Source organism: Antechinus flavipes, chromosome 2 (assembly GCF_016432865.1).
Source record: "Antechinus flavipes isolate AdamAnt ecotype Samford, QLD, Australia chromosome 2, AdamAnt_v2, whole genome shotgun sequence".
In the NCBI taxonomy this organism is placed as follows: Eukaryota; Metazoa; Chordata; class Mammalia; order Dasyuromorphia; family Dasyuridae; genus Antechinus; species Antechinus flavipes.
This window is the reverse complement of record NC_067399.1, coordinates 410,232,073-410,304,161: the sequence shown is the minus strand read 5'-3', so window position 1 is coordinate 410,304,161 and position 72,089 is coordinate 410,232,073. Positions and strand designations below refer to the sequence as shown.

The 72,089-nt window shown below is 34.4% G+C and overlaps 1 protein-coding gene and 1 non-coding gene across 3 annotated transcripts; one reads left to right on the top strand and one right to left on the bottom strand.

The window, feature by feature from the left end:
- Window positions 1–14,562: 14,562 nt before the first annotated feature.
- On the bottom strand, window positions 14,563–63,162 carry TTC1 (tetratricopeptide repeat domain 1). Of its 2 annotated transcripts, none has more exons than XM_051978817.1 (8): window positions 63,050–63,162; window positions 61,556–61,891; window positions 46,413–46,473; window positions 42,065–42,177; window positions 39,849–39,885; window positions 35,439–35,587; window positions 21,608–21,662; window positions 14,563–15,209 (listed from the first exon to the last, which is right to left on the bottom strand). In XM_051978817.1, exons 2-8 carry the CDS (start codon window positions 61,862–61,864, stop codon window positions 15,073–15,075), a joined length of 861 nt encoding a protein of 286 aa, XP_051834777.1. In that variant the 5' UTR covers window positions 61,865–61,891; window positions 63,050–63,162; the 3' UTR covers window positions 14,563–15,072. The 2 variants fall into 2 exon arrangements, with proteins under 2 accessions (XP_051834777.1, XP_051834778.1); XM_051978818.1 differs by lacking the exon at window positions 63,050–63,162 and adding an exon at window positions 62,769–62,882.
- Window positions 25,605–25,711, top strand: LOC127552737 (U6 spliceosomal RNA). Its single transcript, XR_007951572.1, has one exon. It is a non-coding gene; the product is annotated as a U6 spliceosomal RNA (small nuclear RNA).
- Window positions 63,163–72,089: the final 8,927 nt, after the last annotated feature.

The following is a 72,089-nucleotide window of genomic DNA, read 5'->3' as shown; positions in this document are numbered from 1 at the left end:
ATATATTCATCATATTGTATATATGTATGGATATTTACACATGTACTACATAACAGATTTTTTAAAAAAAATATTCCTCAGTTGGTATAAATGACAAGCATATTTTCAGTATTATTTGCCTTTGAATGTTGTGTGTAGAGTATACATTTTGTTTCCAAGCAGAGATCTCTCCATTAGTGGTCAAAATTCCCTCCTAATATAAAAATCTGCTTCATTCACTTTTATATTTGATTACTAAAGTTTCTCAAATGATTTATGTTCTATATTCTTCCAGAGTCTAACTTTTTAAAATAATAGCTTTTTATTTCCAAAATACATGCAAAGATAATTTTCAGCATTTACCCTTGTAAAACCTTGTGTTCCACATTTTCTCCCTCCCTTCCCCTACCCTCTTTCAGACAGCAAATAATTCAATATAGGTTAAACACGTGCAATTCTTCTATATATATTTTCACATTTATCATGCAGCACAAGCTTTTTTTTTTGCTTCCGTAGGTTTTCTTTTATTCTCTGACGTATGCTTTCTACTTGATTTTTTCCCCCTGTCCTTCCCTTTATTTCCCCATCCTAAAGAAGGCTACAATTAATTACACATGCATATACATACACACATATTGTTGAAATCAAATCATCTGCTAAATCATGTGTGAATCTTGGTACTTGAATCTTTCTCTCTGGCTGCATTTGTTATTTTTTCTTTAAACTGTATGCTATGGATTTTGGCTACGATATTTCTGGGAGCTTTAATTTTGGGGTTTCTTTTAGAGGATGATTGATGGACTGTGCTTCTACTTTGCTTTCTGGATCTAAGAGAAGTGGGTAGTTTCCTTTCAGGAACCTTGAAATAGTATGCCTAGGCTTTTTGTTTTGTTTATGCTGAGTCCAATGATTCTCTTTTTCTTTCCTCTTTAATCAGTTTTCCGGGTCAGTCATTTTTGCTATGAGATACTTTATATTTTCTTCCATTTTTTTAGCCTTTTGACTTGAACTTTTTTTTTTTTTTTTTTGCCACATGAAGAAATTGACTTGTTTGGTCTATTTTGATTTTCAGGATACTAGGAGAGGGCGGGGGGCAATGTTTTGTTCTTCTTGTTCCAAGCTATTCGTTTTTGGATTCTTTCCTCCATAGTATCATTTCTTTTTCAATTTTTTTCTAGAAGCACTGCCATTCCACTTATAAAAGATATTTTTAAACTCTTTAATCCTGCTTCATGTCTTCCAGGAATTCCAGGAACTTGTGCTTGATATGTTTTTTTCTCTGAGGCATTGCTCGTATATGTTTTGGAGTCGTTCTCTTCTGCATTTATGTATCTTCTTGTCCTTGCCATCATAAAAGCTCATGGTTGGGTTTTTCCCTCCCTTTACCCCCATTCTTCCACCCAACTTCTTTCTTGGGATATTACGTGTTGTGTTATTCCAGGATCTCAGGGATGAGATGGGAACTTCTAATACATTTTATACATTTGTTTGAAATTGTGAATGGGAGCTCAGTAGCTTTGTGTCTTTCTGCTCCAACATCTTGACTCATCTTCTGAACAAACTACAATTGTATTTCCCTATAATTTATTTCCTTTAGAATCCTGTGCATTTTAGTTTGTATATTTAAAAAACAATGTTCAGGAGATTGCTAGGGGAGTCTGTGACATAAAAGCATAAGAATCCAATCTTGCCAGGCTTTTCTTACCAATATAGATCAGTAGCAATATGTGAATTTGATGGAAACATATGGATTAAAAAACCCAGCTTTTTATTTAACCTTGATGCTAAAAGGTATGATATTGGAGTATAATGAAAACCAGCGTATTTGACATGTCTCTCTGGTTTGATGCTTTTTGAACCTCCTGGAGAGCAGCTTCTTTATAATTAATATTCAGTTAAATAAGCATTTATTAAACATCAACTATATGTTAGATGGAAGTGAAAATAAGCCTTTTCTCAAAGAATTTACCTTCTATTGAAGAAGAACAAGCATATATATATATGTAAATGCAAAATGTATATAGAGTAATGAGGGGAAGCCCAAACAAGGCCATCAAGAAAGACTTACTGTATGAGGTGAGTCAGAGGTTGGACCTTTAAAAGAGTTAACATTTTTAATAGATAAGAGGAGAGACAGCATTCAAACAGGGGATACAGCTTGTCCAAAGGTATGTAGGTAGAAGACTGAATATGGGAAACAGCAAAAAGTTGGTTTGACTGGAGCTTGGAGGAGAGAAGCCAAGCAATAACTCATCTGTGATGCTTTAAGATTTACTTAGATTATATTTCATCTGCACAACAGCCTCGTGAAGTTTGCAGACAAGGAAAGTGAGGCACAGGAGGATAACTCAAATCTAAGGTCTTCCTCATTCCAAGTCCCATGTCAAGTTCATTATACTTTATTATCTTTCTATATACTTTGAAGCAATATCATGTGACAGTCTTGTTTATATATATATGTATCTATCTTAATACATACATATATTTATTTATGCATATATATTTAAAATTTATTAATATATTAAAAATAAAGAAATATATAAAAGCCATGAATCAATAACAGACTGGCTTTTTCCAATATCGGGAAAATCTTTAAATGACAAAAAATTTATATACTTTGTCAAAAGTCAAAAGGAACTATTGGATCTTCTTAAACAAACTTACGTGATCCAGTGTGCAAAAGAAGAGATAGAAAAGGAACGTCCTTCCATCTACTTTTCACTTTGTCTCAACCTTTCTTTTTTTTCTTTTTTCTTGCTGAGACAATTGGGGTTAAGTGACTTGGCCAGGGTCAGACAGTTAGAAAGTGTTAAGTGTCTGAGACCAAATTTGAACTCAGGTCCTGGGTGCTCTTCAGGGTTGGTGCACCACCTAGCTGCTCTGCCTCAACTTTTCAATCCACAATTGAGTGCCATTAGATGGAAGGAACATGAGAGGAAGAGGTCAAAGTTAAGAAAAAAAAGTCAATGTTACAACTGGGTTCAAGACAGCAAATTGGGAGGGAAGAGCAGATCTAGCTTGGGACTTAGGAGAAGTTGGCCTAAGGCAAATGGGACAAGAACCCTAGAAGAATTTGCTAGCCATATAAAGTTTGTCCATAGAGATGAAGTCCCCCTTCTTTTAAATAGTATTAAATTTTTCCCAATTACATATAAGGACAATTTTCAGCATTCAATTTTTAAATAAAATTTTGAGTCCAGGTTTTCTTCCTTACTCCTCTTTCTCCTCTCTAAGACAGTAACTAATTTGATATGTTATATATGTGCAATCATGTCAAACACATTTCCATATTAGTGATGCTGTTAAAAAAGAAATGGAACAAAAGGAAAAAAATGAAGTGAAAACTATTTTCTCTGATCTGCATTCAAACTCCATCAGTTTTTTCTCCAGAAGGGGAATAACATTTTCCATCACGTGTCTTTTGGAACAGTCTGTCTTAGGTTGTTGCATTGCTAAGAAGAGTTAAGTCAATCATAATTGATGGATGAAGTACTTTTTTTTGCTGAGGCAATGGGGTTAAGTGACTTGCCCAAGGTCACACTGATTGGAAGTGTTAAGTGTTTTTTTTTTTTTAATTTTATTTTATTTAATAATAACTTTATATTGACAGAATCCATGCCAGGGTAATTTTTTTTACAACATTATCCCTTGCACTCGCTTCTGTTCCGATTTTTCCCCTCCCTCCCTCCATTCTCTCCCCTAAATGGCAAGCAGTCCTATATATGTTAGATATGTTGCAGTATATCCTAGATACAGTATATGTTTGCAGAACCGAACAGTTCTCTTGTTGCACAGGGAGAATTGGATTCAGAAGGTAAAAATAACTCGGGAAGAAAATCAAAAATGCAAATAGTTCATATTCGTTTCCCAGTGTTCTTTCTTTGGGTGTAGCTGCTTCTGTCCATCATTTATCCATTGAAACTCAGTTAGGTCTCTTTGGGAAGTGTTAAGTATTAAGTGAACTCATGTCCTCCTGATTTCAAGACTGGTACGCTATCCACTTCCCCATCTAGCTGCCGGATGAAGTACTTTTGATTGAGGTTCATACTCTCAAGAGTTCGATGAATGACATGATGTCAGTTTGCTTTTAATTTTTTTTTCAATGAGGAAATATATATTTTCTCCTCCCCTCTAAAAAAAGAAAAACCCCTTAATATGCATAGTCAAGCAAAAGAGATTCTTACATTGCCCAAGTCCAAAAACATGTCTCATTCTATATTTGAGTTCACTAACTATCAGGTAGAAAGTGACATTCATTCCTCATTATTAGTATTCTGGAATCTTCTTTGGTCAATATATTGATCAGATTTCTTAAGTCTTTCTAATTTGTTCCTCTTCACAATTCTGCTGTTATTATATAAATTGTTCTCCTTATTTTATTCTTCAAGAAATCTTTTTAGGTTTCTCTGAAAGCATTTCCGTTGGCATTAGAACATTCCATTACATTCATATATCATAATTTTTTCGGCCATTTTCATCAGTACACTTTCAAGTGCTGTATTGAGTTGTTGGAGGTTAGAGCATGGCATTATCTGAAGCTCTCATGCTGCTCTGAGTCCAAGAGATGAATTAAAGACAATAAGTCTGAGTAATGAAGCCCACCAGCTTCATGGATATATCAGAAAGAAAAATATTACCTGTCTTGTGATCTCAGTGATGTGGAGAAATTGGATACTCATATTGGGGAAGTCTTTTTTATATATTCTTTAAGTAGCAGGCCTCTTTGCTTTATTTAAATTCAATTTTCAAAAATTTGGATTTGACACATTTTTTTAAGTAATATAGTAGAAAGTGAGGTACATCTGTAATATATAACAAAACTTTTTTCTTGCTATCCCTGAATGCCACAAACCAGATGAAATATAATTAGCAAACAATGGTTCACACATAAGATAATCAGAAAATCCTGAGTTTGTGTTCATCAGATCATTCAAAACTGATCCTCATCCTAGGCTCATGAAGAAGGACTATCATCTTCTTTGGGGCATTTTAAACTATCAAAATCCATCCATTTCTAGAAAAGAGCAATGAAATTATGTGCTTTATAACTGTAAAGCTAGGAAAACATGAAATAGGTTATCACTCAAACACAAATATTTTAAAAGTTTCCCTAGACACACCTACCCACCCACTCACCCACCCACACACAAATTTTAGGACTTCCCACATGCATTAGGGTAATACAGATTCCTTTCTTGTGAATCATAATCTTTCCTTTGCTTATAGAGAATTTAAAGTTCACAATTTATTGCTTTAATGTATTTTTGGGAAGAATAAAAGGAAGGCAACCTTTCATGACTGAAAGGCTTGAAGAATGAATGCAACCTCCTCATCATGAAACTAATTGCCGTAGAAGGTACCAAGGGGCCTTCCTTGTTTCTTGTTGCTTTTTAGATTGATATGGATACTATTTTGACATGTGCTCTGGGAGGTGCAATGGAAAAGAATGCCTAGTTCTTTAAGAATATTTAAGATTCATTGAGGAGGAGGTGTACAATTTGAAATACTCATACCTACAATGAAATAAACTTGTACCAGATCTCCACAGTATTACTGCTATAATTTTTGATGGGCTTGTGATATATTTTTATTACCTATTAATGGGGCTTTAGTAAGTCTTAGACTGATGACAATTTAAGTTACATAGCTGAAATAAGTGTTCATTTCCTCTCTCAAATTGGATTATTATTATATCTTACCCAGAAAGGGACTAATTGCTAGTGAGCTGTCCCTGACACATAGTGGTACTTAGTAAGTGCTTGTTGATTGCTTGTTAGCTTTATAAATATAAAATTACAACCTGTCTATATTCTGTCTCCATGTCATAGATGAAGTTGAATTCCAGAATTCTTTCTAAGAGTTCTTTACCATAGTAAAACAAAATATGTCCTTTCTGGTAAACCAAAATATGTCCTTTCTGGCTATCTAAATGCCTCCCTTTAAAAATTCATATACATAGCTTGATGGTAGAGTGATCCTCAGAGACAGCTAGGTGGTCCAGTATATAGAATGGCTGGCCTAGAGTCAGGAAAACCTGTATTTCAATGTGACCTCAGATACTTCCTAGCTATATGAATTTGGGAAAGAAAGTCGTTTTAACCTCTGTTTGTCTCAGTTTTATAAAACTGAGATAATAACAACACCTACCTATCAGGGATGTATAAGAATCAAATGTAAAATTAAAAAGTACCTGGCACATACTAAGCATTGTATGTAAAAATATCAGTTATCTATTTTTAAAGTTTGTAATAATATTATTATTACTTTTTAAGAGGCACAAAATTGCTAATAGTTTTCAGATGCTTTTGAATGCTGACTATTCTGGCTTGGTCTCTCCACATATGTCATCATGACTTCAGTGGCAGAGAGCCACATAAGCCCCGGCCCCTGACTAGTTCCTGCTCTCTGTTGGCTGTTTCCTTGACAATCTTTTTAGCTAGTCATAACTGGCAGCTGGGGGCAGGCAGGAACTCAGGGTACTAGCAAAAGTTGGATAAGTTCCACAAACTGAGGAACTGCTGATTGGGAACCTGCAGTTCAGTTTAATATGCTTATGTATTCCCATCCTCTTAAATTCAGTTCAGCAAACATTTATTAATTTCTTGCCATTGAGAATACAAAGTAGAAGAATATGACAATTCTTCCTTTTAAGAAGCTTACATTCTATTGAAGAAGTGACATATTTACAAAGATAAAAGAATACAAGGAAACTAAAAAAATTATTTATTTAGCATTCTTTGTTTTAAATTTTTAATTCCATATGCTCTCCCTCTTCATATCCGATCCACTGAGAAGACAAGAAATATGTATCAGTTTATGTATGTGAAATCATGCAAAGCATTTCATTATTAATCATTTTTTTAAAACTATGAAAAATAAAGTGAAAGAATTATACTTCAGTTTGTACTTAGAGTTCACCAGTTCTTTCTTTGGAGATAGGTAGCATCTTTGCATTATGAGTCCTTTGGAATTGGCTTAGACCATTATGTCAATCAGAGTAGCCAAGTCTTTCACAGATGATCATTGTTACAAACTTTGATATTATTGTGCACAATGATTTTTTTAGTTTTTCTCATTTCACATTGCATCAAATTATGTAGATCTTGCCATATTTTTCTTTTTTTAAAAAATTTTTATTTAATAATTACTTTATATTGACAGAATCCATGCCAGGGTAATTTTTTTTACAACATTATCCCTTGCACTCGTTTCTGTTCCGATTTTTTTCCCCTCCCTCCCTCCACCCCCTCCCCTAGATGGCAAGCAGTCCTTTATATGTTGGATATGTTGCAGTATATCCTAGATACAATATATGTTTGCAGAACCGAACAGTTCTCTTGTTGCATAGGGAGAATTGGATTCAGAAGGTATAAATAACCCGAGAAGAAAAACAAAAATGCAGATAGTTCACATTCGTTTCCCAGTGTTCTTTCTTTGGGTGTAGCTGCTTTTGTCCGTCATTTATCAATTGAAACTCAGGTCTCTTTGTCAAAGAAATCCACTTCCATCAAAATATGTCCTCATACAATATCGTTGTCAAAGTGTATAATGATCTCCTGGTTCTGCTCATTTCACTTAGCTTCAGTTCATGTAAGTCTCGCCAGTCCTCTCTGTATTCATCCTGCTGGTCATTTCTTACAGAACAATAATATTCCATAACATTCATATACCACAATTTACCCAGCCTTTCTCCAATTGATGGGCATCCATTCATTTTCCAGTTTCTGGCCACTACAAATAGGGCTGCTACAAACATTTTTTGCCATATTTTTCTGAAACCATCCCTTTATCATTACCCTCAGTAAACTCCATCACAATCACATACCCACATCTTGTTCAGCTTTTTTTTTTTCAGTTTACAAAACAGTTCATTAATGTATCTATTTCCCTCTCATCCTCTCGAGCATTTGTCATTTCTGATAAGTGTGGGGTGATACCTCAGAATTGTTTTAATTTGCCTTTCTCTAATAAATTGTGATTTACAAGCCATTCTCCAATTGACAAATAGTCAAAGGACATGAACAGTCAATTTTCAGATGATGAAATTGAAACTATTTACACTCATATGAGTGTTCCAAATCACTATTGATTAGAGAAATGCAAATTAAGACAACTCTGAGATAGCACTACACACCTGTCAGATTGGCTAAGATGACAGGAAAAAATAATGATAAATGTTGGAAGGGATGTGGGAAAACTGGGACATTGATGCATTGTTGGTGGAGTTGTGAACGAATCCAACCATTCTGGAGAGCAATCTGGAATTATGCCCAAAAAGTTATCAAACTGTGCATACCCTTTGATCCAGCAGTGTTTCTATTGGGCTTATATCCCAAAGAAATACTAAAGAAGGAAAAGGGACCTGTATGTGCAGGAATGTTTGTGGCAGCCCTCTTTGTAGTAGCCAGAAACAGGAAACTGAGTGGATGCCCATCAATTGGAGAATGGCTGAATAAAGTGTTGTATATGAATATTATGGAATATTATTGTTCGGTAAGAAATGACCAACAGGGGGCAGCTAGGTGGTGCAGTGGATAGAGCACCAGCCCTAAAGTCAGGAAGACCTGAATTCAAATCTGACCTCAGACACTTAACACTTCCTAGTTGTGTGACCCTGAGCAAGTCACTTAACCCTGATTGCCTCAGCAAAAAAAAAAAAGAAAAAAAGAAAAAAAGAAATGAACAACAGGATCAAAGGCCTGGAGAGACTTACATGAACTGATGCTGAGTGAAATGAGCAAGGCCAGGAGATCATTATATACTTCAACAACAATACTATATGATGATCAATTCTGATGGACCTGGCCATCCTCAGCAATGAGATGAACCAAATCAGTTCCAATGGAACAACAATGAACTGAACCAGCTACACCCAGCGAAGGAACTCTGGGAGATGACTAAGAACCATTACATTGAATTCCCAATGCCTATATTTTTGCCTGCCTGCATTTTGGATTTCCTTCACAGGCTAATAGTACACTATTTCAAAGTCCGATTCTTTTTGTACAGCAAAATAACGGTTTGGACATGTAAACTTATTTTGTATTTTCTTCTTTTAGTTTTTAGCTTTCTATTTCAAGTTGGTTGGCTGTCTTTTTATAATTTGCTTTTTAAAGTCCTTTTAAAATTCTTCTAAGAAATCTTTTTGTGCTTGGGACCATTTCACATTTCTCACTGAAAAAAGTGTGGCTTTTTAAAAACCTCATTATCTTCCTCTAAATATGAAACCAGATCTCTATTCTCATAGTGGTTATCTGTAGTTATGTTCTTTCTCATTTACTTGCTCATTTTTATTTTGGTATCTTGAAAAAAGAGAAATCCCCCAAACAACTGGCTGGAGCAGAGAATCCTGGAGACTTTTGTGGCGATGGCAATTGACAAGAGATTTGAAATATAAAAATCCAGAGGACCAGAGAAGAGAAGGCTAAATATGGAATTTAAATTTTAGGGACTAGCTAGCAGTCTGGTGAGCTTAGCTGAAATGAGAACACATGAACATGTGAAGAGTAATGTGATGGAAAGCTGAAAAGAAAAGTTGGAACCAAAATGTAGCAGGCTTCAAAATGCCATGGTGAAGAGATTATATTTTTTGACAGGGTTCTAGGGAGATACTTAAGAGTAAGAAAATGAGCAGCCCTGAAATCAGGAGGACCTGAGTTCAAATCTGACCTCAGACACTTAACATTTCCTAACTGTGTGACCATGGGCAAGTCACTTGACCCCAAATGCCTCAGGAAAAAAAAAAGTAAGAAAATTACTTGATTAACATGTTAATTAGGAAGATGATTTTGAAATCCAAGCTATCAATAACTTCATTTAATGAAAAAATGCTCTAAATGACTAATAATTAGAAAAATGAAAATTAAAATACTTTTGAGCTGTCTCCTCATAACCATCTATTGAAAAAAATGACAAAAAAGGAAAATGACAAATACTGGAGGAAATCTACAAATCAACACTGTTGGTGAATTATTACAGGAAAATTTTAAAATATGCCCTCCCAAAACTATTAAACTGATCTAACAATCTCTTTAGTAGGTTTGTATCTGAAAGAGATCAAATTAAGAAAGGACCAACATGTATATATACTTTTTTTTTTTTTTTTTTTTTGTAAAAGAGTAAAGACTTAGAAACTGAGGGATTATCCATCAATTAAAGAATGGCTGAATAAGTTATGGCATATGAATGTGATGGAATACTTATTGTACTATAAGAATTATGAGGTGATTCAGGCCAATTCTAGTGGTCTTGTGATGGAGAGCCATTTGAACCCAGACAAAGGATTGTAGGGACTAAGTGTGGATCACAACATAGCATTTTCACTTTTTTGTCATTTGCTTACATTTTGCAAGGGTGAATGTTGAAAATAATACATATGTTTTGAAAATAAAAACTTTAAAAAACAAATATGTTTTGCAAACCTGGATAAGACTTCATTTTTTTGCCTTTTTGAATGTTGTCTTTCCAATATCTGGCTTGTATGATACTATGGTTCTTTAACTTGAACTGCTTTCTTTTAGATGTTCACAGTATTTTTTTTTTTTTTTGATGTAAAAACTCTGGATTTTGGTTATCATAATCTTGGGATTCTTCCTTTTGAGCTTCCTTTCACATGATTGATGGATTGCTTTATTTGGTCCTGTGGCTCTAATAGAAGCAGGAAGCTTTTATGATTTTTTTTATTAAACTTTTTATTTTCAAAACATATGCATGGACAATTTTTCAACACTGACCTTTACAAACCTTGTGTTCCAATTTCTGCCTTTGCCACCCCTTTCACCCTTCACCCAGATGGCAAGCAAATATATGATTTTCTTAAAGATGTAGTTCCAGGCTTCCCAACCCCCATTCAGGAAGTCCAATGGTTTCTTAATCTTTTTCTTCTTTATTTGTTCAGTTTTGATAGCAAATATTTATTTTTTTTCAATAATTTTGATTTTGTTCTGTTTCTTGCTGTCTCATGGAATCGATTTGGTCTTTCAGTTTTCAAAGATTTGAGTTTTGCTTTTACTTTTCTAAATTACTTATGCTTTTCTTTGAATTTTTATGCCATTAAAAAAAGAACCCAAACTGTTTCTTCTAGGTATACCAGTAATCCTTGTAGAAAACTCTTTTTTTTTTTTTTTCCATTTCAGTCTCTGCTTATAATAAACAATTTAAAAAACCATTGTTGATACTAAAGTTTTCCTTTATTTATTCATCTTTCCAGCTTTTATTTCCTAAACTGAAATTTTGTGCCAGGTTAAAGTTGTACTCCTGCTGTTTTTGGATGTATCCATGTTAGGGCTTATTCTGGGTCTCCACTCGATCTTATTTAGGTACTAATGAATAGTGTTAGAGACCTCAGAACCCAAATCTAGATTTTCCGTTGCTAAGCTCTGCAGTACAGTGCTTATTGATATGTTGTTAGCACCAAACTATTTGCTGTCTGCTGGCACTCCCTGGAGTATATAAAGTACCTATCCTGAGGCTTTCTCCAGGGACCTTGCCAGTCTTAGTATGTTCAGAGAGACTCTTGTAGGGTACATGTTTCTGTTGAGTTAGAAGACCATTTTGTGTTCAGCTAGTACTGGCTTTGTTGATAAGATCTCTTTTTCTATTGTCCATGGGTTTCTGGCTGCCTGCAGTTCTGTGGTTGAAGTTACTTTTCATTTAACTTTCTAGATGCTATTTGGTTTGATGTGAATTTACTTCAGGTTTTGTTGTAATAAGTGTGAGAGAACTGAGCAGCTTGCCTCTCATTTAGAAGGTCATCTTCGCAGGGAAGTCCACTGCTAAAAATTTCTTAGCAACAAAGGAAACATGTTTAAATAGTACATTTATGATCATGAACTTCATTTTTTCCTCTCTACATATGCTATTTTAATCATTTATGGTGTGTCCAATATTGGCATTACTTATTTTACTATTATGTGTGTAAATGGCAGAGGTGAAGGATCTGAATATCTACTGTCAGCCAACTTGGTGAGTGATGCCCTTAATTTCTGATTATCTTTGTTCTTCTGAGCACAAGATTTAGCAGCTAGGACAAAAAGGACCAAATTTAGTGATCAAGGATCTAAAATGGGTATATTCTCAACTCCTCTTCCTCAAGTAATTAACCATATTTATCTCAAACCTGGCAACATTAGACATTCCTTATTGCTGTTTTTTAAGTAATGACAAGCAAGCTGATTTCAAAAAGCCTGGAAAGACTCACATGAACTGATGCTAAATGAAGTGGGTAAAACCAAGAGAACACTGTGCATAGCAAACAAAATTATGTGATAATCAGCTGTAATGGAATGTGATGTGAAAAATGTGGCAATATGTATAGAAGAATTGGACTTGTTTAATATGTTAAATTACCTGCTGTCTAGGGGAGGAGATGGGGAAAAAGGAGGAAGAAAAACTTGGAATGTAAGGTTTCACAAAAGTTAATGTTAAAAACTATCTTTATATGTATTTTGAAAAATAAAAACTATTATTTAATATAATTTTTATTTATTTTTTTGCTGAGGCAATTGTTAAGTGATTTGCCCAGGGTCACACAGGTAGAAATTAAGTGTCTGAGGCCACATTTCAACTCAGGTCCTCCTGACTTCAGGGGTGGTGCTCTATCCACTCCTAGCTGCCCCAAAAACTATTATTAAAGTACCATTCAATAAAGATTCTGCAACACTTCCTGCATATTATCATATCAAGAGAACTTCAAGAACAGACCTGGAATGATCATGTAATAATAATGGATAATACTTTATAGAGTACCTACTATATGACAGGCACTGTGCTAAACATTTTTAAAATGTTATCTAACTTTATGTGCATCACACATCAACCCTAGGAGACATGCTATTTTTATCCTCATTTTACAGTTAAAGAAACAGAAGCAGAGAAAGTTAATTGATTTTCCCAAGGTCATTGAACTAGTCAATGTCTGTGGCCACATTTGAACCTAGATCTCCTTGATTCCAGGCCTGTATCTCTATCCACTGGGACACCTAATTCATATTTTATGTAGGAAGTACGATACCACACTATTTCTGTAAACATTCTATTAGAGCATTATTTATATGATGCTCATTCTGGGGCCTCAAAAGCAGATAAAAAAAAATCAACCCAACAACAGAAACCATTATAAATACTGTTGACAAGTGTTACTACCAAACAAAAGTCTCCCTACATTATATAAAACCTAAGAAAATCAATTTTAAAAGCTGACTCATTCATAAGGTTAACACAATTTGGAAATGTGAATTTTTCTGGGATTTGCATACATTAAAATGAAGCTACTTAAGATTAAATTGTTTCTTAATTCAGAGAAAGGGTGGAATATTAAGTAGGGAGGAAAAATTTATTTCCCTAAACAATTTCACAACAACCTTCAGAAATGTACACTGCAGCACCATGCAAGAGATACTTCTCAACATCCCAGTGTAGCATTAATTCCCCCCACACTTTATTTTAATATAAAAATCAAATATTTTTCATTCCTTAAAAGTTTTTTTAAATTTTTAAATAGCTTTTTATTGTTCAAACTACATATTACCCTTGCAAAACTTTGTGTTCCATATTTTTCTCCCTCCCTCCTCTAGACAATTCAATATAAACACATCAAGTTCTTCTAAACATGTCCACATTTATCAGCAGCATTAATCTTTTTATTATTATTATAGCTTTTTATTTACAAGATATATGCATGGGTAATTTTTCAGCAATTACCCTTGCAAAACCTTGTTTCAACTTTTCCCCTCGTTCCCTCCATCCCCTCCCCAGATGGCAAGTAGACCAATACATGTTAAATATGTTAAAAGTTTATGTTAAACACAATATATGTATACACATCTTTAACAGTTATTTTGCTGCACAAGAAAAATCAGACTTAGAAATAAGATAAAAATAACCTGAGAAGGAAATCAAAAATGCAAGCGGACAAAAACAGGAGTGGAAATGCTATGTTGTAGTTCACACTACTATGTAACTACTATGTTATTTCCCATAGTTCTTTTGCTGGTGTAGCTGGTTCTCTTCATTATTGAACAATTGGAAATGATTTGGTTCATCTCACTGTTGTAGAGAGCCATGTCTATCAGAATTGATCATCATATAGTAAGTATTGTTGTTGAAGTGTATAATGATCTCCTGGTTCTACTCATTTCACTCAGCATCAGTTCACGGAAGTCTCTAGGCCTTTCTGAAATTATCCCAGCATTAATCTTTTAAAGAAAATCTTTAGGGTAGATATTTAATATACTGAGCAGATCTGTAATACTTAAATGTTTGTTTTGTATTATAACCAACTTATTAGCATTGGCCTTATTTTTATTTTTGTCTTTTTACTTCCAAATATATTCATCTCAATCCTTCCCTACACAGTGACCCACCTCTTACAATGAAGATTAAAAGAGAAAAATAGTTCAGCCAACTTAGCTATAAAAACTGATACTACACGTGAGACCGAGAGTCTCCAATATCTGGAAAGAAAGGACAAAGGCTGCTGGGCTTATTTTTAACAAATAGTGACACTAAAAATCTTAGAAAAACTTGGGTTTCCTTTGTCCATGTGGGCAAAAACAAACAAAAAAAGTCACAACCAAATCCAGGTAAGTCACAGAAAGCCTTTATTACCATAAGGGGAAATAATAAAATATTGGAGATCACAAGAGCTTTGGCAGTGTATTTGGAGAGAAATGATGAAGGGGAGTAAGGGATGTAGGTTGGAAAACCAATAACTTCTTTTCTTTAGACAGGCCTGGTTAAGTTCAAGGAGCTGTTTCCTAGGATCAAACAAGAACAAATGGCTTTGTGCTGCTCGGGGGTCAGCCTTACTTTGTAGGTCTCCTCAGGAAAGAGGACAAATGATGTGCAGAGGGCACCAAGGGTAGTAGTTGGACATCATAAAATGGAGATAAAATTAGGCCCATTCCATCAGTAAATGTATTTCACTCTGACTGTAAAACAAGAGGGAAAAAGAAGTACTGTGCTTTGTTGAATAGCTTTTCCTTTAGGTAGCTTTTATAACTTAAACATTGACAGTGCTTTTTCCCTTCCTAATTACAAGCTGCACACAATTTCCAAGCCAACTTTTAAAGTAGCTACTATGGTTATCTTATGTTATCTGTTGTTATTATTTGGATTTTGAACAAAATTAATAGAGTAAGAACCAGTTGAGGAATCTTGCTTGATCTGGAAGTTTTCTGTGGATAATCCAAAAGGCCGGAGAACTAAGTTCCCAAGATCTTTTAATTTACCTGCAGTGCAAAAAGAAAAGACTGATAAATAAGGGAATGGATCAGAGACAGACTAAGTTATCTTCCATTGCAATCTGATGACAAAAACATAAAGAAATCCTTAGATTTGCTTCTCCTTCTGGCAAAGTACCTGATGCTGAATTCCAACAGCTTCCAACTTTACTCTTCCATCAAGGCCCAAATAATAGGAAGTTGCTGTCTCAATCATGGAGTCACTTCATGAGGAGTGTGAACCAGAGTCACTACTCTAGATATATTCTCTGTTAGAAAGAACTTTAAAAGTTCACAATTTCCTGTCTAAACAGGCAAGAGATATCAATGAACTCAGACTAGATGAGGAGGGAAAAAAAAATCTATTGTCTGTGTGGTACATTAAAAACAGTATTTCTGATGAGAAAAAATTACTGAGTCTCATGTTTCAAACATCAAAAAGAATTACTCCAATTCTGATTGTCCTTCCTGTTGCTCAAAAAAAAAAAAATTCTTCCCCTCTATTAGACTTTAATTCAACCATAATTGGCCCATGCTAGAACCTCTTTTCTACAATTTCTCAATATTTATCATTAATCTGAACTGATAAAGGTGGGGCAAAGAACAACACAAGAAAAGACACAGGAGAAATCTAGACGAATTTCTACAAAGGGAGAAACAGTACCAAACTCAAACTCATCTTTGCATTCTCTCCTTCTCTATCAGTACTTATACAAGTACTCAATACATTATTTGAGTACAAGCAAGTACTCAATAAATTATTTTTTGCTTTACCATACAAAAGTTGAGCTGCTACCCATAAAGTAAAGAGAAACATTTAAAATCTTTGAAATCATTTGGGTTTGGAATAGTTGTCCAGATGCCTAGGGTAAATATCCTCCTTTGAAAACAACTAATACTATTAGACAGCTGGGTTAGTCACACTATATCATTAGCTGAAGAAAGTGGAAGAGAGTAAGGAGAGGGTATCAGAATATAAACACGTCTTGGGCAAATAATATTATACCTAATTTAGCCCAAACAATGTATATAGGCACTGAGTTAACACATCCTAAGGAACACAGGTTCAGTTCCTATGGGGGCCACTTTGGTTTTGCTTGGCCAGAATTGGCAATCTGGCCTAGGTCTGGCTGACAGAGTCTCACTGATCTTCTGGGCAGCTAGATTAGGGTAGGTCCAAATAGTACAATCTCTTATTACCAGAAAAATAATTTGCTACATAGATCCACTGGTCTTTGTATATAAAGAACGGACCATTTTAAAATAAATTTGGCAATGGTTTTATATTAAGCAACAAAGGATGCTCCTATAAAGCAGAGCAAGAAACAGTTACAAGGAACAGATAGAAAGATTCAAATAGGGTCTGATATAAATGGAGTATTTTATTTTAACTTTGCTTGATCCTTTACTTTCTATAGCTGGCTGCCTTCTTCCCCCAGGGTACCTATGCACATTTTCTGATACAGCTATGTTTTGTGTTGCTGTCTTTCTTCCTCTTGGAGTCCGGCTCCTCCCCCTCCCAGTCCCCCTGCCCCAGCTTCTGTAGCTGTACCTAGTCAATAGTTTGATGTTTCTGTTTACTGAGAAATCTTGATGGTTACAACTATAGGTCAGGTTTCTCTGATCTGTAGCAATCACCACAACAGTCTCTTAATTTAGGGAATGCCAGAAAACTGAGTATAATTCATTTAATAAACTTTTGTCTGGTGTAGGGGAGGCACATGAAAGAGGGGGAAAAACCCCCCAACATTCCTTTTCATCATGGAGATTCTAAAGGGGAGGGAGTCAAAACGGGTATACAAATAGCTATAAAACAAAATAACAATAATAACTAGCATTTCTATATTCCTTTAAGTAAAAGTGCATATCTGAGGCAGAAAAAAGAACCTTCAAAGTTTTTTTTTTTTTTTATTAAGTTCAGCTCACTTACCAACTGTGCCAAGTACAAGGTCAGAGAAAAGGAATAACTTTTTTTTTTTTTTTTAAACTTTGTGTGTGAAACCAATGGTAGAAATCAGGCAGCCAAAGTGAATCTTTAACGTACAGAAATGTAGGAAAAAAAATGGTGATGAAACAAAGAGTTCTAGATTTTAGGAAGAGCATGAACCATGGAGGGGAATTGTGAAGTGTTACTGGCTTCAGTTAACAACAACAAAAAAATTCAGGAGTACTAAAGCTCAGAATGAACCAAGGTTAGTGACAATTGTTTTGTAAGAGAAGAAAGTGGAGTCAAAACTACAGGCCTGTAAAATACCTCTATTCTACTCTATTTTACTTCTATTCCTAGCAGAATTATGAAAAATTAACAGAATGTCTCATGAACATTTAGAAAATGATTACATAGACATGGTTTGATCGAGAAAAGGGCATAGCGGACATCATCACTTCCTTTCAGGCAGCTAGATGGCACAGCAGAAAGAGCACCAGCCCTGAAGTCAAGAGGACTAGACAGGATTATGAGACTGGCAGATCACAGAATGCTGTTGATATAGTTTAACAGTCTCTACCCCTATCACCTTCCTCTGGTAATAAAAGTTAAACAAAACCCACTAACACATTAACCACACCTGACAGTGATTGTAACATTGTCTTATAGAACCTTTTGCTTCTATACTAAGAGCAGGAATATAAAAAATCTTTGAATGAAGGCTTATCAGATACTTTGTATGGGGGTACCCCTTACAAGTTATGCTTTATGGTGTCTATAGTCCATTTCAACTTTTACATTCTGAGTATGTGCTGGGAAGCAGCAGAATACAAAGGCCCAGCCTATAAGACATGAAGACCAATTGAAAATTTTGGAGCCATATAATTATGTGATCAGAGCTCTGCCTTAGGAAGATAGGTTTGGCAATCTATGGGGGAGAGATTAAAGCTCAATTATATGTATAGTATATAGGTAAGAAAGAATAACAATGATGCCAATGGAAGAGATATCATATGAGGCTATTATCAACAGAACTTGGGAATTTAAAAATTCTGCAAAAACAAAATCAAACCAAATCTGGACAACAGACATGGACACACACAATACACTCTAGTGTCCCCTTTTCCCCTGTTTGCTGTTTTGAGTCATCCTGGGTTTCATAGACTTATTCCAATTTCCCTGCACTCAAAATAGGCTCACTTTCTAGATTCACAAATCTGTTATATTTTACAATCTGACTGTCAAACTCTATGCTTCCCCGTCTGAGAAACAATCAATTAAATGTCCTCATTTCTGATTGCAGCATGATCACTAACTACCCTGGATGTTTCAATGAGCTCCTAACCTTTAGGAATTTTCACAATGCAAGAGACATTATTTTTCCTTCTGAAATATCAAAGGAGAAAGGGTAATTTAGAAGGTTGTTTATATAGCTAGACAGGCATTTTCAGTCATTACAATTTTGTTTACCTTAAAAAAAACCAAAACAATGAATTTCAGCTCTAATATATGTTAATTTTTATGCCTTTCAGTAAAGTTATGAGCTCTACTACTGGTCAAATATGCCAGTGTCTCAGCAGATTAATCATACACAGTTCAGAGCGTATGGCAGCTTAAATTTGAAACTATTCTACAAATCAGTTGAATGGAAGAAATAAGAGAAACACCATTTGTTTTCATCATTTTAACACTGATATTGATTTATATATAACAACTACTTTGGGGTTTCCTTTCCTTCTAACAGCTTAAAATTAGATCCTGACACTGCATTTCCTCTCTCATGAAGCACAAAAGTTTTAGCCATGCACCCAACTTTGGATTTTTTAGAAGCAATGGCTTAACCCTAAGAAAATGTACTCCGTACCTAATGGAGATTCTCACACTAGCTACTAGATAAAAAAGATTCTGTCTTTTCACACTCAAAGGAGCAGGAATGATCCCTGAGCATAGGAGCTAAGAAGCAGAAATGTAGGAAAATAAGAACAAGACTCTAGATCAGGGGTCCTCAAACTACGGTCCGTGGGCCAGATGCAGTAGCTGAGGACGTTTATCCCCCTCACCCAGGGCTATGAAGTTTCTTTATTTAAAGGCCCATAAAACAAAATTTTTGTTTTTACTAGAGTCTGGCCCTCCAAAAGTCTGATGGACAGTGAACTGGCCCCTTATTTAAAAAGTTTGAGGACTTCTGTACATAGATGATGAAAACAGATTTGCAAATGGGAGAGCTAATTCCTCAATAAGTAAGAACTTACTAAACTTAATGTGTGAACTGCTTTCCAATAAGCCACAAAATACCAAGAGGGAAAAAAAGACATTTATAGAAACTGCTAGAAGCACAACTGAAATTAGGACAAGAGAATAGAATCATTAAAGACTTTAGAAGGTAACACTGAAGACAATGTGATACATATAGACAGATAGAATAATTTGGCAATTTCTAAAGAAGGAATAATGATCCCAGTTCATTCTTACTGTAGGCCTAGATAATCCATGATTTCCAGAACAGAGGAGTGATAATAGACAGTCTATCTACATGTAAATAATTTGTTATTCCAACAATATTGCCGTGGTTCAAGAGACTAGTTACTATCACTTCTATCAATCTTTCAGAATTAGAATCCACTCAAGACAGTACTCTCAATTCTCTTCATGCATATGTCTATCAGATGGCAAAGAATAGTGGGGTAAAGCTAAGAACCAATTCAAACACTTGTGCATCCAGCACAGGGTTGAGTCACAGGAGATGGCAGCATCAAGAAAACAAAATCCCAAATATTTTAGCAGACTCATTTTGTAGTCACCATTCCAGGCAGCAAAACATTAGACAAGCTCTCTCTTTCCCCTTTATCCCCCACTCCTGTTCTGATGTAGCATGAAGCAAAGGTGAAAAATAATGCTCACTTGTATACCTTTACTCTCTTTTTTGTTGGATATTTCTCCTCAGGACAGAATTCCACTTCTAGCCCAAGTTGCTGCTGCCGCTAGATATCCAATTCTATCCTGGTACTCACCTGAGATGGTTATATATATACACATTATCCCAAAATAGATTTTGTTTCAAGAGTTAGTACCTAAAATCTAGACACAGTGAGCTATTATTAATTTTCAGGAAATGTCAATGTTGCCAAAAAACAGGAGTGTAGCCATGTACAACATGTTTTATTTTTTTAAACATTTTCTGCTTACTTCATATTCAATAAATAATCAAAACAGAGCCTATAATCAAAGAAAGAATTCCTATTGCCCATCTCTCTTCTCAAATTTGGAGCAATCTCAATGATTAGGTCAGATTAGCAGAGAATTAACTGTTACCTGGGGAATCTTTCTGAGTTCTAATGGGTTGTATTAATAAATGATAAAAACTGTAAAGCCCATTAACAATTTCCTTAAGGACTGTCTTCCTATGTGGTAAATGGCCTCTACTTCTAACAGAAAGGAAATATAACCATAAAACTTCATATTTTCCAATAACAAATAGCAGTTTTTGAGGTTATTCTCAGCATAACTGTTCTCCAATCATAATTGTCACTCCTTTGGGCACCAATACTAATGAAATGTGTAGCAGACTTCAAAAAGCTGTCAGAGAAATTGTACTTAAGGAAATAATACTATCTTGGGCCAAGATTAACCTTTCTCTTTGGAAGGGTCTCAAAGTACATCAATCTTGGTCAGTTAGGCTGTAAAATAGAAGAAAAGTAAAAATACTCTAAGGATCATCTGTTGGGTTAAGAGTCAATGTGGAAAGTAATTTACCTTTCTTTTGTAGCATATAGCAGGGTCACATTTAGAAGCAATATTTTAATGATTTTTATATTCATTAAAAATATGGCTACTGAAAAAGAGCTGACATTTAACAACATTAAATCATATTGCTAGACATAGCTCTTAAGTCTTTTAAAAGTTAAGTACCAAATGAAAGCAACCAAGGTTATTTAGGTTGAAACAGAGGCACTGGAGATTAGCAACAGATATAACAATAAACAGTAAACAACTAACAGATAAGAATAAAACTACTGTTGCTAAGATAGGAAAACAGTATTTTTCTTTCAGGATTTCAATCACACAGAATAGTTGGAATTAGCTGGGAATAACAATAGGGTCAGATTTTGTTTGCAGCTAATCCAAGTCTTCCTATATTTGTCTACTTGGGGAGGAGGGGGGGAAGGGGAGGGAAAAGTGCCCAGAGGCAGAGTAAGTACTCTGACAAGTAGACTCTGATGGCCCACATGAAATATGTTTCCTCAGAAGAAAAGATCTAGGCTAGTAGCAAAGTATGTCAATTCTCATACATAATCTATAGTATTTTTCAAAACAGGATAAGACTTTTTAAATTAATAGTTTGTGGGATTCAACTGAAAATCTTTCTCTTAAAGTCATATAAGGTCTCCAAGTTATCTACTGAAGTACTATAGTGAATTTATCATAAATAGTTATTTTCTCAGAATAATATAGCTCCTTCAGAAAGAAAGAATGTACTTACCTAACATCTCTGCTTTTAGTTTTTCATTCCGTTCTTCAATTTGCTTAGGTAATCTCTGAGGGAGAAGAGGAGAGGGACAATAAAGATGTTTTCTTACAGATAAAAGTTTTGGGTTAGGTTACATTGAAAACAATTATTTGGGGCCAAAAAGGCCATGTTACTTTTGTGAAAGATATGGTTTGATTTTCAGGAATCAAAGTGTACACACACACACAAACTTGAGAGATCAAATAAGAATTACCACAGTAAAAATGTCCTAAAATGGAAATCAGCACAGCTCTATATGTATTAAAAACACCTATCATAAATAATAAATATTTTTGTTCTCTCCACTGCCTACTCAATTGGTATTTCCAATGAGAAAGAATAACAGTTTTTTATGTTTCCAAAGTGAATGTAGCAAAGATGACAGTAGATTCGTGTCTTGCTTGGTAGTGTGGGAAGAAGCAGAAAAGGTCAGAGAAGTAGGTTATAAAAAGAAAGTGCTCACCTTCTAGAAGCCTTGTACTAAGACAGACATGCTGAGATATAACAAAGCTTTGAGAGAAATTAAATGGTCAAAACTTTATTGTTGGAAACTCTTCCTGAAGTTATATATATATATACACATATACATATACACACATATATATATATATATATATATATTTTTTTTTTTTGAGGGGAGGGAGATCAGATCTGAGATTTATTGCTCTGCGATACATATATTCATGGTGAGGAAATTCTCTCTATTTTATATATAAGGGCAATTATGTGACTAACAGTGCTTAGGAGTGCTGGGGTGCTCAAGTAACAACCACAGCAAGAATCTGTCAGAGGAAGAACTCAAACCCAGGTCGTCTTCTCTGAGGTCAGTTCTTTATATTATACACCATGCAGGCTGGCTCTTTTCAAAAAGTCCAATTTAATGCCTTATTGGGATTGAGGAGACTGAGTTCTCCAAGAGCAGCCAGAGTTCAGAGACTCATCTTTAGAGTCACCCCAGAATGAGGAATTTTTTGGACACAGCAATTTAAAGATCTTCTGTTCCAGTGAAGAGAAGTTACAATCCACTTCAATGAAATCATAGCTTTGAAGTTCAACAAAACTCTTAAGAAACTGAAATACTGTCTATACTCCTTTCTTTTATTAAATCAAATTAAATTAGTAGACTAGATCACTGTACTATTTTTTAAAGGGTAAAAACACTATCCAAGAAGACCAAATAAATCTGTAGGGATTAGAATACAATATAGACATAAATGCCAGAAAAATATTACATAAAATGACTTTTTTCTTTTTCCTAGAGAAACTTTCTCCTTTGAGGGAGAAAAGGCATATATACATACAGAAGTTCAATGAAGGTTTTTTAAAAAAATAATTCTATCAAATCAATATGCAAGGATTTACTATGTACTCATATGTCAAAAACTATAACGGGCACTGAGGATACAAATTCAAACAGTGAAATAATCCCTATTCTCAGGAAGCTCACATTCTCTGGAGATGCTACAATGTGCACAAAGATAAGCAAATATAAATTGCCCAGTCTTTCCTGTATTGGCCCTAAAGCAAAAAAGTGCATATAGGGACCTGAGTTTAAAGATACTACACCAAATTATCAAGAGAAAAAAAATTTCTGACTTTTTTACATAACTGGAGCAAATGAGCTATTTCTGGGTGACAATGCAGAAAACATACTTCTTATTTAATATGGAAATAAAAACACTTTGGAATGGAGAGAGAAAAATTTACAGTATAACAAAGTCTCCCTTGGAGACTGTCTTTTTCCTTCAATAAATAGTACTGCTTCACACACAAATGCTTCTCTTCTGTAACTGCCAGATACATTAGCTGTAGACTACAACTTGTTTTTTTTTTTTTCCCCTAAAGGAATTTTAAAGAAATTAGATTTTGAGTAGGCATAAAATTGTTCCCAACCTCTGGAACTTCAATGAGAAGGTACAGAAATGTACACATTTTGGTTCTAAATTTTGCACTATATGAACAAGATTTTTGTAAGAACCATCTTTGCCTTTGGCAAATGAATACATGATATACTACTGAAGTAATAGTTATCATCAAGTTAAGATGCAAACTTATACATTAATTTCTCTTCACAAACACTGGCATAAAGCTTGTGAAAATTCCACAACACTTTATCTTTTCCATATTAGAGAAGGTTGTGCTTTATTCTGCTGAGTCAAATATTTTTCATAATTAATAAACACACTGGGAACTTTCATTTTCTGCAACTTTTATGTCAAGTGTATAATTGTTTGTTAATTTTTTTTAAAGAGCCTCATCAGTTTTTTCACCTATTTTCATCAAATAACTTCTCAATAAATTTCCCTAAATTTTATAAGGATGAGAAAGGCATATGCACAAATAGTTACTGACGTCTTTAGTAAAAAACAAAACAAAAACAACCTTAAAACTTCTTTCTCTCAGAATATTATGTAAAATGATCTTTCAGTATTTTTGAGATTGTGCTATTTTTTGTTGGATAGATCTCTATATATGCTGAGTCCAGTTCAATCATTATTATTCTCATTTTTCTCTTTTAAGTTCCATTTCTATTTCTTCATAAGCCCTGTTAAGATGGGGAGGGGAATTGCGATGTGAAGAGCTCATATGAGATGACTCAATTGTTCAGGGGTCCTCAAACTACGGCCCGCAGGCCAAATGCGGCAGCTGAGGACATTTATCCTCCTCACCCAGGGCTATGACGTTTCTTTATTTAAAGGCCCACAAAACAAAGTTTTTGCTTTTACTATAGTCCGGCCCTCCAACAGTCTGAGGGACAGTGAACTGGCCTCCCTATTTAAAAAGTTTGATGACCCCTGTACATAGATGATGAAAACAGATTGTTACTAAAATTCTAACATATCTATCACATTAAACATCTGTATATTGTCTTCTCACTTTTATCTATGGATGTTGGGTCCCATGTCAACTTTTCTGCCCCTTTCACTTCCATGGCTTCTTACTGTTTTATGATGCAATATTGCTTATCATCTTTTGACATGCTTTTCTATAGTGTTTTACCAAAAAAAGGGTTTACATTATAAATAGAGCTTGTCATTATCTCTCTGTTCATCAAGGAATAAAAGAATTTGTTGGCTAAGGAGTGCCTGGGCTTTTGTGACTAGCTGTAACATTATTTTATATCAGAAATGGTGATCATGAAGGTAAACAATTTTTGTCTTTTCCTTTTTTTATTTTTTACTATCAATAGTTTATCTGGAGAGGTCAAGCTGATGCTGTTGCAACTATATGTAGTGTATTCTTCTCATCTTTAATCTTTCTTCTCAGGCAATGTGGAACTTGGCCTTCATTATAACCAATTAATGGTCTGATCACACAGCTAATTCTGCCTGATTCTGATGTGACTCCCACATCTATTAAGACAGTTCATGTTAAATATTATTCAATGTTCACTAATTTACAGCGCTTATAAACATTATGTAATTGAATACAGCCTCAAAATATCTTTTGAAAATTCCTTTTGGGTGCATCTTAAATTCTGCATCTCAGGTACTGAAATAACTGGCAGATGTGATTGGTGAGCCTCTGTCAACTGACATCAGGGAGAATGGGACAAAAAGCACACAAGTCTCTAAAAAGGCAAATGTCAAAAAGGAAAGAGATGAGACAGCAAACTCTAAAGCAGTGAATTTGATTTATTCTAAAACAGATTTTTAAGAGATGTTTAGGAATCATCTAGAAAAAGAAATGGCGACTGCAAAGAATCAGAGGGCTCTTAACAAGAACAGTTTAGGCCAATTTTTTCTTTTTTTTGAACATGACTAATAAACTGGTAGTTGAAGGGAAGGATATAGATGGTTTAATTAGATTTAGGGATAGAAAGAAGGTACAGTGGAGAAAGCAATGAGTCTCAAGTCAATACTATCTGTGTGACCCTGGACAAAGTTGATTAATCTGTCTACCTTAGTTTACATAATAGTAAAAAAACCCCACAGCACCTACTTCTCAGGGCTTAAAAAGAATTTATTAAGTGCTCGCTTCGGCAGCACATATACTAAAATTGGAACGATACAGAGAAGATTAGCATGGCCCCTGTGCAAGGATGACACGCAAATTCGTGAAGCGTTCCATATTTTTTATATGAATGTTATGGAATATTATTGTTCTGTAAGAAATGACCAGCAGGATGAATACAGAGAGGACTGGCGAGACTTACATGAACTGATGCTAAGTGAAATGAGCAGAACCAGGAGATCATTATACACTTCGACAACGATATTGTATGAGGACATATTTTGATGGAAGTGGATTTCTTTGACAAAGAGACCTGAGTTTCAATTGATAAATGACGGACAAAAGCAGCTACACCCAAAGAAAGAACACTGGGAAACGAATGTGAACTATCTGCATTTTTGTTTTTCTTCACGGGTTATTTATACCTACTGAATCTAATTCTCCCTATGCAACAAGAGAACTGTTCGGTTCTGCAAACATATATTGTATCTAGGATATACTGCAACATATCCAACATATGAAGGACTGCTTGCCATCTAGGGGAGGGGGTGGAGGGAGGGAGGGAAAAAAAAAATCGGAACAAAGAATTTATTAATTTATTAAACAGTATTTAATCAGAGATTAAATAGTATTTATAAAGTGCTTAGCAGAGTGCCTGGCATATAATAGGCACTTAAAAAAATGTTTCCTTATTTAAGAGAAGCATCCAATAAAAAAAAACCTCATGCCATTTTTATGTAAAAAGATTTAGAAATATGGGTTATACAATAGTAAATCTCCTTGGATTCAGAGTTGGCAGAATGAATTGACTTGAGAATAGCCCTTAATGTTTGTATGTCAACTTGGCAAGAGATTTCTAGTACAGTGAGCCAGTTACCTGTCTTTAGTTCTGTGATAGTTAATAATTTTATATGTAATTTGGAAAAAGACATGGATAGCATGTTCATCAAACTTGTCTGTGATACAAAGTTGGGAAGGATAATTAAATAATACAATGAAAGATAGCATTAATATTCAAAAAGATCAAGACAAAATTGGGCTGAAATGAATAATCATATTCCTTTACCCTTTAACAAGGATAAGCATAATATATTAAACCTAGGTTTCTTTTTTTAAATTTTATTTAATAATAACTTTATATTGACAGAATCCATGCCAGGGTAATTTTTTTTACAACATTATCCCTTGCACTCACTTCTGTTCCGATTTTTCCCCTCCCTCCCTCCACCCCTTCCCCTAGATGGCAAGCAGTCCTATATATGTTAGATATGTTGCAGTATATCCTAGATAGAATATATGTTTGCAGAACTGAACAGTTCTCTTGTTGCACAGGGAGAATTGGATTCAGAAGGTAAAAATAACCCGGGAAGAAAATCAAAAATGCAAATAGTTCATATTCGTTTCCCAGTGTTCTGTCTTTGAAACCTATGTTTCAAAAAACAGATTTCACAATTAAAAAATTGAAGAAGTACGGTTGGACAGCAGTTTATTTAAAAAAAAATATTTGAGGGTTTTAATGAATAGGAAGTTAACTATGGATCACAGGATGACTCAACAGGGTGATATGGCTTCCAACAAAGTAAATGCAATCTTAAATTGTATTAAGAGAAGCACAGCAGGACATGTAAGGACATGAGAGTCCTATTGTATTCTATCCTGGTGAATCCAGTTCTTTTTAGTGTTTAGTTCTTGGAGCCATAATTAAGGAAAAATATTGGTACTCTCATCCAGAGGAGTATAACTAGGATGGTGAAGAACAGATAAGCCACCTTAATACTAGTAGAACTAATTAGGGATGTTTAGCCTAAAGAAGATTTTGGAGGGAAACAATTAGTTGTTTTCAGTGTATGTAGAATTGCCATGTTTCCATCGAAAGAACTTGTTCTGTTTGGTTCTAGCACATAGAATTAGGAGCAATGGAGTAGGTAATGCAAAACAAAGGGTGATTTTAGACTTGTTTTTAAGAATAACAATTAGAGCTAAAAGCAGGACTCTCCTGGCTTTTTGTATAAATTGATTTCATTTATTTATATGAATTATATATGGATATATAAATTATATGAATAAATAGCCCCCATTATTGGGCGCTAGTAATACATGTATATGGATTCCTGTGAGCCACATATTACCTTAAGTTTCAAAATGTAGTAGCTATGTTTTATTGAATTTTATTTACTTGGTTAAGTATCTCCCAAATATATTTCAATCTGGTTTGGAGCATGCTGGTGTGTTGTGGGCCATGTGTTTGACACCTTTGGTCTAAATGCACATCAAGAAATGTTCAGTCATATAATCAGTATGTGTCATAAACAGGACTTGAAATCTGATCTTCCTGACTCTGAGGCCAGTCCTTTATCCACTATGCACATTGCTTTTCAAAATTCGCTTAAACATTACTAAAGTATCTTGATTAAAACTAAATTAACCCAAACTTTCAAAATAGAGAGGGGAAAAAGATTAGTTTACCTTAGGAGTGGAATTACAACTATGGCTCATATATAACACGTTAACATAAGAACAAATCTCTTTTTGACATTTTCAAAATTACTATCTTTTTATGCTGTCATGTGAGACTGTCTTATGAGATTGTACTGGGTCTAGAATTAAACTTTCAGTTAACTTTGAGTTTATTTTTTATTTCTTTTAGGTACTTTAGTTACTGATACCATACATTCTGGTATATGTATGTATACTTATACATATATATGTATATGTGTGTGTGTGTTTTTATATATATATATTTACTATAATTACTACTTTTGGGGTCTTAAAACTTGGCATGTGTAGTCACTAAATAGTTGAAAATTTAATTTTTTGGGAGAAGTTGGGGAGTTTCTACATATGCTTGTAGCCATACTCAGTGTGGAATTACTATCCAATTTATCTACTTTATGTATTTGGAAGCAGACATCTGTTTATAGTGAAAGACAAAATTCAACTTTAGAGAAAAATCACCTAAATTGATTTAACTATTATGTAAATACAAAAAAGCTGATAAAAATATTGACCAATTATGACAATGTGCGTGAATCTTCCTTAAAAGGCTCCAAAAGATCTCCTATTGCATTTTCTTACCTCATTTAACTTCCTTCTTTTCCATGGGTCTTGTAACATTTATCTTTGCTCTGGTTGTTATTACCTTTCGCTTTTAAAAGTTACTGGATACCTAAAGCTAAAGATTTAAGGACACAATTGATATTTACCTAAAGCTAAGGATTTGAGGACACAATTGATATTTACCACACTCTGCAAAACTGTTCATACAGGACAACGATAGTGACTAGGCTGGTGTTTTTATTTTACCCTGGCACCATTTGAGAGGAGCAGCATGAAGCATAATAAGGTACTACAGATGGGAATTAATGATGCACATAGGGCTGAACGTTTACAAATCAAAAGCAAAAAACAAGATTGGGAGCAGGCGGGTGGGAGAGCAAGAGTACATTAGCTGCTCTTTGGAGCTTGGCTGGCAATTCAACCCAGATTGATGACGATGACTATACTCCAACCAAACTGTGTGCTTGTTTGTCTTTATTAAAATACAGACATCCTTTTAAGTTTTTTATTATTTTTTTTGTTCAACAGAGAGTGTTCAAACCTCACTGTTGGCCACATCACTACTCAGCTATTGCAAATGTCTAAAAACTTGTCCTGTGACCTTTTATTCAGCACATGGATATGCACATCTGAATTTCATGAGTAGGAGTATTTTTTAGACTCCCATCACCTTAAAGGGGGTCTTAATTTGGTAACTTATACCAACCATAATCATCTTTTAAAGATGAAATCATGAACATGTTTTTCTATCAGAGCCATGTAAAAGTAAACTTGGAATCAAAACTTCAAGTCACATCTAACATCATGTGTAGGAAATAATGTTAATTGAATACATATTTGCTCTAGACTCTCTTCTGGGAGCCCTGTGTCAGCCTGTTTTTTTTGTTCTAGTCTTCTATTTCAGGAGCCTTTCTCTAACTTGACCCACCTTAAATTGCCAGCTCTTGTCTCCTGATTGGACTCTTTCAGGGTATACCTTTGCCTACTTTTGTCTATAGTATAATGGACCTCCTAGGTCTAATAAGTTACACCACTGGGACCTTCTATGAGATTGCAACTTGAAAATCTAATTACCCATTCTCAATGAATCTCCCTCCAGCTACAAATACTCTGCCTGGACTTATTCACCAGTAGTTAGCATAATCCTTCATACTGACATGCCGGTGTTTCTAAACTACCAGGTACTTCACATTCACCATTCCCAACTATTTGCTCCCACCATCCCTCCCAACCTTTTCCAATTAATATCCTACTTGAGATCTATCCATCCCCTTCCATTGCGTTTTCTGCCATGCCAGCTGCATAATTACCAAATCTGTTTTCATTTTAAACCTTTCCTTTTTCACTCCTTCTGTCTACTGACTTTCACTGAGACTTGGTTCCCTCCTCATGATATTGCATCCTTGGTCACTTTCCAAAATTGCACACAAAAATCCTTCATTTCACTGATTTTTGCAGGCAATTTGCAATTATTTTGGCAATTTATTTCTTACTCCTTACTGCCACTTTTAGGCTCTCCCTCTACCACTATCACTCAGTAATCTCTACTATTTTGAGGTTCATACATCAAATTTGTCACCCAATCTGGATTCTTGTGTTTTCTATTGATCTCATAAAATATTTTCCTTTCTTCCTCAAGAAATTCATTGCTTGGCTCAGTCTTTCCTTTTCTCCATCTCCTACACTCATATTAAGAGACTTCATTATACCAAATACGCTATATATTCAAATACACTAACTTTTCATTTTTTAAACTACTCAACGTCAATGATCATTCCTCTATTCTATCTCAAGTCCAACACAGAGAGATGATCATACCCTCGATTTTGCCATTACCCACATGTATTCTAGTTCCATGTATATGGAGTCTGAAATTCCTTTTTCTCATGATAATCTTCTATAACATCAATTTTTCCTCTGCATTATGCCTCCTATCAGTTCTTTATTCTCATCATAATCACCAAACCTCAATCCCTTCCTGGGGCATCACCCTATATTAATTACAGTTAATAATTCTATTTTGACTCCTTGGAGAAATCACTGCAACTCTACACTATTCTGTATACTTAAATCCCTTACACCTTTGTTTTGCTGATAGTTATGCTTTTCTAAAGCCCAATTTTAGATTACTCCCACCATTATCACATAAGTTCCTATTCATGTGCTATTGAACAGAGCTAGAGAAAAGTCACAAAATTGTGCTGATTGGGTCTACTACAAATTTATATCTATAATATTAAGTAGGCCCTCAATGTAACAGTAATCCTTTTATACTCTTCAATTTGATTAAGGCTATTCCAAATCTTTTCTTTTTTCAAGCCTTCCATGGCATGTTACTCTCATTCTACTGGATAAGGACCTTCCCTCATACTTCACCAAAAAAAACCAACAAACAAAAAAATTAAGGGTCATTTGCCAAGAGTTCTCTCATTTTACATCACTCAGCTGCTTTTGTCTTGTTTTTCTTTATCAGTCTTTCAGAAATAGGTAGCTAAGGCAGATGTATCCTTGACCTCACTCCATCTTCTTCAGCAGACTGCCTCTTCTATCTCACCCATCCTCCTTCTCTCTCTCCGTCTCCATCTTTGCTAAATAAAACATACCCATATCTCTTCCCATTCTTAAAAATCTCCACACTTGACTATCATCCCTGGTAGGTATTATTCAACTCCTTTTCAGCTAAATTCCTGAGAAAGCTATCTACACTAAAAGCCTCCTTTTCCTGTCCCTCTCACCTTCTTTTAAACTCTCTGAAATCCATCATCATGTGATGGAAACTGCTCTCTTCCAATTATCTCTTGTCAAACTCAATGTCTTTTGCTCAGACTTCAACTTTCTTGTCCTTTCTGCAACATCAGACACTTGGATACTTCATTTGGATATTCTTTCCTCTCTAGGTTTTTGTAATATTTTTTCATAGTTCTCCTTCCCATTTAACTACTACTCAGTTTGCTTTGCTGGTTCTTCCTCCAGGCTATGCCCATTATTGGATGGCATACTGAAGAGAGGGAAGGATGATAGAAGGGACAATCTGCTGAAGAAGATGAAGTGAGATCAAGGATGCATCTGCTTTGGCTACATATTCCTGAAAAACTGATAAAGGATAACAAAAATAGGGGCAAAAGCGCCTGAGTAATGTAAGTCATGGGTTATCTTTTCTTCCTTTTCATACTCTCCCATGGGTTCAAAAACTTCTATGCAGACGATTCCTAGATATAAATACATAGTCTTAGTTTCCCTCTTGACCTTTGGTTTTTTAATATCAAATGTCTTTTGGACATCCTGACCCATAGCCATCTTAAACTTTATATGTAGAGAATGAACTGAACTAACTCCCCTTCATCCTCCTCTTCTCCCAATTCACCTTTATGTCAACTTAAACTATAACTGTTGAAGGAACTCAATCACAAAATCTATTTATAATTCTTGCCTTCTTACTCAAACTCCCTATATCCAATCAACTGTAAACTCTTGTTTTATTTTAAGATTTTATCTTAGCAACATGACTACTAATCTTCTCTGAAAATGCCACCACCATGGGTATAGGTAGTCCTCATGTCTTGACTATTACAATGGCCTTCTGATAGGTCACCCTAACTCATGACTTTCCCCCACTCTTCCAAAAGCGCAAGTCTGACCATCTTACCGCCTAGTCAATAACTCTAGTGGCTTCCTATTATTTCCAGAATAAAATAAAACTTTGTTGTAATTTTCCATTATTGTTACACCTAACTCCTTGCCACATAATTCTAGGATCCTGTAACACCTGCATTCCTTGCAAAGAACACATTTTACCTCCCAACTCTGTTCCTTTCCACTGGATGTCCTCCATGCTTGGAATTCTCTCCCTTTTCATTTCCACTTCTTAGCTTCCTTCAAATCTTAGTTCAAATCTAACTTTCTGAACAAAGTTCCTCCTGATCCTGCTCTCTTTTTTGCTTTTAATATTTTTCCTCCAAATACATGCAAAGATAAAGATTTCAAAATTCACCTTCGCAAAATGTTGTATTCCAAATTTTTCTGCCTTTCCCGCCCCAAGACATCAAGCAAGTTTGATACAAATTAAACCTGCAATTCTCTAAACATATTTCCATATTTGTCATGCTGCATTAGAAAATCAGATCAAAAGGGAAAAACACACACACAAAACCAACCCAAGTAAACAAACAACAACAAAAAGGTGAAACCACTATTCTTTGATCCACATTTAGTCTCCTTAGATGGCTCTTTCTATCACAATTCAAGGAATTTCCTGGCATAACCTCATTGTTGAAAACAGCCAAATCCATCACAGTTCTTGATCCCTCTTAAATGATTGTGTTGTCCCTCTGTTGATTCGTTTCAATTTATTGTCTATTTTATTTGTACATAGTTATTTGTATGTTGTCTCCCCCAGACTGTGAGCTCCTTGAGAACAGAGGGTGTTTGCTCTTTTCTTTATATTCCTAGTGATTATCACAGTGCCTGGCACATAGCAGGTGCTTAATAAATTCTTGTCATATAATTTAAAACTCATCATGTCCAAAAAGTTGATTTTTTTTTTGTAGAACATGCTTCTTTTTAATTTTTTTAAATAACTTTTTATTTACAAGTTATACATGGGTAATTTTACAGCCCTGACATTGCCAAACCTTTTGTTCCAATTTTTCCCCTCCTTCCCCCCACGTCCTCCCCTAGATGGCAGGATGACCAATACATATTAAATATATTAAAGTATAAATTAAGTAAAAAATAAATATACATGAGTTGAACTATTTTTTGAAAAGCTGAATTATTTTTTTTCCCTTAAACTCTCCCCCCTCCTCCAAATTCCCTATAACTATTGAGGGAATTTCCCCAGGTACCTATGTTCACTTCCATCTACTCTGTTTATCTCTTGTACATACAGTTGGGAGGTGAAATGTTTTTTGCAAGGAATGCAGAATATAGGAGTTGTAGGATTTTAAAGTTAGGTAGAAGGGAGTTAAATGAAACAAGAATGGAAAGCTAAAACAGAGGGTTTGAGTTGTTTGCATAATATTTCTTTGGTTTAATATGAAGTCCTTGAGGGCAGGGTCCAGATTTTTGCCTGTGTTCTAAAGGATCAGCACAATGTCTGGCACATAATAAATGCTTGTTGACTGAATGATAGCTCTTCTATATTTTGGGGTATTAGATTGAAGTAGTGGGAAATCTAATTTCCCTTAATATTGAAAGGGAAATTAAATAAGAAGAGGATTCTATACAGCAAGATGGCTTTTAATTTAAACAAGATAATAGACCAAGGTATGTCAGGGGCACATTTAAGCTGTCAAAACAAACAAAGGCTATTTGTAAGTACATATGTTAAAAAAGACAGGAACCGATAATTTATATAGTGTTTTAGGAAATTGCTTCACCCTTCTCAAGAATGCCATACTCATAATATAAATAAATAGAATAGAATTTCTGAATTTAACTTTCTCAATCTTTGGCTTTTTTTTTTTTTTTAAATCATTTTCACCCAGAGCACATAGTGACAAATCAATGGAGTACAAAGAAAAGGAAATGAATTATGCAGGCCACTAAGAATGTGGAATATATGGTTGATGCATTGATTGATTTTGCTGAACTGCTCCCCCCCCCCCCAAAAAAAAAATCTTTGTTACAAGGAGGGGAGAAAAGATAGGTGTAGAGAAAAAGTTGATGTAAAAGCAATACATCAATATAAACAAAATATAAATTAAAAGAAAAATCTGACATGTATTTTCAAAGACTATTAATTGGAAAAAATATTTTCTACAATTTAACATTTGGCTACACACTGCAGATCTTTGCAATGTGAAGCATTAAAATGCAGACATTCACAATATAGCACTTATTACAAAATCTTACATCAGGTCACATTTAAGATAACCTGGCTAGAAGTTGAAGAGGAAGGAAATAATGGTAAAGTTGGTAGAGGGTAAAGTTTATCTGCTGTCTGGTTTGGGACTGTTTATAGAGTTTAACTGTCAATAAATCCAGAGTTAGTTGTTCAACCGGAAGACCAAATAAAAGCAAAGTGACTGTGTAGGCAAAGAGACCAGTTAAGATACTGTAGACATTAAATGCCAAGGGCCTGGACTAGTACAGTATTAGTGGTAAAAAAAAAAATTGGGTGAACCTAAAGGACATTTTGAAGGAAAAATCAATTTGGTAACTGAATACAGGGGATGAGGAAAGTTTTATGACCAGGGTGTGAGGCATGTGGTAGACAGTCAATAGCTATTAATAGAATTTTTAAAAAGCCTCCTAATAAATGGCAACAAAATAAGGTAACCTCTACCTTGTAGGATTTTGGAATATTCAACTAAGAATAGTGCAGGTTTGGAATCTGCTTTTAGAGCAAATATTACTGAGCATATAGTTAGAGTGAATATACATTCATGTTATAAGTAGATTTCTCTGGAATTTCAATGAATGTGTTAAATCAAAATTGTTTAGTCGTGACAACCCTTCATGACTCCATTTGGGGTTTTCTTCGCAAAGATACTGGAGTGGTTTGCTATTTTCTTCTCTAGCCCATTTTACAGATAAGGAATTAAGGCAAATAGGGTTGTGATTATCCAGGGTCCTACAGCTAGTATATTTGTGAGGCAGGATCTAAACTCACAAATATTCCTCACTTTGGGTCCAACATTTCACTCATTTGGCCAACCTAACTGCCTGCACCAAAATTAGGCTGAGTATAATCAAGTTGGCCTAAAGGGTTTTGATTCAGATGTGTCATAACAAAAGGAGTAGAAGAAGAAGATGAAATAGAAAAGGTTCTGAAAATCTAAGTAGTACTTACCATGCAAGCTTCTCCTGCTTGGTATATTGATGGATCTTTTTCTAGAACAGATTTGTAATCTTCTAGGGCTTCATCTAGCTTGTCAGTTTTCTCATATAATTCTGCTCTCCTCAATAGTGCCCTGATATAACTGGGATTTAATTCAATTGCTGGAAAATAAATGAAGAAGTTGTTATTAGGATTAAGTAAGTATATCTACTTTGAGCTACATTTCAGATTTCCTCTTTGATGCTGCCACCCGATGGTACAAAATGGAATTGTTCTTGTCACAGACTCCCCTTTCAACATGGATCTATTTATTAGCTATATAAATTAGAACAAATCACTTAATTTTTTCTGAGTTCCACCTTATTCCTCTGCAAAATGGGAATAATACTATTTATCTCAAGGAGTTTTGCTGTGAAGCTCAAATGAAATAATGAATTTCTATTTGAAGAATACACTATAAGACACTGATCATTTTAAATGATGGGTTTTTAATTTTATGTCTAATGGAAGGTATTTATGAATACAAGGGAGATCTCTTTTGAGTACTAGTAGGCAGAAGAATATTAGAAAAAAACCTTGGGATGCACTATTGCTATTCCTTTCTTTCCTCTTAATTTCTTGGCAGGAATGACAATACTTGGTGCTACAGCTGGAACACAATACTTTGGTGTTACAGCTGGAACTGAATGCTAAACTGTTCCCTTTTTCAAACTGTTAATCATACACTCTCTCAAGGCATTTCTCCACCCATCTGGTTACACAGGAAGCAACAGAGAAAAAGCAGGCTGCTATCTAATTTAAGCTATTTAGAAACTACAATTCTCACACAAGAGATACAACATGAAAAATCCTTATAGCATTGAAGTTTTTTCTTGTTTCTCAATTAGTAAACAAAAAGTGTATTAAATAAGTTCTGGCCTAAATAAGGCCAAAGTAAAGTAAAAGTTAATTTGCAGATGTCAGACACTAAAAAGTCTAGAATGAGATTTCAAACTAATAAACATAGTGAAAATATAGAGAGTAGGGAAGGATATCCTAAATAATGATTAAATTCAAGATGTACAAGAATAATGAGGAAACAAAAACAAATCAGAAAACAGCTCCCCATAATTCCTTCAGATGATACTTCCCTCAACCAAGTAAAATAATTTGGAGAAATTGTTTATTGCATGTTTAGGTATGATACAGAACTACAATAGTTTTGAATTCTCAATCAAGTACCATATCACTCTCCTGCTAAAATAAAATTTTTAGTTCTATATTTGAAAGATTTTTAAGAGAAAATACAAACTTTTCACTCTTATTTCATACTTGAGAATCTTCAGATTTGCTTCCAACCTACCTTTCCAAATTTATTTCATTTTATTCATATCATTTCCCCCACCTCCATCTTCAATTACTCTTCATTCACTGGTATGTTTTCTACTACCTTCAAACATTCCCAAATTCTCCCTATCCTTTTACTTCACTAGTTAAGCTACAATTCAAGCTCCTATATAATCTTTTGCCTTTATCAAAATCTTAGAAAATGGCTTTCTCTATTTGCTGCCTATACTTCCTTTCTTCACTCTTTATAACCCTCTGAAATTTGGCTTCCAACTTAATCATTTAAAAGAAATAAAATGATTTTCTTGCCAAATCTCCCCCCCTTCCTCACTACCCCCTTTCTCTTTTTTCTTGGCTCATCTGCTGGATTTGATCCGATTGATTCCCTGTTCCTCCTCCTGGAGGGGCTTTCTGGGCTTTTAAGACACTACTCTCTTATGGTTCTCCTTTCCAAACATTTCCCCTTACATCAAACCCCACAACTGTAGTTATTTCCTAAATAGGCCTCCTATTCTTCTCTTTTTACAATGCCCTGCTGACAGAATTGGCTCTCATGGGTTTAATTATTACCTCCATGAAGACAACTCCCAAATTTAAATATTTAGTTCCAGTCTTTCCATCAATTCTATATTAACCCAAATGTCTACTAGATACTTCAAACCAAATATCCTGGAGATTTCTCCAACTTTGCGGATCCAAAACAAATGATCTTTCTCCTAAACTTGACTCTTTTTCTAAACTTCTATATTTCCATAGAAGGCACTACCATTCTAATTGGTGTACTTAATGTTGGCCTTTATTTCTTTATCTCCCTTTTCCCCTTTATCTAATCAGTTGGTAAATTCTGCTGTTTCTATTGCTACAACATCTTTTGCATTTCACAGCTATCACCTTAGTTCACGCCCTTCACCACCTAATGCTAGGCATCAGACTTCCTAATCAGTATTTCCCTTCTTCAAGACTCTCTTCATACTCCACTGAGCTGTCTAAATGATTTTCTTTAAGCAAAACTCTAACTCAGTCTTGTAGGGAAGAAACTCCAATGACTACTACTACTAGACTCAAGTGTAAACATTTGTCTACTAGACAAATCAACAAGCATTTAAGGTACATAGTAAGTATTGAGTATGCAAAAAAGGAGGAAAAACACATTCTCTGATCAAAGAACTCATATTTAAAATTGGAAAACAACTTGTAAACAATTATATAACTATAAGAGATATGAGTGGGTGAAAGATATCTGAAAACTTCAGACAGAAAGTACTAGGAACTGGGCAGATTAGAAAAGGCTTCCTGCAAAAGGTGGGATTGAGTTGAATCTTGAAGGAAACCAGGTGTGCATTCCAGCCTTAGGAAATAGTCACTAAAAAGGCAGATATGAGATGAAGTCTTTTGTGCAAGAACCCATCAGCGAAAGAAAGTGTTGTCAGCACACAAAGTATCTGGATGGGAATAAAGTATACGAAGTCTAAAAAACTAAGAAGGGGCAAGATTATAAACAGTTTGAAATATCAAAGAGGAGATTTTAATTTTTAATTCTGAAGGCTATGGGGAATAGCAGGAGTTTACTGAGGAGAGGAAGAGACATGGGCAAATTTAAGCTTCAAGAAACTATCTGGCAGGTAAGTAGAGGCTGGTCTGGAGTATGTAGAAATGAAGTAGGGAGGAGATCCGTCATCAAGCTATTGCAGTCGTTGAGGAATAAGGTGATGAAGACCTATGCCAGGGAGCTGGCAGCATCAGAAGAGAGAAAGAGTGTATAAAAGTGAGATTGCAGGAGCAGCTAAGTGGCACAGTGGATAGAGCACCAGCCCTGCAGTCAGGAGTACGTGAATTCAAATCTGCCTTCAGACACTTAACACTTCTTAGCTGTATGACCCTGAGCAAGTCACTTAACCCTAATTCCCCCGCCTCACCCCGCCAAAAAAAGAGAAACTGACAACAGATTATATGGGAGGTAAAAGAGTGAGGAGCCTACTTTCCTAGGCTGGGTCACTGGAAGAATGGTGGTAATTTACAGTAATAATTAGTCAGAAAAAATGTTCAAGGAGATAGATGATGAGTTTTATTTTGGAAATAATGAGTTTAAGGTAACCTACTGGACATCTAGATTCATATTTTCTAATGTTAAGTTGGTTATATAAGATTAGAAGTCAAGAGAAAGGTTCAGGATAAAGAGATCTGAAAATCATCTGCACTGAGTTGATAATTGACTCTATAGGAATTAAGGAGATATTAAGTGAGATAGTGTGGAAGAAAAGTACTTAGGGAAGAACTTTGGAGAATACCTACAGTTAGCAGGGTCTACAGTAGTGTAATAGCAACAGAGCATATGGAAAAAGTCACTGTATTTGCAGGCAAACTGCTTTTGTGTTCAAATATCAGCTCTGTTATTTCCTAACTAGGACTTATCTTCCTCACTATAAAAAGAGGAGACTGCACTAAGAATCTTTGCTCTTTAACCCTTTTTTATGTCATGGATTCCTATGGCAGTATGATGAAGCCTATGAACCCCTTCTAGAATAATGTTAAATACATTAATTAATATAACAGGATTATAAAGGAAACCAATTATGCTAAACTATAGTATTTTTTTTTAAAAGCAGCAAAAAATCAAATTCACAGACTTCAGTTTAAGAGCTCCTATACAATATAATATTTAAGGTCTAAATCCTTGTATTTTATGAATATAAGTAGAGAAAGGGATAGCTATGAGTTACTTCAAATATCAAAAGAAATTGATAATTAAGAGGTGAAGGAGAGTGAATAGACCAAATTAACCCAAGGTCTTAAAAGGGGGAAAACAAGTGAATGAGGGTAGAACACAAAGAAATAATGAAGTAAGAAGGAAAATAATTTTAGGGAAAAGAGATAAGCCAAAAATACAAGTGGAGAAAGATGTTTTGATTAGATTAATATGACTATCCAACATCATTGCTTTTACCTGAAAAAAAGCCTCTTCTTAATTGCTTCCATACTAGTAAAACCCATTCTCCTTCCTTATCCAACAGATAAGTATTATACAAATTCCCACATTGGCTTCTTTAAATATTAACAGTTCTATGTTCACAATCATTAAGACAAAAACCATCTTACCTTTGCTACAGTCATTAATAGCAGCATCTTTTTTATCCTAAAAAGAAAAACACCATTAATTTGCTTTATCCAATTTTAATGACTTAATATAAAAATAGTAACATGGAACCTACTTTATTGTTTTCATATTTCAATGAATTTGTGATTTCTTCAACACAAGTATTCTCTCTTATTTGTGGTAGGGAGTAGCCCATGTACTCCTTAATACTATGCGATTCCTAATCATGTCCTTTGAAAAAGATTTAAATTGACCCAATGAGCTGGAAGCTTTACTCTTTTTTTGATTTTTGATATTCCAAAAGTATCAATGTGTCAGATTGTCCATTTGTTACTCTGTGCTTTTGATACATGTCCAACCTCCTGCCTTTTTTTCTTCCAATTTTATTTTTCCCGTTACCCTTTATACTAATCTTTCTTGGAAATTGTAGGATACATGATATAGCCTACCTAGATCCACTATGTATCTTTCCACAGCCTTTTAAGTCACTTGAAATTCTGATTTTTGAAGACTGTTGTATTCCATGATTCAGTCATTTAGTATAACTATAGTACTGATGTTAAAACAGATTTTTTTCCCCTTGCGTGTGCTGAAAAACAGCTTGGGGAAGTTCAAAGTACTATGCTTTTTCTGAAATGCAATACAACCTATAATCTTCCCTCTAATTTTGGACCTCTCACCGTCCATCTGCCTTAAATAAGCTCTCCCTTGTCATATCTGCTTTAGTTTCAAGTCTTTGTCCTGTGGAAACTCCTACATATGTTCATAGATTTAGAGCTCCACCTGATCAAAACCCCTAATTTTACAGATAAACCAAAGCACAAAAAAGTTAATTAATTGGCCCTAGGTTAAAAGAGGGAGGAGGCAAGATATGAACTCAGAATTCATGACTCACGACTCCAAATTCAATGTTACACATCTAGCAATATTTCTATTGCACCATGAAGCTTTTCTTGCTTAAGTCATCAGTGAGCTTTCCTTTTTCTAAGGTTCTTTACTTTAAATCCTCAGATCCATGGATAATTTCAGGGGCCCATGAATTGGGGGGGAAAAAAAGTTTTTAACAGAATCACACAATTTTCAAATTCCCAAAGGCAAATATATCCACTGTTTCTGAATTTATGGATTTTTAAAATTACATTTAAATTAAACAATGATTAAACATCCTATCCTAGAATGTGGCAACATAAAAATGCAAAGATTCTGATCTTCTAACTATTTATTTTTAACATCATCTACCTAAAAAACCCTTACCATTAGCAAATAAATTCCTCCAGAGAATTTTACTGCTTACTTCAATTAACATCATAGGGTTTTTCTTTAAGCTTCCTGATTTATATAACAAGAATATTTCTTTTAAGATTGATTCAGATTTCTGGTAAATGAAATCTGGCATGCTGTCATATATAGATAACACTTGTTTTATACTATTGAGGTGTGTATACTTATTGTATTCTTTTACATTAATCTTTCCTAAATCTAGAAAAATCTGTAATGCATAAAAGAAATGGGACCTATGATTTCACTGAAAATTCTCTACCAGAGTAAGTTAGTACCAGCTCTTCTCTACTTGCAGCTTTTGAGAGCTGCCAAAACCACAAAAATTAAGTGACAAATCTGGGGACACAGTTTGTGTTAGAGGTAGGATTAGAACACAAGTCTGGCCAATTTTCTATAAAATATTACAGGGCCTGCCTTTCCTATACAAAATATAAGGAAATTCTCTCATCAGTGTGTAAATAAAACAATTCTCCCCATCTTTGTTTTCTTAGTTATTTGGAAACACTTTCCAAGTGTCTCTTGACTATAAATGCATTTTATAGAGCATCTTTTCCACTAACACATTAGGAGTTTAGGTTTTCCCCAAACATTCCTTTATACACACACACACACACACACACGTGTGTGTGTGTGTGTGTGTGTGTGTGTGTGTGTATGAGAAGTGTAGTGACTTGCTCAATATTATAGAATGGTAAATTTAAACTGAATATTTTAATGAGTGCATCCCTTCCTATCACAAGTCTTCCTAGGATCTGAATAAGAAGTGGTAACTATTCTAAGTTAAATATCACTTGGTTCATTGTTTTTTATACCCAGAGAGGCAATCAGACCACCAAACTACTTTTCAAAGAGAAGCAACACTGTGGAACATTATAGTTCCATTAGTTTCAATTTAACAATTTATTGTTAAAAGACAGGAACAGTAAAGAATACATACCTGTTTCATTCTTGCAGCAGCTCGGTTTGAAAACAGAACCGATCTATCTTTTTGATAGCAGGCAGGACAAGTCTGAAGAGCTCGGCTGTAAGAACTTTCTGCTTCCACATATTCTGAAATTTGTAAGGTAATGAAGTAATTAGTCTTTACTATTTCATTTTTTACACTATTCTCTTAGTATGTTATAGTATTTTCTATGAAGTTTCAACCTAGAACAGTGGTCACAGTAATATTAATTTTTTGGCCACAGAAATCACTATAATTATCTTTGGTTTGTTTTAAAGAAATAGTGTTCCTTATGCTTATCTTGCAAGGCATTTTCCTTTCTTCACTGAGATCCAAAGCAGAAATTCTATTTAACTAATGCCTTAAAAAAAAAACAACCATCATCCATAACTGCTTTCATTTCTAGGGATGTTGAATCAGGGGACACGATCAGTAAAAACTCCCAAAATTTCCTACTATATTAAATCCAAAGTTTCAACTTTCATAGAGCTCCATCAATTTAGCTTTCTTCAAAGGAGAAAATAGAGAAAAGAGAAAGGGATTTAAATTTGTGTGTATGGAAGTCAAAAGTAGTTATTTTGTTTGTGGTTAAAACTGAATGGCAAATGCCATTCCCCAATAAATAATCAAAGGATATTAACAAATAGTTCTCAAAAAATTATAAATTAACTATGAAAAAATACTCCAAATCACCAGTGAGAGAAATGTAAATTAAAAAAAAAAATCTTGAGGTTTTAACACAAAACCTAGCAAATTGGCAAAAATGATTAATGGAATAGTCAATATTAGATGGCTTATGTAAAGACAGAAATGCTGATACATTATTTCTGGAGCTGTGAATAAATATAACAATTCTGGAAAGCAATCTGGAATTATATATATCGATGCTAATTTTTAATCCAGGGAGTACACTGATAACAGATATACCCCAAAGAGATCAATGACAAAAAATATACATCAAAATATTTACAACAGCACTTTTTGTAGTAGCAAAGAACTAAAACCAAAGCAAATGTCCATTAATTGGGGACGGACTAAAAAAAAGACTGTGGTATACAAATATAATGATATATTACTAATGCACTGTAAGAAATGATAAATGTGACGAATATGGATAAGTATGGAAAGATTTACACAAACATGCAAATCAAAGTCAACAGTTAATATACTCAATGACAATAGAAATGAAAAAAATCATTAATAACAATCAAAAGTAAACAAAAACCTGGTTTCAAAAAAACAGATTAAAAAGATACTCCATTCTTTTGCAAGGAAGGGAGGGTCCACAGGTATGGAACACTGTATATAATATAAGAATTTTTTTTGATATGTTGATTGGTTTTGCTGATTTTTTTCCTTTTAAAAAATTCTTTGTTTTAAGAATGGCTCTCTGGGATGGGGAGAAAAATGGGAGATGTATATGTGAATAGATGATATAAAAACAAGACAAATAAATTTTTTAAAAAACTGGATGGCTACCATAGACTACCAAGAGATAAAGACATTTTATATACAATACATATCTAACATATAAATATTAATCCTAGAAGTAATAGAAAACCACTGGAGTTTAGTGGAAGAGACTGAAATACTCATGCATGCTATTTTGCAAGACCACTTAAAGGGCTGTGTGAAGAATGGATGAGAGTGGGGAGGGAAAAGACTCAAGATAGGGAGAACAAGGAGGAGATTCTTGTACTATAGCCTATGTGAAAAGTGATGAGGACTCTGCATTACGGTGATGACTTTATATAATTTTATATATAATTTATATGTACATATATATGTATATACACTCACATAAATAACATCAGTATTAAATTTCTTATTTATGCCTTCTTAGGTCTAATATTTAAATAGATCAAAATGCATAACTTTTAGAAATTTGGCATAGTATATAAAGAGTTGACTCATTCTTGCCTCTGACATATACCAGTTTATTTAACTGTCATTTAACCTACTTCACAGTGTCCCTAAGTAACTCTCTAAAATAATAAATTGCAGAGGAGGTGACAAAATGAAATTCTTCACTAGGAAAAATGAAATTTCTCAATGAGATCTCTCTACAATAATCAAGTCAGACAGTAAAACCAAAAACAATAAAAACACTTAAAGTATGCAGATTCTACTAAATAACTGTTTGAAGCAAAAAACTAAAAGCAAAAGACTTCCAGATAGATAGATACAGCCCTACTCATTATCTTAAGCTCCAGTCTTTGATAAATTATTGCCTATTGGTCATTTCAAACTAGATGTCCTGCATCTCATATTCAACATGTCTAAAATGGAATTAATTTTTCTTCCCAAATGCAGGGTCTAAGAGTCCCTAGAACTCTCAAGACTGCTGCTATCTCTCTAGTATTCCAAGTATGCAATTTTAGTATTATCCTTGACTCCTCATTCATTCAATCCACATCAACAATCAGTTGTCAAATCTTGTCATTCCCACCTCCACAACATCTCTCGTGTACAATCCATCCTACTTACAAAGCCAACACTTGAATGCAGGGTTCTCATCAGTTCTTATACTATTATGAAAACTTTCCAGTTGGTCTTCCACTTTCAAGTGTGTTCTCACCCCATTAGTGTTCATTTTCCTGATAGCTCCCTAAGAAACTTCCCTAAATAGAAGGCCACAGATTGACCATGTCAATCTTCCTCAATATATCTAAGTAGTTACCTATCACCTCTAGAATAAACAAATACTCTTCTGTTTGGCACTTAAAGCTCTTTACAACCAGCTTCTTCCCTACTCTTACACATGGATCTTCTCCACATATTATTCTCCACATATTACTCATGACATTCTAATTCATCTCCCCTGTCCATGACTTTGCCCTGGTTAACTCTTATGTCTGAAATGTGTCTATTTTTTATCTCTGCTTCTTGGAATCCCAGGTTTTCTTAAAAATTATCTGCCTTGCATGATAAATGTGGAAATGTACAGAAGAATTGTACATGTTTAAACATATATTGGATTATTTGCTGTCTAGGGGAGAGGGTGGGAGGAAGGGAAGGAGAAAAATTTGGAATAGAAGGTTTTGCAAGGGTAAATGTTGGAAAATTATTTGAATATATTTTGAAAATCAAAAAGCTATTATTTAAAAAAATAAATGATACTTAAAAAAAAATCAATGTGTTAGTTGGGTAACTTATTGGCCAGAAAAATATTTTTATTTTGTTTCTGTTGTAAAAAAACAACAACAACAATAACAACAAAAAAAAACACCTCACAATGAAAATCAGTTTGTGAACAGCAAGCTATATTATATATATATGCATGTATGTATATGATTTCTTTTGAATTTTGTTAAATGTATATAAATTAAATTTATTAAATGTCTCTAAAAACAAAAACAAACAATAACACAACCTTCTATAGAAAGCCACACAGCCTTTCCTTTCTGCCCTAATTGCTAATACTTTCTTCTCCAAAACTACCTTGGCATTCATTTTGCACACTGTATATATTTATACAGTGTCCCAAAAACCTTAGCATGGTAATATGCTTTTAATAGCTTTAAAAAATAGTTTAAAAAATTAAACCTTAATACTACATTAAAACTTTTGGGACAGTGTGTGTGTGTGTGTTTGTTGACTTTCTTAATAAGATTATAAAATGCTCATTAATAGGACTATTTCATTTTTGACTGTTGCTCCTGCACTTACCATAGAGCCTGGTTTGTATCTTTTTTCTATGAAAATAGTAAAAATATGAATATGCCTAGAATGTACAAAGCATACACATTTCTTCTGAAGTTATACAACATAGTATTGTTACTAAAGTAAATAGCTCTTCAAAATTTTGTAAAATCATGTTAATCCAAAAGCTACTATAGGATATGAAAGTAAATGTGTAGAACATCTATCTCATTGAAACATCAGGGAAAGCAACAGCAAAAACCACGTAAAGGGAAAAATGAAAGATTTTGTTAAGGTTCACACCTAGAGATACATGCAATGAAAATTATAACAGTAAAAAGCCTTAAAGATTACAAACCTTAAAAGTTACAATTTACAAACCTTACTTTAAGGGTTTTTTTCCTTTAATTTTTGTAGTGAAAGGTCATAGGATTATAGGAAAAGAAAATAAGACTTGTGCCAAAATGATTCCCAGGGAAGATGAGCCATCTCAACTAAGAATATGTCTATGATTTAGTAAGTAAATACAATTTAACGGATTTAGAAAGCAAAACTTAAATAGCAAAGAATGTAGTATTCTAGCAAAGGCTGCAAAATCTTTTTTTTTTCTTTTGTATTATTTTTTCATGGTTTTAACAAAAGATAAAGGTTTATTTAGGAAGACCATCATCTGTTCTAAAATTTTGTTTTTTAAACTTACCTCCTTTTTTAAACTGTTCATTCCCTTCTTCCTTTAATTTGGTGCTCTCCTCTCTTCTTTTCTATAAAACATGAAAGAATTTATTTTATGATAGTGACAAAGCAGGTCAATGCTTTATGACTAGACAGTATTTTTCTTGATATTTGGTCAATGTTCTTGTTCTATTTTTAAAGGCATATATGTGGAAGATTAAGCGTGCTTAGACTTTTGCATTGAAGGTGAAAAAAAATCAATAAACTGATCACAACAAAATATTTAACTGACTAGACAATAAACTTTAGGCACTGTGTAAGGTAAAACAGACAGTTCTATGTCCCTAACCTAGGAGAAACTACTGAGCTCTTACAAAATGCTATCCTGATAGCATTACCAAAACAGAAACTTGAGTGACTTGGAGCCAGTCTGGCACTCTTTTTGTGAGGGATCAAGAATAATAAAAAAATACTATGCTTTGACATAATTCAAATGGCCACCACTTTCAGATTTATTATTTGATAAGATTTTTAAGTAGGTGAAACAACACATGTTTTCCCACATCAAATTAGTCATCTTAAGTTGGAAAAGTTGGAAAAATTTTTTTTGAGATATCAGATGTGACTGACCATCAATTTTGTTTCTGGTATTTATTTCTAAAACTGGAACTGTAAGAAAAGTGCATACTTCTCTCATTTGCCCCTTACTTGGCTACTCCTGTCACTTATTTTTCTTCCTTCTAGCCAACACTGCTCAATCCCCAATTTTATAAAGTTTTAGTTTCTTACATATGACATTTCTAAAGGATAACTTTATGTGTTGGTAGGAAAAAGATATATAGATTTTTTTTTATTATTATAATTTTTTTATTGACAGAACATACAACATTATCCCTTGAACTCACTTCTGTTCCCACTTTTCCCTCCCTCCACTCCTTCCCCTAGATGGCAGGCAGTCTTAAACATGTTAAATATATTATAGTATATCCTAGATACAATATATGTGTGCAGAACTGTACAGTTCTCTTGCTGTACAAGAAGAATTGGATTCAGAAGGTAAAAATAACCTGGGAAGAAAAACAAAAAGGCATATAGATTATTATAGCACAAGTGCTTCATTCTTGGTCTTGAAATTAGTAAAGGCAAGGGATAGTTTTATTTTCTCGTGCCTTCACTCTATTGATTATTTCCTATTTATCTTTTACATAGTTTATTTGCATATGGTTCCCCATTAGATTGTGGGCTCCATGAGTAGAAGGGCTGTCTTTTGTCTTTTTCTTTTTTTGTTTAGGATTTATCATAGTACCTGTCACATAATGGGTATGGCAGTAGGATACTCTAAATCAACAAAACCTTTGTACACAAATTGGAAGGTATTAATTTCTTTCCTTAATGGATCACAGCCTTGAATGGCAGAGGGGCTCACTTAGCTCATGAGTTCTGACATGAAAGCTAGCGAAGATGAACAGGTCATATTGGAAAGATCTGACAAAAGGTTATCCACTGGAGAAAGAAATGGCAAGCCCTTCCAGTATCTTTGCCAAGAAAACCTCATGGACAATATGAAAATGCTAAAAGTTATGACTTTGGAAGATGAGCCCCTCAAGTTGGAAAGTGTCCATGGGACACGAAGAGTTGGACATGACTAAATTTCTGTCACTAAAATGTTCTAAAGAGACAAACAGAAAGATTTAAGAAATCAAGATAAACAAAATATCTTTTTTCCCCCATTAGTTTCTTTTTGAATTTCACACAGATAGGCAAAAAAAAAACTCTACAACAAATATGGCACATGCTCAGCATGTGCGTGCTTTCAACCATAAACATCTTAACTACACTGTTGATATAAGCAAAATTAGTACACAGCCCTGCCTGTCAGCTTTTGACAATGCAGTTTCAGTGTCTCTAAAAGCATTTCTCTACTCTAGAAGCTCCATGTATAACACAACCCTAGAGAAATGAAACAAAGTATTAGGAATAAAAAGTTTAATAGGTGGTGGGTTTCCAAACAGATTCCTAAAGCCAATTTCATGTTCTGGCCAGCATACATTTTACACTCAGAGCACAAAGAAAAGGTTGAAGGAGCTGCTTCCCTTTGCACAGATTGTATAAATTGAGAATTAATGCAATTATCAATATCTAGCAGAACATCCCCTTGGTAACAGTTAAAAATAGTATTCCACAAAGAGAGCTACACCATCTACTAGCTCTAAGAGATCTGCTTTATTCTTACATAAAGATGAGGGTTTGTTTTGTTGCCGTATATTCTCTGTATAGTACTTCACCACATATCATACACACTATTGGAATAATTTTTCCAAATATAGATTTAAAAGGCTGTGATACAGTTTTACAGCTGCATACTAGTTATTATATTAGGGTATTTACAAAGAAATCTTAGTGGTGCAAGATTATAGCAATCAGAGATACTGCTTCTCAAAATATATTCTTTTTACTCTAAAAATGAAAAAATTTCTAATTATGACAAGGAACTCCCTCATATTTCTATACACTCCTTTTAAAGAATTCCAGAAAGGCTCATAAGGAAACATCTGCTCTCTTGTTCTATTTTAGTAAGAGATGGAATAGATTATATTAGAGTCTTTACCTCAGCATTCAAGGAATCCAGTGCCCAATTTGCTATTAAAAACTTAGGGAGGGGAAAAATAAAATGTATTGCAAATAAACTTCACTAGTGTAAGTTGCTTAAGAGAAATTCTAAACAGAAAAGGCCCTTAATAAAAGTCATATAATTTGGGGTTAGAGGACATGAGTTTGAATACTGGCTTTACCATTTATTTTCTATGTGATTCTGAGCAAATAATTTCCCTCTGTGGGATTCAAATTCTTCATCTGTACACAAAACAAATGCTTTTCTCTCAGAATAGCACTATCACTTCAATGTACATATATAATATCCTAATTTTTATTCTAATTTTGTGTATACTTATTTATGTCACCAACTAGATTGTAAACTCTGGAAGATCAGAGACATTTTATCATTTCTTTTATATCTTTCAGCATCAAGTCCAATGCTAGGGATAGAGCAAAAGCTTCATAAATATTAGACACAAAATAGTTGGTGAATACATGAATACATACACATTTTTTCTGATGATTATTTCTTGAATGCATCTTCAGTAAGATCCATGGGTATTCAAAAGAATCACCTATGAATGTATACTGAAGGGAAAAAAAATGAAAAACCATTGCCTAGATTATAAAGCTTGGTGGGCCTATCTGAATATTTAATTATAGTTGAATGAATTGGGTCCAAAATTGAATTAAAAAAAATGTACTTTGATCATATTTAGGAAATTAGGCAATGCTTTCAATAATATCAAGTTGTTCCCTGAGACCATTTCTTATTACCAATATTTCTCTAGTGATGCTATATGGCCGCACACCAAGAACATTATGCTTTTAGAACTGAAACTGCAGGTGATCCAAAGGTTGACAAACTACATATTACATTAGTAAGCATGACTTATATATAAGAAGTGGTATAAAAAGCATTATCAAGGATACATATAATCAGAAAAGAGTACAAAGGAAAACAAAAATACACCCTGAATATTGCACTGAAATCTACAAAATATGATACAAAGACAGGTCTCTTGTGGTTGGATACTTTAGGAAAGATTCATGGAAGGTCATCAACAATAATAGTATTTAATTTTCATACTATATAGCATGAAAAGATATGGACAGGTTTTACTTTACATAGTTGAAAGAATGCCCACATAAATGAAATCATGAATTTACTGAGATTAAAGAACCCATATTCTATAAAAAATTAATGAACTACACTTTTAGTTTGTGGGTTGGTTTGTCCTCATAAAAAAAAAAAAAAGTGTGTATTTCAAAGTCCGATTCTTTTTGTGCAGCAACACAACTATATGGACATGTATACATATATTGTATTTAACATAGTATTTAAAATATTTAACATGTATTGGTCTACTTGCCATCTGGGGGAACGGGGTAGAGGGAAGGAGGGGAAAATTAGAACAAAAGGTTTTACAACTGTCAATGCTAAAAAACTACCCATGCATATATTTTGTAAATAAAAAGCTATTTTAAAAAAGTGTATTAGTGAATACATTGAACAAGGCTCATGGAACCACTTGACTTCATCTCAGATCTGGATCTGAATAATACATATGCAAGAGAAAAGAGAAGAATGAAGACCACAGAACATCCTCTGGAACCTAACAACTGATTTATGGTAATGCTTTAAAGTTCTAAAAGAACTAACTTCCTGTGAGGAAAGCAGGGTGGTATAAAATAAGAGTAATGAGCTGGAGTCAGACCTGGTCTCAGATACTTCCTAATTATGTGACGTTGGGTAAGCACTTAACCACTTTATAAGTTTATAAGATGGGAATAACAGTACCTACTGCCAAAAGTTGTTATAAGGATCAAATAGAATAACTGTGTTCAGCATAGTGCCTGGCCCATAGTACATGATATAAATGTTGACTAATACTGCCAGATTTTCATTAACAAATAGGGGAAAAAGCACAAGAATCATAAGATCCCAAATTCTTATCTCAGCTTTGCCAGCTTGCCAGCTTCCCTGGGCTTTTAGTTTCCTCATTTGCAAAAATAGGGCACTGAATTAGATGATTTCTAAGATAATAATTCCTTTGATACTATTAAGGACAAAGTTCCACAGAGCTATATAATTGAATCTTTAAGTTTTGAGTTCTATTTATGTATCCCACATTAAAAAAAAAAAAAAGTGGTAATAATGTTTCAACTGTGGGTTTCAATTTGCTTAAATTGCTGCTCTCATGAAACTATTTTCAGGTGAATCTGAGTTGAATATCAGATTCCTGTTTAGTTGAAGAATGGCAGGGTCATTTTGCAGGGCTTTTTTTTTTTTTTTTTTTTTTTTTTGAAGACCTTATCTGTCCCTTGCTAATGTAGGAAAGAATACCATATGCTAAGAGATGTTACAGGATTTTCGTGAAACCAAAGGATTCAATATTTATTCTTACTTTTCAGATTATAGTTTTCTAAATGGGAAAGCCAAAAAAAAAAAAAAAAATCCTTACGCTGATATGGGAGATTGTGCCAATTAAAAAAATTATAAAACAAAGAAAGCTTTTAAGAATAATTATTTTTGTTTGAAACAAGTATCTAATACATTTTTTGCTTCTTCTTACTTGTTCAATCCTTAACACCAATTATCCTTCTGTTAAAGTAACAATTTTGACTGAAATTGTATTATACCAGAGAGCCTTTTGGACAACTGCTTGGTGAATAATACAACACTACAAAAATTACATTTTAAGAAACAACCGACAATTCAGGCAAAAGGTGAATGTTCAGAATCAAGCTCCCTTTTTTTATTTGCCATTAAGGTTCACAAATCAGAGCTACAGAATTAAGCTCCTCTTTTCCTACTATCATCTGGAGCACATTGACAAAAGTCTTGTTGCTAAATCAATAGCAGAAAATGACTGGTCTTCAGACAAGGTGTTTAAGAGTCACCTTGAAGCATTATTATATTTGAAAGGATTCATCATTTTAAAATAATGTGTCTTTAGCAAAATAAACAGCTTCATCCATTCCCTAAATAGGATCCCTAACATAAAAGAAAGCATGCATAGCTGTACTTCACCATGCTCTAATAGTGTAAAACATTCTCAACTTCCAAAGAGTTTTACTTATGTGTATGGCTTTGCTTTAAGCCAAATTCATCCAGATGAGATGTCACTAAAACAGAAAAACAGGGCTTAGAGCTGGAAGGGATTTTAGGTTAGTGATTTCAAATGGAAATGAGAAACCATACTAATCTTTACATAAGGATCTCTAGGCCACACAATTGTTTGGTTTTAAGACGTAATATTATGCATGTTTTATTGTAATTTTCACTTATAGTTATTACATTTTTGGAAGATTGTTAATATATTTTAATCTGATTTGGGTTACAAAGGAACTGTTGTGCCACATGTGGTCTGTATATTTGAAACCTCTCTTCTAGTTCAATACCTTTCACTTTAGAAAAGAGGCAAATAAATGAAGCCCAGAGAAACTAGTTCAAAATGGCAAAAGTAGTAGGAAGCAAAGCTAGGAATCAATTATGAATCCTCTAATAGATTCTGAGGTCAGTGCTATTCTGGTGCTTGTGATGTGATTTTTTTTTAAGTTTTCAGCAGAGTGAAACTCCGGTAATTCCTATCAAATTAGGAAGACTGAATATATGTTTAGTTTAATTAAGGCTGTCTATTTTCTTATTTGAGTTGGGAAAGGCACATAAAAAGACTACCTGCAGGACAACAGATTTTTGATCCATGAACAATTTCAAATATTCTGTATTGAGTTGTAGATGATAGGTTGCTATCTTTCTTGTGAAGGTAGTAGCTATGCTCATAAAATCATAGAAACTTCAATAACTAAAGAATCTGAAAATACAGCATGTTCAAAAGGGTAGTCAAAGAAAAAACCTCTCACCTTTTCTGTAGAATAAAAGGGATCTCACAATTAAAAGGTATTAATATGTCTGAATTTTTAAATCTAGTTTTAAAAGTCTTCCTGGTGATATCATATCCTCTCACATCTATTATTTCATCAGTTGGCAAACTCTCTTCACCAAGAATTGCTTGGACAATGAGAATTTAAGTGGCTTGCTTATGGTTATAGAGTTAATTGTGTATCAGAAGCAATAACTGAACCCATGTATTCTTGACTCCAAGACTAATTGTCCTTCCATAATAGAATAACAAAGTTAGCATGTATATGGTATCTTTAAGATTTACAAAAAATACTTTTCAAATATTATCTTAGTTTTGAAGAAACACTTTTGGGAGGGTTTACAAAAGAGGTATTGAAGCAAATTTGTTTAAGATCACATAGCTAGGTAAGTGAATCAGGATTTGAACTTAGATTTTCCTGATTGGGCAGTGTTCTATTTGGTTTCAGCTTTTATCATTGCATTGCAAGTACTCTTTCCAAAATTACTAATGATCTGTTGTCAAATTAATGGCCTACTCTCAATCCTCATTTTCCTTGATTTCTCTGCAGATGCTCCCAAAGCTTTTAAGACACCACTCTCTTCTGATTCTCTTATCAATCTGATCTCTCCTTTTTCGCCCTCTAACCAATGTGTCCCACAGGCTTCTTCTGGACTCTCTTCTCCCTCCATACTATTTCACTTGGTAATCTCATCAGTTCTCATTATTTAATTTCCATCTCTATGCTGGCTTATAACCTAAGAATCATCCTGAATATCCCACTATCTCTTACTGTCCTCTCCCCTCCCATTCCAAGCTTTCACCAAGGCCTGTTAATTTCACTTTTGCAACATCTCTATAATTCGCTTCCTTCTCTCCTGACACTGCCACCACTCTAGTACACTTGGATTGCTGATAGGTATGCCTACCTCAAGTTTCTCCCCAATCCATTCTCCAGTCACTAAAGTGATTTTTCTAAAGTACAGGTCTTACCATCTTTTTCTTTTTCATTCCCCTGCTTCTCCCCGCCATTCCCCAACTGCAGTGGGTTTTAACAGGATACAAAATATTCTACTGGCATTCAAAGTCCTGCATAACCAAATGTTCTTCAACTCCCCTTCCTCCTAGCTTGGCCAGGTTTTCATATATCTTAATTTCCTCTTTGATCAAATGACACTAGTCTTCCACAACAAGATACTCCATCTTTTTGCGGTTTACTCTGACAGTCTTCCATATCTAAAACATTCTCCCTCCTCTGCTTTACCTCCTGATATCCCTGGCTTCCTTTAAAGTCTCAACTAAATTCCCATTTTGTACTATAAGGGTTCTCCTACTGTTTTTAATTCTAGTGCCTCTTTCTGTTAAATAACTCTCATTTATTCTATATATCTAACTTGCTTTGCATATATCTGCATATTGATTTTCCCTACTAATTTGTGACGCCTAGAGCATAGTAGGCTTTAAATACATATTGCTTGAATATGTATTATGCCACTTGGCTGATAATAAATTATTTAAAGGTATACACTAAGGAAACCTAGTATGGCATATGGAAATTTGATATTAAAATATAAACCACATCACTTCATTAAATAATTCACAACATTCTTGAATTCCTCTAAATAGTAAACTCTAGTGTATTTAAAAATGACTAAATTCTAATTATATTTTATTTTATATATATATGATTATAATTAACCAAATTAACCAAAAAAAAATCTGTTTATATGTGTGTATATATATATATATATATATATATATATATATATATATATATATATATATAAAATGTGTAGCATTCAATAAAATAGTAGCAAAATATTACTTGAAAATGAAGGTGTTATTAATAACAATTTTAAGGTTTGAAAAGTGCTTTAGAAATTATCAGCTCATTTTATCCTTGCAAAACCCTGGGGAATCAGTGCTACTATTATCATTTCCAGTTTATAGATGAAGAAACTCCATTCATCATGCCCAGGGCCACACAACTTAACAGTTGTGTTAATGTCTGAGGACAGATTTGAACTTAGAAAGATTTCCTTCCAGGCCCAGGGCTCTACCTACTTTTTGCCAGCTAGCTGCCTGGATGTTAACCTTTTTTCAAAGAAGGAAATCTTAATACGCCACTTCCTATAATATTTAAGACAGGATTTACAATGCACTTAAATCTTAGTATTTATATGAAGTTTTTAAGTCAAGTAAATTGAGTCAAGAAACATTAAGCACTTAATATGTATTAGACAATGAGTTAAGTCCAAGGGATACAAAGAAACAGAAAACAAAAACTAGTTCCTGCTTTCAAGGAGCTCAGAATCTAATGGGGGAGACAATATGCAAACAACTAAGTACCAACAAAATATTGTAGATAATCAACAAAAGACATATCCTAGTAGTCAAGGGGATTGGGAAAGTCTTAACAGAAGATGGGATTTTAGCTGGGAGTTGGAAGGAAGCCAGGAAGCAACAGTAAGGGGAAGAGAATTTCTAGACAAATGGAACTGTTGGTGAAAATGCAAAGAATAGGGATATGGAGTGTTCGGTCAAGGAACCGAAAGGAAGCCAGTATCACTGGATCACAGAATTTGTGGAAGGGACTAGAATAGGAGAAGAATGAAAAAGTAGGAAAGAACTAGTTTTGGAAAGTATGAAATTTTTCTTCCTTTTACTTTATTTCATTCTTTCTCTCTTTTTTTTTCTCTGTTTAGTTGTTGGGTAAAATTCCCTTTCTATTCCAATTGTAATTTCTTTTGCTCTTTTACTTTTCAAAAATTTCATTTTCATTGCCTTTTCTCTAAAAAAAAAAATTCTTATTTTCATTTATTATTTATCTTCCATTTCTGTCCTGTTCTTAATTTTTATTACTTGATCAAAGTATGGAAATATGAGGTTCTAGCAATAAAAGTGAATAAAGTAAGGATAATACTTACATTATCAGCCTTAGTGATCAGGAGAATGGTATGACCCTCAATAGTAAGGTTAGGAATAGAAAAGGTCTTAGTTTGAGAAAAGAATGTATTATTTAATTTTAGACATACTGAGTTGAAGAGGTTTCAATCAGTCAAAAAACATTAAACTACTATGCACAAAGCACCATGCTAAGTGCCAGGGATAGTAAGAGAAGCAAAAGACAATTCCAGCCCTCAAGGAGCTCAAAATCTAATAGGGATGGTAATTTGTACATATATACAAAGCAAGCTATATACAGGATATATAGGCGATAACAGAAAAAGGCATTTGAATTAAGAGAGATCAGGAAAGCCTTCAAATAAAAGATGTGATTTAGTTTAGTGATTTTAGACAAACTCAGGGGGAGCTAGTGCAATATTCAGGATGATGCCCAGGTAATAAGCCTGTGGGACTGGAAGGATGGTGTTGTCCTCTGTAGTAAGAGGGAAGGTAAGAGGAAAGAGGATTTAGGAAAAAAAAATATGAGTTCAATTTTGGACATGTTGAATTTAAGATGTTTATTAGTCATCCAGTTTGACATGCCTGAAAGCTGGAGATATGAGATTAGAGGTCAGCAGAGAGGATGGGGTAGGATAGGGATATTTGAGAATCAGCAGTATAGGAATGGTAATTAATTGCCTGGAAATTGATGAGATCACCAAGTAAAGTAGTCTACTGGGAGAGGAGAAGAGGGTCCAGAAGAACCCTGTGGAACATATTTGGTTAGAAGGCAAAAAAGGAGAAGTCAGATAGGTAAGAGAACCAGGAAAGAGTGGTATCTTGAAAACTTTGAGAGCATCAAGAATGTACACCAATGTCAAAGGCTGCAGAGAAAACAAGGAGAATGAGGATTGAGAGTAGGCCATTAATTTGGCAACATGTCATTAGTAACTGGAGAGAGTACTTAAAAGTGGAATATGTTCCGAAGCCAGAATGTAACCTATTAAGAAGTGAGAGGAGAGAACAGCAGAAAAGCTACAGGGCAATAGTTAGCTACGATGGAAGGATCAAGTGAAAATTTTTTCAGGTTAAGAGAGATATATGCCTGTTTGTAGGAAATAAGGTATTAGTAAGTAGATAAGGAAAGATTGAAATTAAGTGATAAGAGTGAGGATGAAAGGAGTAATCTGTTGAAGAAAACAGAATGGAATGGGATTGCTTGATTAAACAAAGGATTAGTTTGGTAAGAAACTTTTGAGAAGGGGTGAAGGAGGAAGAGAGTGGGAAAAGGAGCATTAATATTATGAGAGGAGGAAGAAGAAAGAACGAACTCAGTGAATTGCTTCAATTTCTTTCTATAAAATACCAGGCATGCTTCTCAGTCAAGAAAATGGTGGTGGGAAGGAGGAGGAAAGGGAGACATGGCTCCCTTTGTTTGAAGTTTGAAGAAGGATGAAAATTTGTGAGAAGATACGTATAATATGAATACCTAGCAGCAGTGAGGTTCCAATTGAGGTCCTGTAATATAAATTTGCAGTGGATCAAATTAGAACGATTAGCATGATTTTCTCCTTCATAACCTTGATTAACCTTCATAACAACACTATGAGGTAGATGCCCCTATTTTGCAGATGAGGAAACCGAGGCTAAGAGGTTGGTTAACCGACTTGTCCAAAGGTCATAAAGCTATGTGTCTGTGACAATAATTGAATACAAGTCTTCCAACTCCACGTCTAGAACTCTATACACTGCATACCAGGCTACAAAAATGCCCTTTCCCTTAGACAATGAAGCCAGGCATGAGCCAAAAGGAATGCATACCTTATGAAAAACACATATTTTGTTAACACTATGATGGTTACCTAAACAGTCATTCAACCAAACTCCAACTGCATTTGTTGACTATGTTAGTTGCCATTATCTATGTCTGAAATCCTGAAAATATTTTTTTAAAAATCAAGTACACAAGAGGAATGCATAACTATTTCTACATTTTGAGGAAGTAGTTGAGAGATCAAATCCTAGGATCTTTAAGACAAAATTTTAGAAAGAATATCATTTTCTTTAGTTATTAATTAAAATGAACATCTATCAGAAAAGTCTTCCTTCCTTTCAAGGAGATCCTATGCAACGTGGGGGCTTGTCTGGATAATATTTGTTCTTATACTCTGATCTAATGTATGTAACGTAAGTTGCTTAGAGCATAACGGACATTCACATTCTTTGAAATACCATTAAGCAGCAAACACTTATTCTAAATATAAATTTTTTGGTTCTTTTGGCTCATTGTAGAAACAACTGCAATAGTTAAAGTTGAAAAATAAAAGGAATAAATTCAAGGACTTAAGGCAGACAAGTCTATTCCCAAATCTTAACTCTATCAGCAGCTATCTGCTACCACCTACAGTTTAGGGAAGCAATTGCTAAGTAAAGATTTGTCTATATTATCAAAAAGGTAAAATTCACATTAGAAACTCAAACTAAGAAGAAAGAATAATATAAATTTACTAAGATATCCACAATAATGGCTCTTATAACAACATCAAACATTCTGGGACAGTAGAAAGAATAGTGGATTTGGAACCAGAGAACCTGAATTCAAATCCCAGCTCTGCCTTACTACTTTGAGATGTTGTCATTTCATCTCTCTGAGCTTCAGTTTTCTCATCTGTATAATGAAGGGGTTGTATTTTAAAGGGGATTCTTCCATATCTAAATCCATGATCCTATGATGGAATTATATTTATAGATTTCTTTAAAGTTTATATAAAGTGTATACTTCACAAAATTTGTAAAGCAAATGAATAAAATATCACCCCCATATAATAGAAATGGGGAGGCAGGCGGATAAAGACCATAGATGTCAAGAGTACTTAAGATTAGAACTCAGATTTTCTGATCCCAAGATCTGCCATTTTCTAAATTATGGAACATTAACATCTTAAGAGTGCTGATAGTTATGATGTGGCAAAACACTCAGAAAACACTGAAAGTAGTGAGGAAGTTAGTCCTCCAAACTATTTAAAGACTAGTGAGAATAACAGGAGGAGATTCACATTTTCTTGAGCAGTCTCATAAAAAGTGACTGCCAGAATTATTACCTTTTAAAGTAGAGATTACTTCTTTTAAAAACATTTACACAAAAAGACATGTCTGTTTTGTAAATAACTTTCAAAGATCTCCCTGAAATGCTTCCTAAATTACCAGTAATTCTAGGGATATTTGTTATTTGTGGATAGTTTTGGAGATCTTTTTTCAAATTACTTTGTGGTCAAAACTAATTTATAACTAATCCTTGTTTATCCTACTGTGTAAAGCTGATCCATAAGGAATGGATTACCTCTACTTTGATAAAATCTAATTTATTAATGATAAAAAAGTAATTATCTACTTTGATAAAATCAATAAATTGAAATTGTGAATTTCAATTTCAGAGAAATAGCTTTAATAAAACTAAGTTTCCTTTTTTAAAGCCCTAATGCTTTGCCAGGAGCAGAGTACAAACTAGAGGTTCCCACATCAAGCATGATTATTGAGGTTTAATGACATTATGCCTGTCACCAAGACATAGAATCCTTAAATTTGGAAATTTGAAGGCCATCTGCTAAAGTATGGACTGACTATTATCTGTGTTGGCAGAAGGAACATGAAGAGTGACACAATCTTGGAAAGGATTAAAATGAAGTTCTGACACATAAATTGATTAAACTCAGCTGAAGAGGTGATATATTCTCTAGTTCAGACTTAAGACTTACAATACCTTTTTGGCATTTGTCCAGTGTTCATTTAAGCCAAATATTAATAAGTATATCAAGTTGTTGATGAATACAGGGATATAAACATTAATATTGTTAAAATGTAGAGGGGAAAAGGAAAAGAAAATTTAGAAATGCCTCGTGATATTAATAACTATTATATTATTGATATAACAAGTAAATATAATTGATGAAATTAGAAGCCTTTCCAGAGGCAACCAGGGAAAAGTCCAATGAAAACAATTCATTTCCTCTCAAGTATGCTGACATTATGAAGATGTTTAAATGAAGCAGAAATACAGTATGTTAAGAAATATAGACTCTCAAAAGAAGAGAGTATAAATATCTTCCAGGATTAGACCCATATTTAAAATGCTGAAGGATAATCTTTAGAATAGTTCTTAATGAAATTCTTTTGCTTTGATTCCATATTCACCAAGCAATCTTCTCAATTATATGTAATTTGGTTTTCTTAATTTGTACTCAAATATACAGACACCCATTACAAATTAATAAGTTGGAAGTCTAGCTTTAAGTTAAGTTTGTTTAGCACCAATTACTTCATCTGAACCTGAAAGATCTAATAAAACTCTGATGCAGGATTCACAAGACTAAAAATGTTAGATGTTTGGATAACATCATGGTGCACTAACCTTGAAAGTCCTTCCAGAAAAGCTTTGTCATTTTAACACTAACACTGAAAACATTCTCAAAAGCTCTCTGATCTATCAGTCTTTCATTCTAGCAAAGACCAAGGTAGAAGGGCAAGGAAGACCTGAAGTGATTTTTAAACAGATTTTCAATTGAATAATTAAGAGATAGTACTAGTGAAACAAATGTTAAACTAAAAAAAATTTTTTTACAGATTTCTGGAAATAATTTCTTCAAAATTATTAAATCATTAAAAGCCCAATGATTTCATTTTCAGAGATATTTTCCTTAAAGTAGCTTAAAATATCTCTATGCTTTTATTCTTTTTACAAGAAAGTCATAATTTGAAACCAATAAATTTGGGGGAAAAAAAACCCTTAAAACATATTCTACTCTTTCTACTCTTCACTCCCTGCTTCCCTCTCAGTTCCCTGATATAACTATTAAAGTGACATTCTAAGAACCTAATGGCATTGTTCTTGTACTTTTTTTTTTTCAAATACTTTCCAACATTTAATATAATGCCTGGCACACAGGAAGTACTTAATAAATGCTTGCTGGCTTATGTTCAAGTCCTCTTCTAATCTAATGTGATCAGCTGTCAACTATTAGTATCCTAAGTTGAGCACCTCAATGAATCTCTTGGAAGAAATGTATGAATATCAGATGGACAGAAAAATCAAAATGTCATTTAAGTCAAAATATTCAGAGAACATCCATGCTTCTTTGTTTCTAAAATATTGAGCCTCCCCACCAAAGGGGTAGTTTATTGTCAAAATGGCATGAAAAGGTCCACATGCTGTGCTGCCATTTAATAAATCTTTCCATCTATGTGTGCATAAAGCTATTATGTACAATATTTACTAATGTAAATGGAAATGAAAGTTATATGTCTTATCTCTTTCATTAGACCAAAAACTCCTTATGAGAAAAAGTTCATTTATTGTGTTTGTATCTTTAGTGACTAATGAGATTATGTATATCAAGTGCTTTAAAAAGTATTATGTAAATATTCACTTTTAAGATAAAGCTTATAAAAGAAAAAATCCAACCCACCAACAACCTTAAGAACCAAGAAGAAACTCAACTTTATAAGGTCTCCATTTTAGGAATCCATTTTAAAGAATAAGGATTTTTTTTCCTATTTTCTCAAAATTTCCTTTTTATGCTTTTCCTGTTCAGGATGGTTAACATAAAGGAAAACATTTAAGACTTGATTAGATGACATTCAATTGTTACAATGTTATACATTCTATCCTATCACTACATTATCTACAAGAATAAAGAGAAAAGTCATAGTGAAGTGCTAAATTAAATGCTTGCTGGATCTAATAATCATTTTGAAATATCTTTAATTGGTTAAGTTGAAGAAATGTACCTTCAATTAAAGTGACTTGGATGCAGGTGAAGATATTTACCTGTTTCTCATCATCTGGCATATCTTTTTCCAATCTCAGTAGATATTCTTCCTCTGGTTCTGAGGGACTCATTTCATCTTTTGACTCTTCCACTCTTGGATCCTCCTTGTCTTCAAAGGAGTCATTACAGTCATGAAAGCACTCATCTTCTCCCTGGTCCTGGACATCCTTTAGTTGTTTGTTGTGAACATACTCATCTTTTAAACTAGACACCAAGGAGCTAGCACACTCTGATTCTTGGGGATCAGTAACCTTTAAGCCATTGAACAAGTCCTCTGGAGGCTTAGAATCTTCTGTTCTTTCCCCCATGTTGAGGAGTGGGGGTAAAGATAGGAACTTTGGGAGACAAAGAGAAAAAATATTATTTAAGTTGGTCAGTGCTGTAAAAGGAAACTTCCCATTCTATGTATATAGTACTGTGTTTCTTTATAAATATTCAAAAACTGTGCTTAACAATATTATTTTACATTTTGAAAAGAATAAAACTGTCAGACATTTAAGGGAAGGGAAGAAGAAATGCAAATAATTTTAAATAAAGACCACTTTCTAGGTCAAATATATTATAAGGATTGGTTATAAATTAAAATTCATATTTTATCTCTTCCCTGGTAAATCTTTGCTGGAAATGCTAATCGATGGGATTTATTTATTTAGAACAAGTATGCAAAACAATGGAAGAAAGGAAAAATTTGGTTATAACTTGACCTCTCTCCTTATAGAGCATTCTAATAGGAGGATAAGATTAGATCTCTCCTTCCATCGAATTTTCTAGTAGGGTAATAAAACATAAATACTAAGTACACAATATAGTCAAAATAGTCAGGGAAAGTGAAGGAATTAAGAAAGCCAGTTCCTTCTAACTTCTGCACAATGACATATTAATATATGGTAAGAGAATCAGAAAAGGAACTAGTCAAACACTTGTCATTTTTTTCAGAGGAGGAAATTGATCCGGAGAGGGGAAGGGACTTGCTTGAAGTCATATTAAGAAAGAAGGGAAGAGGAAAATAGAGGGAGAAAGACAAGCGAGAATACACAAAGGGAGGGAGAAGGAGGGAAAGTGAAAGACATACAAGCAGAGACACAGAAACAGATGCAGAGCCACGAGAAAAAGGAATAGAGACGGAGACAGAGACAGACAGACAACAGTGGGAGAGATAGTGCTTTTGGGGGGGAGGAGTTCCCAGAACCAATTCAGGGCTCTTCCTCCCACCTTCTTAGGGTTTTTGTCGGTCGCCGTACAGGTAGCCTAGCTTTCCCTCAAGCTCCAAGCACTAACTTGAAATGCCCCGTGGCGAATCCGCCTCAGGCCTGTCTTGGAAGACTGGCACGGAAAGCCCGGCACCCGACTGCCCACAACGGCTCCGTTTGTTCCCCTCCCCCAGAGGGCTCGGCGCCCAATCTCCCCGAACCCGGAGTCCGAGCTCCCATAAACTGTGAAGCCACCGTCCCCAGAGTCTGAGATGTCTAGGCCTCCTTTCTCCTAGCTCTCACCGGAGGCCTGTCAGGCCCGGCCCGAGGGCTCTCTTCTCCGCAGAACCAGCAGTCACCGACGCTGTTTCACCTCCCCTATAACTCTCACCTTTCACCTCTCTGTGTCCGGCGCACTTCCGCTCGCGCCGACCAATGGCCTCAACGTCGCGAAGCATTCTGGGAGTCGTGCTGCAAGCTTTAGGGGCGGGAAAAGCAACGCTCTCTGGGGCGCTACATTCCTGTACGGACTGTGTCGTCCTCTGATGGACGCCATGTTGTGTTACGGTAGGGAATGAGCTATGTGAAACTAGAAAACTTCCCCTCAAATTTTCTGTAATCTCTGTAATAAATCGGAAATTCCCTCCTCTTTTTCATTTAATGACCTCTTGGGAACAGTACACTTAAAACAACCCCCTGCTAACAGATAGTCTTTCCCAACCCTCCTGTAAGACACTTTTTTCCAAAACCCGGAGAATTTCTTCTGGTGCTTTCTGGGTTCAATACCCAATCAACAAACATTTATTAAGTGCTTATTATTTGCCTGCAGCTGTGCTAGGTAATTAGTGAAGCAAAGAAAAGAGGCAAAAATAAACTGCCCCCGAGAAGCCTACATTGGAATGGGGGGGGGAAGAATAACATGTAAATATTTTAAAGAAAATACAAATTGTACATAAGATGTGAGAATTCCACTTTCAGAGGGGAAAGACCTCTTGCAGAAGTGAGCTGAATCTGGAAAGAAACCAGGGAAACTTAGTTACTTAAAAAACCAACAACCCAAATTCAATAAGCCGTTTGTCTCTCCTCCTCCTCTCTTTTTCTGAGTTGTAGTGGGCCCTTGCTGAATGGGTGTCCACATTAAGTAGCGCCAATATGGTTAGCCTGCTAGAGAGGGAGCTAGATAGGGGAGTGTCTAGATTTGAACTCAGGTTTTTCTGATTCCCCTCCACTGCACCACCTAGCTACTTTGTATAATTTCAAGTTGAGTTTTTATCAACTGAAATATTTAATAATAATAATTTTTATAATAATTAGGTAATGCAAGTTCTTAAAATTATTATTCTTATTTTATAGATGAGGAAGGAATGCAACTTGTCCAATGTCAGAAACACTGCTGAAACTCACCAAATGACTCCAACTCTAGCAGTATTTTTTTCACTACAATATGATTTTAGATGTCTAATGTCTTGTTCTTCCTTGCTGCAAATTATGCCAATCACCAGAAAAAAATTCTCTAAAGATGATTTTTAAAAATATCTGCTATAAAGCCTCAGCAGTGATTTTTTTTTAGTGACAAGCAGTATGACCAAGATGATGGTTTAGAAGCTGGCAATGGATAATAGTTGTTAATGCCAGTAATAAATAGATGAAGATGCTGTGCTAAATGGTATTTGTGAATATTCTGAATTGATGAAACCATTAAAAAGACTGCAAATTATATTGAAATCAAACATGATATGGCTTCTGTACTAAGGTCTCTTCCTCACTCACTGCTGGCACCCGTCTCTGGTTAGAAAAAGGAAATTCAGTGGCTAAGCCAAAGCTGTCATGGCCTGACCTAGCAAAACATTTCTGAGTTCATCAGCATGGACCACACAATTTATTCTAAGTTATGGAAAATTTTCCCCAGCCCTCACATCATTATATTAAATATCTATGCCTATTTAAGGACTGAAAAGCCAGTTATATGATGCCCCAAATCTTGCTAGGTAATTCAACTTCAGGCATGGTGCCATTGCCATTAACCCTGAAGTAAAAGGAAAGGCATTTACATTTTTCTTTCCAACTACTTCAGTCCCTGGATCATTGTGCTTTGTGATTACTGAGGTTCAGAAAGGAAGATTGAGGAGGAAGACAAAAGGGTTCCACCCATGTAATGCTTTCTTTGTGGGAAGGAAAAGATGGCCAGCTTCTCACTGTGTGGTACAAGGAGCCAATACTCTTGAAAGAAAAGAATACTATTCCAGCCTTTCATTCAACTCCTCAGGAAACCATTTTTTAAAAACAGTATTTCGCTCTTTTTAAATACATGCAATGATAGTTTTCAACCTTTGCAAAACCTTGTGTTTCAAATTTTTCTCTCTTTCCTTTCTCCCACTTCCCCAAGAGAGCAAGCAAGCTGATATAGGTTAAACATACAATTCTTCTAAACATATTTCCATATTCCTCATGTTGTCCAAGAAAAATCTGATCAAAAGGAGGAAAAATGAGAAAGAAAAAACAAACAAGCAAATGAATGGCAACAACAACAAAAAAAGTGAAAATACTATGCTTGATCCACATTCAATCCCCATAGTTCTCTCTCTGGATGGGGAGGGCACTTTCCATCTCAAATCTATTGAAATTGATGAGGTGCAAGAATTGAAGATAAGAGATCCCTTCTGGTCAATGAGGCAGATCCCTTAAGAAGAAGTCTGTGTGGCAAAAGGATATTTATTTGTACTAAAAAGAAAGCTTTCTTAGTGGGCAAAGAATCCTGGCAGCATAGTTTTGCTAAGAAGACAGCTTTCTTATCTAGCAAAATCTTCTGTTAGGACTTCTGCAAAGATTCTGGGTTCAGAGTTGTCTTTTATTAGCCTTCTGAGGCTTGGGGCTTCAATGCAATTCAAAATTGAATGAGATTACTTAACTGGGAGTTTGAGCCACTCAAATGGATGTTGACTATGTCCCAGGCAGAAATTTCCAATTAAATGAGATTGCTTATCTTGGGAAGAATGCTGTCTGGGAAGAGATGTGCTCCTTCTAGGGTTTGAGACTCAGGAATTTCCCCCCCACCAAAGGGGGATGCAGTTTACATCAGGGCCCCCAAAAGGTTAAAGGGGATACAATTTACATCAAAATTTCCTCGATTCATCTCATTGTTGAAAAGAGCCAAGTCTATCATAGTTGATCATCACATAATCTTCTTGTTACTATAAACAATGTTGTCTTGATTCTGCTCACTTCATTCAGCCCCAGTTCATGTCTTTCCAAACTTTTCTGAAGTCAGCCTGCTTATCATTTCTTACAGAATAAGAGTATTCCATTACATACCATAACTTATTGCCATTCCCCAACTGATGAGCATCTACTCAGTTTCTAGTCAGGACATCATTCTTTAGGGATGTCATTTAATAATTAGCAAAGCAAGGGAAAATTAAGTGCTTACTCTGCTGGGCACCAGGATAAGGTGGGGAATTCAAATACATGCAAAAAGATAGACAATCTCTGTCTCCAAGAAACCTTAATTCTAATGAGGGAAGACAACCATAAAAGGAAATAAAAATAATTCTTTTCTTTTTAAACTCCATCACAAATCAAGTTGGGAAAATCACTTTTATTCTAGTCCTTTATATGGAAAAAAGGGGGAGAAAGTGCTGTCAAACTGTGTTTCCACCTACTTTTTTTGATTATTGTTGTTCAGTCTTGTCTGATTCAAGACCCTGGGTTTGGGGGTTTTCCTGGAAAAGATACTAGAGTGGTTTCACATTTCCTTCTCCAATTCACTTGATAGATGAGGAAACTGAGGCAAATAGGATTAAGTGACTTGCCCAGTGTCACACAGTTAATAAGGATCTGGGACTGGATTTGAATTTAGAAAGATGAATCCTTTTGACTCTAGGCCAGGCACTCTATCTACCTGCTGCCCAGACTTTTTTGTACTATAGGATCAAATATTAAATTTTAAAATAGGTATAAATTTCTATTTGGAGGACATCAATAAGATAGGTTGCTTGGATTGTTTTTGTAGATACGATGAATTTGCCTGGATATATCCACTACTTTGTTGCCTATTTACTGTTGTAAGTAATCAGCAAATATTTGGAACCCCAACTATGGTAAAAAGACACACTTTCTAAAGGTATTCTGGGGATTTAAAAAAAAGGAATTACAAACTAGTCTTGCCTTTGATGGGGGTGAACCCTGAAACTGTTTGAACTCTCTTCTGAAAGAGGCTCACTCTTCAGGGCAATTGGGTGGTCTCATTCAGTTGGAGATCCAGGCCAGGAAATTGTCACATCCTATATTGAGTTAAAAATTAATCTGGAACCACTCCCAGTAGTTCAAACTCCCAAGATAAATAATCTCTTTTCAATTGGAGATCTAGGCCCGGGGTATTGTCAACATTGACTCAAACTCCCAGTTAAGTGATCTCATTCAATTTTGAATTGAATTGAAACTCAGCCAACTAATAAAAATTAACTCTGAACCCTAATCTTTGCAGAAGTCCTAAACAGGATTATGCTTGCTAAGGAAGCTGCCTTCTTAGCAAGCTGTCCTGCCAGGACTTTTTGCCCACTGGTGAAGATATTCTCTTCTCAGTGTTAACCTTTGCTATCTTCCTAACAGTATCTTTTGCCACTGGTGAATTCACTGGCAAGCTGACTTCTCAGTGACAATAAATCCCTTTTGACACCACAGATTTAGAATTTTTGAATTCTTTCGCAATGGAACTGCGACTTTGATCAGAGGGGATTTCCCATCCCAATTCTCATATCTCCTCATAACTACCATTGACCTAATCATCTTCATTGAACTTACAACCTATTTAAAGATGTAAAACATACTTAGGTTAAGTGTTAGCTTTCATAATGTAGGTAACATGTAGGTATCAAAAATGTAAAAAGTACTATGGAAGTTGAGAAGAAGCAGATATCACTGGTTTGGTAGGACCAGAAAGTTTTCGTGGAGGAAGGAAGACTGGACCCTGAAAGATAATGGTTACTCAGATAAGCAGAAGGAAAGATAGAGAGTACTCTAGAATACTTTTGTTCCCATAACCGATGGAGTCATGTAGCATAAATTCCCTAATCCCTCCAATAAAATCAAGATAGTTACAAAGGGGGTGTCAAGAAGGGTCTTCCAGACAATAGGAAAAGTTGAAGTGGCTCATCTTTCCCCATCCCTCCAACCCCTGTCCAGTTCTCCTGGAACTATCCTGATTCAGACTTTCATCTCTTTTCTCCTCTTCATTCCCCCCTTTGGCTGCATTCTTCTAGATTTCTCCATCATGCCCCAGGAGCCTTTTCATCTTGCAAGATTATGGAACTCATATATAATCAGTACCCTGTGTCCCTGAGGCCCTTTTAATTGCGGGGGCAGAGAGTTCCTCCAGAACCTTAAATTCAGACAATCATCTCTTCATGTCCCACTCTTCTGTAGTTTTGGATTTGGATTTCTCCATCATGTTTCCTTTTGTGTATTGTCTTCCCCCATGGACTATAAGTCTGGGCAGCTAGATAGAGTGGCTGACCTGGAGTCAGAAAGATTTATCTTCCTACGTTCAAATCCAGCCTCATACTTCCTAACTATGTAACCTTGGGCAACTTTTCAGTTTCCTCATCTGTAAAATGAAGGCAAGGGCTGTTTATATTTGTATTTCCACAATTAGCACAGTGCCTGACACATAGTAAATATGATAATCATTTTTCATCTTTGATTTCTTTGTATTAATGTTTGTCTTTTGTAGTGAGGTCAGGGCCATTTCTCCTACAAGTTATTGAGCTGACCGAAATTTTAGGAGGTTTTTGAAGCTGTCCAATGGGATATAAAATTTTATTTAAAATCTCAAACATTACTCAGATTAGAAGTCCCCTCCCCTCCCCCCCTCTATAGCAATAATGAAGGCTTCCTGAAATAAATTGCCTAACCTCATTTGAGGAATGGATTCTGCTCTACAGAGTGTGTAAATTTCCTGTCATCTCACTTCTCCTCAATCATCTCATTCTGAACTCTCTAAATTTAGTTTTATCTGTAACCTGATTTAATGTATTAGGTTTATTTTCTTAGGAGATGTATAAGATAATGACTCTGCTTAATTAAATGTGTTTTAACTTTTAAAGAAAGCAGAGGATTATGAACCTTTAAATCTTCAAAATCTTTAGAATCTTTAAAATATTTCTGTTTTAAAAGAATGTATGAGAATGTAATATGTAAAAAAAAAGAGTTCTTGGTCCTTTCAGCATAATTTTGTCTATAAAATTTTGTCTTTAGACTCCTAATTTTTGTTCAGGATTTTTTTTAAAACCTCCTAAACTCTTGTTTAAACATAATAAAAACCTAGATTTTAATTTCTTAACTATAACTTCTTTAACTATAATTTGTGGATTGTGGTAGATTTATTTCAGCAGTAGTAATTTATTTTTATTTTTTTTTTTTAATTAACTTTTTATTGATAGAACTCATGCCAGGGTAATTTTTTACAACATTATCCCTTGCATTCACTTCTGTTCCGATTTTCCCCCTCCCTCTCTCCACCCCCTCCCCAGATGGCAAGCAATCCTTTACATGTTGAATAGGTTACAGTATATCCTGGATACAATATATGTGTGCAGAACCAAACAGTTTTCTTGTTGCACAGGGAGAATTGAATTCAGAAGGTATAAATAATCCAGGAAGAAAAACAAAAATGCAAGCAGTTTATATTCATTTCCCAGTGTTCTTTCTTTGGGTGTAGCTGCTTCTGTCCATCTTTGATAATTGAGACTGAATTAGATCTCTTTATCGAAGAGATCCACTTCCATCAGAATACATCCTCAAACAGTATCATTGTTGAGGTATATAATGATCTCCTGGTTCTGCTCATTTCACTTAGCATCAGTTCATGTAAGTCTCGCCAGTCCTCTCTGTATTCATCCTGCTGGTCATTCCTTACAGAACAATAATATTCCATAACGTTCATATACCACAATTTACTCAACCATTCTCCAATTGATGGGCATCCATTCATTTTCCAGCTTCTAGCCACTACAAACAGGGCTGCCACAAACATTTTGGCACATACAGGTCCCTTTCCCTTCTTTAGTATCTCTTTGGGGTATAAGCCCAGTAGAGACACCAGCAGTAGTAATTTACCACATGAATTCAAAGAGGAGACATTTCTCTCAGAACATTGTTGTTATTGTTTGTCCTTTATTTTTGAAGAGAATCATGATATCAGGGAGGTGATGCCATGATATTCATGTGAATTGAATTTAAGTGAGGGAGGACTGCAAGATCACCTGCCTCACATTCTTTCCCAGAGCCATCTGGATCTAATAGCAAGATATAGATCAGGACTGGATATAGTTCTGGATGTTTTGAAGACCTTGGCCTTTTTAAGCTAAGATATTTAATGTCTGAGTTTGACTTAGGAAATGCCTGGTCAGTTAGTATAATGCCTTGGTACTAATCTTGGTACCAAGATTAAGGCTTGGTAGAGGGAAAAAAAGAAAAACATAGATGGTTAATAAATGTTTATTGACTGACTATTTTACAGTCTACTAATAGACTTTCTCTACCTCTTCAATGCAGAGTCCAAAGCAAGTAGGAAACAAAGTCTATCTTAGAAATTAATTTCTTAAAAATTGATATTTTAAAAATATCTTCATTTCCAAATATATAATTTCTCTATCTTTCCCCACAATGAGCCATCCCTATAACAAATAGAATAAACAAGCAAAACCAAAAAGCAAAGATAAAAAAAATATGGTGGACTAGAGGTGAGACTCAATTAATCATTGAATCAACCAATCATTTAATCAACTAGGATTTATTAAATATTTACAACAAGTGTCAATCTCTGTACTAAGGTCTAGGAATACAAAGAAGGGCAAAATCAGTCATTGATCTGAAAGCTTTGGACATAGTCAATATATAGATCTGTATTCTATAATCATGGTGATATGAAAGCATATATATTTTTAAAAGCCCAAACCTCTTTTTTAGTTTTTCTAGAAATATTAATAAATGATATACTTTTTTTCTAGTGTAAAAATTCTTTCCAAGACTTTTCTGTATTTGAAAGTATGCAGAAGGCCAAGAATAAAAGAAATTTCTTAAGGAAATGGACTAGGAATGGAAACTATACCTTCAACAAAAATAATTTTTGTCTTATTAAACTAACTGCTGCTCCCTCTCTTGATGATAGGTCTATGATCTACTAATTGCCATTTTTCCTTTTCTCTTCAAAAAGATTAAGATATTGATCAGAGTGAGAAGGTCCTTTAATTACTCCAAGAGAACACTTGAGGAAAGTGGTCAAGGAAGGAATTGAATATTGACTATTGTTTTGGAATATCAATACTAAACTGTGTTTTCAACATATTATAACCTTTATCTTGTTCAAGATGACTACAAATGTAACCTCAAATCATCTAAGGGGAAAAAAGGATAGCTTAGAGCATAGGGAGACTATGCTAAGTCGAATACTTCTCTCTTTATGTTAGAAATACTTCGAATTCAGATGTTAACTCAAATAAAAATGTTTTTGACAGATAGGTTTAGTTTAAAACAGAATACAGTATTAATTTTTTTTTCCCCTTTGGCACTGATTGAAAGGGAGAGTTTTTGAAAAGTTGATTTTTGGGAGAAGATAGGTTGTAATAGCTATGGCAAAAGAAAAGTAAAGAGAGATAGAAAGGTAGGAAGAAAAAAGATGATCAATTATTAAAAAAAAGAAAAAACAGAAGAAAAGGAGATCCAAAGGGAAATACAAATAGGAGAACTCTTAGAATGAATTTGATGAATTTAGTATACACCTTTAAAAAAATGAACAAATAAAAGTTATATGTAATAAGATTTGTGGTGTCATATGTAATACTTTTTTCCTGACCTTTGTATATGAAAATATTTATGTTTGTTGGTGTTTGTCAAGTTCAGAAGTATAAAATATTTAAAAAAATTTTTTTTCAATAAAAGGGGAGTGCAGTTTAGCAAATCTAATTGACACAGCAATCAAATCTTATTTGATAGTGATTTGATTAGAAATATTCTATTCTGGAAGTTATCTTACTTCAGGGTTAGACGTATATCACTCCTTTACCCAAAACACTCATTGACTCCCTCTTATCTTATAAAATACTGAGTGGTACTCAAAATCCTCCATAATCTGATTCCAATATGTTCAACTTTATCTCATATTACTTCTCTTCTTGTATTTTACATTTGAATTATGTTGGAATGCTTCCCTGTTCCACTTATCTTACCCTGATTTTTTCCATTTCAGTATTTTTGTTCATTCTACTTGCCATGCCTGAAATGTGTTTCCTCCCTTCTCTGTGTATTGAAATGCTTTCCACTTTCAAGATCCAGAAGGAATGATAAT

What these genes read in the sequence shown, in the direction of transcription:
- TTC1 (XM_051978817.1), bottom strand. Translation starts at nt 61,864, where the DNA reads ATGGGGGAAAGAACAGAAGATTCTAAGCCTCCAGAGGACTTGTTCAAT. An exon ending in TGAACAGTTTAAAAAAGGAG is followed by an intron (nt 42,178 to 46,412) that starts GTAAGTTTAAAA and finishes TACAAATTTCAG; the next exon opens with AATATGTGGAAGCAGAAAGT. An exon ending in TATTAATGACTGTAGCAAAG is followed by an intron (nt 35,588 to 39,848) that starts GTAAGATGGTTT and finishes TTTATTTTCCAG; the next exon opens with CAATTGAATTAAATCCCAGT.